The following is a 59742-nucleotide window of genomic DNA, read 5'->3' as shown; positions in this document are numbered from 1 at the left end:
TGGCATGCATGTGCTGGTCCTCTTGTAGTTACCCTCCATCACATCGACCGGAAAGTCTTCTACTTCCCTGGGGTAGTGGAATAGGTTTTGGTCGACATTCCGACAAGTTCTCTAGCATCATCTATTAATTATTTCAAAAAAGAAAATAAAAACTAAACAGTTAGTCATAGAATTTGGCCAGATGGAATGACCCATGAGAATAATATATTATTCTCAAATACACTGTCGCGTCATGGAGTTGATTAACTCAATGACCATCAAAGTCAAATGGAGTTTTAAAACATTGTTACAAAAAGAGAGAGACACAAAGTGAAAAAAGCTCATATTCGACGGCTCTATGGTCGTTGAATTTTTCATTGTCAAATTTTTTTTTTCAACAGATCGAAATCGTCAAAATATTGGAAGATGGGAGAAATTTGTCGGCTATAAATTATCGAATCTAGGGAATATAAACATTTTCCACAGTCTTGAGACATTGAAATTAAGTTTCTAAAATTCGTGGGCCCTGGTTGTTAAATTTTCTTGTCGAATTTCTAGTCTTCATGTAGTGAGAGAGAGAGAGAGAGAGAGAGAGAATAACCTTCTCCTTGTGCCAGGATAATGTGAAATGCCATGACTAACGACCAAGTGAGTGATCTACAATCACAAGTGATATAATGTATATCTAAAATAATGCCAAAGAAATTATACAAGCAAGAATGCTCTATTTTCCAAGAAGATGAACAAAACTCTTTGTGAGTCTACTGCATGCTACAAGGTGGAGTTTATATTGAAAAAAATAACTTTCTTTCAATCATCTTTTCCTAGAGTAGAAATGCTAGCATGTAGCCTACTATACCATAATTTAGGTACATCAATGATCAATGATGTGAAATCAAAGGAAATCAACTAATTGATGATCTCGAAACATTTATTGACATATTGGCTTGATGTCACATATTGCATGGGTTAATGGTAATGAAACTACAAATGACAATTGAATATCTATTCCAATAAGAGGTGGATAGGGCCTCTGACCAAAATTTAGTATTCTCTTGAAAAATCAAAGAAGAAAAGAATGCCCAACTATTCTAGGGTTTCAACTTGTGTCATTACTACACCACCCACAGAAGGGCCAAGTCATTATGCCCACTAGCAAACTAGCTCCAACTGATTAGCCAAGTGCACCTACCCACTCGAGGAAAATAGTGGTGTTCACGTTGGCGGTAACGTGGCCAATTTTATTTTAAGTTAATCTATGAAATCATTGATTAGTAATAAGAGTATTGAATCCCGCTATCATAGATGAATGTACTCTAGAATTATGTCACGTACTGAGTTATAATTTAACAGTTTCAATTATATCTTTACCAATGTTTTAAATCCCGAACCGATCATTGACCTATTTACTGGCCCTAAAAATTAATCCAAAAACTTAAAATAGTCCATGGGAACACATTAAACTTAACTTACAGTTTGTTGGATTAAATTCAATATTGATGGACTAAATAACGGTAATTTGAGGCTAGTGGAATTCTTTGAAATGGGAATGTGGAAAAATTACATTCGACATATCATATTGATTTAGCAACAATTCAAAAATAATATTTATGTACTTGATGTCAAAACCAAAATTATTTAGAATAACATAATTCTTTTATACGAGAATAAAGTCCATAACAGATTATATGATCGGAGAAAATATGCTTGCAATAGTTCTTGTCACAAGTTGCATGAACTAATGGTAGTGAAAGAAACAAATAACGATTACATATTTATTCTTATACATGGTGGATAAGGTTTTTGTTACAAAGAAAAGGGGTTCAAGTGTGTTAGGGCTCCAAATTCCACATTTACATGCTAAAGTCCAAGATTTACTTCACACTGCGTGAAGCCTTCCTATAACTTTGTTGATCGGACATTCGTTGGCGACGCCAAAACCTACCTGCAATTATTGACATTCTCAACTTAAAATAAAAAACGTAGATATTTTTTTTTTTGAAAAGTTGAGGATAATATGGATTTTACCAATAAAGGTAAAAATTTTGAGGGTACTGCAGTATCTTATTATGATAGTATGCAGCACACTATCTTCCCTCTGCAAATCTCAACATATAACTACAAAATCTTCAATCTCAAAAGATATATGGTAGGACTTTCCATAAGAAACCTTCGGATTGCTAAATTCTTGATATACATCGGTAGATTTAATTTCCTATTATAGCTAAAATAATAGATTTATTTTCTTAGTATGGTTAATTAAAAGATTTTTTTGTTTATTTATTTTTAAAACAAACATGAGTATAGGACACACATCTCTATTGGAATTTGGAACTCCAAGTGAGAGAAGAAGTTTGGGTTAGGATGAAGAGAAGAAATGATTAAATAAGGAAGACGAATTGTGATGTAGGTTTTTTTTTTTGAAATTTTAAATTGTTTTTAAAACTAAAATTTTAGATTTAAAAAACATTTCTTAATAATTAAGTCTATAAATTCATTCAATGGCCTTGTTCATTGATCGGCCAGATCAGAAAGGTTATCGATTCAACCAGTTGAACTGAATTAGATCAAATGGGTTTTTAAAATTGACTTCTGCGTGAAAACTTTGGGTCTGGTCCTACCCTTCTGACCAGTTAGTCCTGTTCAATCTGGGTTGGGCAAGTTAGCGGGTCGAATTGACATCCTAATCATAGTACCCATGGCAAATCCTCGTGAAACTAAAAATTATATTGGCGTTAATGTTTGCTAATTTCCCTTTTAAATGTTTGCTTGCGACACTAATAAATAGTAACACTGAGGGGGTGGTTCAATAACAATTTCGGATCCAATACGTAGTGAGAGTCTGTTAGTTGTGAGTTTGATACCCAGTATGAGCAGTAGTTCCTCAGGGCTACCAGTGAGGGCGCACACTTACTTACCCGGTGTGTGGAATGTGCGGGCGTTTCCAAGTGCCTAGGGAAGGACCCATATGCATTGGCTCCGTCCCTAGCTCTTTTGGCCTCCCTAGTCGGATGTAAGTTCAGACACCCCCGACGTAAATAAATAAATAACCTTATAAATAGTAATGACATATCAGATTTTTCCTAAAAATAAATTGCACCAAATAATACACATAGATGACATTAAAGAAGGATTTATCCTATCCCTTTAAGCCAAACAAGGAAATAGCTATTCTTGACTAAAATAAATTTGCTTATAATTGTATAACCAGACACACGCTGACAATGGAGTGATTACATTTGAAATCAACTCTTATTCTAAGAAAACATAAACTGATATCCTTCCAATTCCATCACCCCATTCATTTAATTAAACTAAGAAGATGCTTTTGGTTCGATGCTGGTACTATTTCTTAGAGATTCCTTTGTACGTCGGATGAACGCTTCTGATTTTTCATTTATATTGGGAACAGATCTCCAAACTGGTTTCAATGGTCTTGTGCTTTCCTCTGGCTTTGTTCATGCTTGTCTTTTTAACTCGGACTATGATCGAACCATTCTCCGTCTCTGGAACCATTCTTCATCTACATTTTCTTCTTTAATAAGCAATTTATTATCTTGAGACTCAACTTTTTATACTCTTTGTCTTTTATCTTGCAGCCATCCATATCTTTCTCCTTCAACTTGCTTTCTCCTTTTGCCATTGGAGTAAAACTTCCCACCAAATTGTCCTCATGAACATTGAGTCTGTATGAAAGGGTTACAGATAGATCACTAATATTATATAAATCATTAACGATAGTGTGAATAAAATCAAAAATGAAAAGATCACCAAATATGCAAAGGAAACTTCATGGACCTCCTAGTTGCAGTAAGTTCCACTTTGGGAAAATATAATGATTCCCAAAAAACTGCCACATATTCAAGATCTAACCAACGAGAATATGTGATTCTGAAGAATACATAAGTAAAACATCTAAAACTTCAGAAGAATGATTACTTGTTGGAATACCCATAAAACAAGCAAGAACAGATAACATAAGCTTTTTTATTTTTTATTCTTTTGAGTCTGTGGAACGAACATAAACTCATGAATTTCCAACGCACTAAAAAAATGACATTTTCATAAAGAGAAGTTTATCTGAGCAAAAATTAAAATTGTGATACCTAGAGTGGCAAAATATATATATATATATTCTAATCGGTAAAGATAATTTATTAAGGAGATCGAGATGACCAACCCAAAGAATGAGTAGCAAAAATATAAAATCACAAATTCCAGCTAGCATCAAAATATCTAACAATAAGCCAAAAAGAATCAACAAATTAATATGACTTATACATTATCTCAACAAACTTTTCTTCCCAATTATTTTAACATATCACACTAATTTGATCTCAAATTGCTTTCAAAATTAATAGTAGATTTTTATTTCATAATTATTATCCTTACGTTGGTAGGAAAAAGAATCAATAAACTAATATGAGTTCTACATTATCACCACCTTATAGCATGTTGCAATATGTCAAAAAGAAGTTGAATAATAGAACTCAAATCATGGTGACCCAAATTTAAGTATTAAGTCAAATTTTTTAACATGTTAAATATTTTTCAAAATCAATGTCAAAGTAATAAGGATAAAAACAAAAATATTAAAATAAACAAACTAAAATCACACACACACAGATAGATATATATATATATATATATATATATATATATATATATATATATATATATATATATATATGGGTGATGTTCCTACGACCCTTATTACGACTCACATTGCGACACCATTTTTGTCTTATATGGGCAAAAAGGTTTGGAATGGGCTGATTTTTTATGAGGATGATATCTGTGATGAGGGAATCATCCTTGCAAAAAATCATCCGATTCCAAAACTTCTAACCCCATCAAAATTGATTTACAAAAATTGGACGGTCTAAAATTTTTCAATTGTAAACATGGGGCTAGAAGTTTCATAATGAGCTGCTTTTTGGCAAGGATGATCTCCTCACCATAGAGATCATCCTCACAAAAAATCAGCCCATTCCAAACATTTTTGCCCATATAAGACAAAACACGGTGTCGCAATGTGAGTCGTAATAAGGGTCGTAGGAACCCGACCCTATATATATATATATAATATATATATATATATATATATAGAGAGAGAGAGAGAGAGAGAGAGAGAGAGAGAGAGAGAGAGAGAGAGAGTAGTCAAAAACAATAAGGAAGCAACAAGTCCACCAAGATATCCAGAAACAGATAAACCAATCTAGTATTTACCAAAAATATCCTAGTGCAACTACTCACGAACCACTTGAAATGCTCATGCTAAACTAGAATAAAAGAACATTTTATACGGCCAAATGATGTCACAAAATAGATAATAATGACACAAAGATTTACCCGAAACCGTAGGAATTAGAAGACAATAATGCTCGTTTTTCCTCTCGATCACCATTCATTCATTGGCTCTCGACAACCTCAGATTTTATACAAAACTTTTACCCGAAACCATACGAATTAGAAGACAATAACGAAATGTCAAGAACAACGATCTCATAAGTGACATACAATCACAACTAGTAATGTATCTCATACCTAAAATAATACTAAACAAATAATATGTTCAAGAATATTCCATATTTGAAGAAGAATAAAATTCTTGCGCAATTCATTTTGTGCTTCAATTTTTTTGTTTATATAGAAAATTTGATCATGAAATTTTACTAAATTAGAGGATATGTTGAAATATTTGGTAATTAATGCTAAAAGATTTTATAAATTGTCAAATCTCTCTACTAATCATCATTTTTTAGTACACATTTCAGAAGAAATTATACTGCGTAACCAATAACAGCATAACTTAAGAAGCTCCCAACATTTGAATCATGCGAAATCAAGATGTTTGAACATTTATGAACATGACGGGTGGATGTCACACGTTGCATGAGCTAACATAAATGAAACCCCAAATAATTGATAAATATTTACTTTGCTTAGGTTGATTTAAGGAATCATTGATGTATAATGAGAGAATCAAATCTCGCAATTGTAGCTGATTATGGGTAAGAGTCACGACACATCGGTTACTAAGAAGCTCAAGAATCTAATGATGCAAGATCGAGAGAATTGGGTTGAAGACATAGCATAATAATGGCTTGATGTTGTGATATACCACATGAGTTGCATGCATGTCATGTGCTCGAACTTAAGAAAAATAACAATTAACGTCACATCTAGTTGTCGTGTAGAAAAGATAATATGTCATCAATTTGTTAAAAGTAACTTTACAGTATTATTATAGGCAAAGTGGCATGCAATTTTTTATATTCATTTTACATAAAATTAAAATTTGGCAATTGATAGGTTCATTAAAAAAAAAATGGTGTGGTCACAAAAGCAAATCTCAAACGGTTCTTCTACGTCTAATGCTCCCTGGTTTAAAATATGTGAATTTTTGTTGGCTCAAAATGCTGAGATATTCGAGATATGTTAAAATGTGAAAAATGATGCATTGTAATACGGTATAATGTGATACACCAGGTCATTATCTACGAATATTAGGATAAGAATGTAGCTGATTAGATTAGATTTAGTTTTGATAAGTTTTATCTCATTCTAATTATTTCCATTTATACTCTAATGAGGTACATTGTAACCATCCAAGAGTTCTCAATTAATTATTTCTTTCTACATGTGGATATTAAAGAGTGAGATAAAAATTATCCAAACTAAATGTAATATAATCTAATCAGATTCATTCTTATCCTAATCTTAGTAGATAGTCATTTGGTGTATCTCAGTATACCTTATTAAGATAAATCATGATAATCTGATCCCCTCTCCCCCCCCCCCCCCCCCCCTTCTGACATATCCCCTCATCACAGAACTGTAGATCATTTGTCTCAGGATAAGGGTAGTGTAAAAAATTCATTATTCTATTACAATGCATCATAATATGTCATACTTTAACAAGACATAAGCAAATTCAAATTGCTTCCTTGGTAAAATGAGATAATGCCTTGATCATGCTGAAACATCCTTTGGGTTCAAGAGGAAGGTTGATGTTGAATAGATCACTATTCCATTAGTTAAAAACTTAAAATAGTCCATGGGAACACATTAAACTTAACTTGCAGTTTGTTGGATTAAGTTCAATATTGATGGACTAAATAATGGTAATTTGAGGCCAACGGAATTGTTTGAAATGGGAATGTGGAAAAATCACGTTCGACATATCATATTGATTTAGCAACAATTCAAAAATAACATTTATGTACTCAATGTCAAAACTAAAATTATTTAGAATAACATAATTGTTTTGTATGAAAATAAAGTCCATAAAAGATTATATGATTGAATATCTGTTTTTGATAAGCCGTTAAAATGGAGATTGCACACACTTAATATTACAAATTTTTTCACAGAAAATTTTTAAATTGAAAAATAACTTTCAATCTTGGTAGACACTCCAACCTCCTTTAGTTTCACGAGTACATACATATTGAAACTTGGGGGGTATTTATTATTTTTTTCATTCTTTGAAGGATATTTTGTAATTTAAAAAAAATGAAAGTTATTATTATAATTTTGTAATTAACGGGGCACTTATGAAATTTGTGCTCCCTTTATAAGATTATTATATATTATCTTCCAAACCTAAAATTAATTTGTCATAAAGAACATGTAAATAAACATTTTAAGGAGGTCAAAATCATCCACACCATGATTTATACTATCCCTCAAAGCCAAACAAATGTAGGTACCACAACAGTTTTATATCACATATATTTGCATCTCAAGGGTGGGATAATTACATATGAAATCAACTATATATATTTGGAGGCCTTAAAGAAAGTCAAATATTGTGCCAAACTTTTTTTTTTTTTTCAATGTATAGGTAGAAACTTTGGAATAGGCTAATTTTTGTGATGATAATCTCTATGGTGAAGATATATATATATATTCCCTCCATTTACTTTTTTATTATTTCTCCAATCAAACAAGAAAGTTGACACTGATCAAAGACAAGTGTTGTTAGTTTGTTGTTTGTTTAATTTTTTTTTTTTTCTGCCTTTAAATAGATTTTCAAAACTTCATCTCAAGTTCCTGACGAAGGCAAAAGAATCCTACTTTCCGATGAAGGATAGAGAATCTCTGGGAGTGAGAGTGATGGCTCAGATTCTCCCAATAGATGTTCTGTCAATTAAGTAGATTCCATTGAAAACCTAGAGGATTACACAAAGTTGATAGAGAGAAGATTGAACGCCATGAAAGCCAAGAATCTTGCTGAAGCTATTGATTGCTTCGGTCGTGCCATTGAATACAAGTTAGAGTATATTGTTTCTGGTCGTGCCAGTATGAGCAATATTTTCTCAGGGCCACCCGTAAGTTCAGACACCCCCGAAAAAAAATAAAAAAGAACTTATAAATATAGCAACATATCAAATTTTTCCAAAAAATAAATTATACCAAATAATACACATAGATGACATTAAAGGACTTGAAATCAACTCCTATTCTAAAATAAATTTGCATATAATTGTACATACATCCAGACACACCTGACAATGGAATGAATACATTTGAAAGCAACTCTTATTCTAAGAAACATAAACTGATATTCTTCCAATTCCATCACCCCATTCATTTAATTAAACTAAGAAGATGATTTTGGTTCGATGCTGGGACCATGGCACCATATCACAGAAGGTTCCTCCAATCTCATTTGTTAATCTACTGGATGTTGACTCTTTTGAGGACATTTTCAGCCCTTGCTTTCCAGCACCCTCATTGTTACTATTGTCATCCTCGCTCCTATTCTCTTTAATACTCAGAAGCTTGGAGATCCCATCTCAACTTGAGAATTCCTGCATGTGTGTATCATAATCAGAAACAACTCAAACTCATATTGATTTTAAAGTTGACTGGATTTTAATCATTCGAACAAACTCAGTAAGACGTCCTGGTAATTCAGCCAAGTTGACTAAAAAGTTGATTGAATCAGGTTAGAGTCTCAACATATATATGACTCATGGGAAAACACATGATCCAACCATGTAAACACACAATCTAGTTGAGATTTATACATATCCCAATAACACATATCTCAAAGATACCTATCTTGAGGATAAAACCCAACAATAGGATTTTATATTTAAATGGGTTGGATCATATGTTTTTTCTACGAGCAACTGAATTTTGACCTTATAGGATTTGACAATTTGACAATCAATGAACTCCCAAATTGAAAACTTGAATCCAATGATGAAAAAGTGTCTTTTTTACTGACTCAAATTCGAGTCAATGGACCTCCAAGCAAGTGCAATTATAAAACAATATTGAGAGAGAGAGAGAGAGAGAGAGAGGGAGAGAACCTCTGAGGCCATGGCAACATGAATTGCGCATGAAATGTCAGGAACAACGATCTGATAAGTGACATCCAATCACAACTAGTAATGTATCTGATACCTAAAATAATACTAGAGAAATAATATGGCCAAGAATATTCCACATTTCAAGAAGAATAAAATTTTTGCAAATTTCATTTTGTGCTTCAATTTTTATGTTTATATAGACAAATAATTTGATCATGAAGTTTTAAAAAATTGGAGGATATGTTAAAAGATTTGGTAGTTAATGCTTAAAGATTTTATAAGTTATCAAATCTCTCATGTAATCATCATTTTTTGGTACACATTTCCGAAGAAATTATACTGCGTAACCAATAACAACAAAATTTAAGAAGCTCCCAACATTTGAATTATGCAAAATCAAGATAATCGAACATTTACGAATTGAACATGACGGGTGGATGTCACACGTTGCATGAACTAATATAAATGAAGCCACAAATAATTGATAAATATTTACTAAGTTTAGGCTGATTTAAGGAATCCTTGATGTATAATGAGAGAATTAAATCTTGCGATCGTAGACGATTATGGGGTAGAATCACGACACGTCAGTTAATGAGAAGCTCAAGGATTTAATGATGCAAGATTGAGAGAATTGGGTTTAAGGCATAACATAATAGCGGCTTGATGGTGTGGCATACTACATGAGTTGCATGCATGTCATGTAGATGAGCTTACGAAATATAAATATTAACGTCACATCTAGTTATCATGTGGAAGAGATTATATGTCATCAATTTGTTAAAAGTAACTTGACAATATTATTATGGGCAAAGAGGCATGCCATTTGGCAAATGATCGGTTCATAAAAAAAATGGTGTAGTTACAAAAGCAAATCTCAAATGATTCTTCTATGTCTAATGCCCCCTGTTTTAAACTATGTGAATTTTTGTTGGCTCAAAATGCTGAGATATTTCGAGATTTGTTAGAATGTGAAGAATGATGCATTGTAATAAGGTATATTGTGATACACCAAGTCATTGTCTACTAAGATTAAGATAAGAATGAAGCTTATTAGATTAGATTTAGTTTAGATACGTTTTATCTCATCCTGATTTTTTTCCATATTGTAACCATCCAAGAATTATTAATTATTTATTTATTTCCGCATGAGGATATTAGAGAGTGAGGTAAAACTTATCCAAACTAAATGTAATCTAATCTAATAAGATTCATTCTTATCCTAATCTTAGGAGATAGTGATTTGGTGTATCGCAGTACACCTTATTACAATGACTCGGGATGGGGTAGAAAATCATCATCATCTATTACAATGCATCATAATATTTTCTACTCTAACAAGACATAAGCGAATTCAAATTCCTTAGTAAAATGAGATAATGCCTTGATCATGCCGAAATATCCTTTGGGTTCAAGAGGAAGGTTGATGTTGAATAGATCACTATTCCATTAGTTAAAAACTTAAAATAGTCCATGGGAACACATTAAACTTAACTTGTAGTTTGTTGGATTAGGTTCAATATTGATGAACCAATGGAATTGTTTGAAATGGGAATTTGGAAAAATCACATTCAACATATCATATGATTTAATAACAATTCAAAAATAATATTTATGTACTTGATGTCAAAACTAAAATGATTTAGAATAACATAATTCTTTTATATGAGAATAAAGTCCATAACATATTATAAGATCAGATATCTATTTTTAATAAGCGATTAAAATGGAGACTGTCATACTTAATATTACAAAAAAATTCATAGAAAATTTTCACGAAAATGGTAGGACACACTTAGTTAAATCTTGCACAGGTTCAAGTTGTTCAATACTCCATTGTCCTTCAAGTAGTTTCATGAGTAAATACATATTGAAACTAAGGGGGATATTTATTCTTTTTTCATTTTTTGAAGGATATTTTGTAATTTTAAAAAAATCAGAGATATTATTATAATTTTGTAATTAATGAGGTACGTATGTAATTTCTTGAAGTTCTGTCCCCGGAATAGGGAAAGTGCTCTAGATTTGGATGAGCTTAGAAAGCCCTACTGGATCTTTTACACCTTTTGACTATTAGATTTAATTAGAAAACTTTCAAATTTAAAAAAAAAAAAAAACAGCATTTCCAATTTTTTTGACTTAATTGGTGGTCTCTATATGAGATTATTATATATTATCTTCCAAACCAATAATTAATTTGTCATAAAGAACATGTAAATGTACATTTTGAGGATGACAAAATCATTCACACCATGATTTATGCTATCCCTCGAAGCCAAACAAATGTATGTACCACAACAATTTTATATCATTTGCATCTTAAGAGTGGGATAATTACATATGAAAACAACTATTATTGTAAGAAATTTACCCCCCCCCCCAACTAATAAGAAAACTATTCCTTAATTCCCATTCATTTAAATTATATGAACATGTTCTTTTGCAGTCTTCATCTTCATCTTCTTTCCTTCACAATCGTCGCTAACATTAATTGTTGTTGTCCCATATGTTTTAATTCTTGAAGAAGGTCCCATTTCAACTTGAGAATTCCTATGTGCATCACAAACATAGTTAGAACTCAAATCAATTAAATTTTTAGTTGACTTGGAATTAAAATCATTTGAACCAATTTGAGTTATCTTGATAATTCAGCTAAGTTAGCTAAAAAATTGACTCAGTGAGATTAGAAGCTTGACCAAAAAAGAATAGTGATTATAATAAAAATTTTGTAGCTTTTACCTTCAATACTCTTCTTTGAACTTCAAATTTATGATGAGAGAGAGAGAGAGAGAATCTATAGTGAACTCTGGCATGCATGTGCTGGTCCTCTTGTTACCCTCCATCATGTCCATCGGAAAGTCTTCTACTTCCCTGGGGTAGTAGAATAGGTTTTGGTCGACCTTCCAACAAATTCTGAAGCATCATCTATTAATTATTTCAAAAAAGAAAAGAAAAACTAAATAGTCAGTTCTAGAATTTGGCGAGATGGAATGGCCCATGAGAATAATATTTATAAATTAATATTAATTCAATGGCCATCCAAGTCAAATCGAGTTTTAAAACATTAGTACAAAAAAAGAGACACGATGTGAAAAAAGCTCATATTCAACGGCCTAAGGCTGTCAAACTTTTCGTTGTCAATTTTTTTTGTCAATGGATCGAAATCATCAAATTAACGGAGGATGAGAGAAATTCAATGACTATAAAACATTTAATCTGAGGAATATAAAAATTTTCAACAACCTTAAGTTGTCAAAATTTGATTTCTAAAATTCATGGGACTTGGCCCATCAAATTTTCCTATCCAATCTCTAATTTTCATATAGTGAAAGTGAGAGAGAAAACCTTCTTCTTGCGACAGAATAATATGAAATGCCATGACCAACGACCAGGTGAGTGATCTACAATCACAAGTGATATAATGTATATCTAAGATAGTGCTAAAGAAATTATGCGACCAAGAACGCTCCATTTTCTAAGAAGATGAATAAAACTCTTTGTGATTATACTACATGCTACAAGGTGGAGTTTATATAGAAAAAAATATATTGAAACTTTACTAAATTTTGTATTGAATATGGTAAAGATATGGTAATTAATGTTGAAAGATCTTTCAAAGATTTTTTAAGTAGTCAAATCTTCCTTTCAATCTTCTTTTCTTAGAGTAGAAATGCTAGCATGTAGCCTACTATAACATGATTTAAGTACATCAATGATCAATGATGTGAAATAAAAGGAAATCAACTAATGGATGATCGAAACATTTTTTTGACATAGTGGCTTGATGTCACACATTGCACGTGCTAATGGTAATGAAACCACAAATAACGATTGAATATCTGTTCCAATAAGGGGTGGATATGGTCTTTCATCAAAATTTGGTATTTTCTTAAAAAATAAGAAAAGAATGGCCATTACTTTAGGGTTTCAAGTTCGCTTTCTCTATTTCTTGTTATGGCATTTATATCTAGGGATATTTAGAAAAAAGTGATCAAGTTTTGAAGAATTTACGATTCTGGCTCGGTGTTCATTTTAATTACCAAAACGTGAACGATAACAAATTCAAAGATTTTTAAAATGACTATTTCACAGATTTAAGGTGATTAATTAGAAATAGTCACTTTAAACTTGCGAAATTGTGACTTTTAAACCATTGAATTCATTACCGTTCTAAATTTAGTTTAATGAAAACGTGATCATTCATATTTTGGTAATTAAAATGAACGGTAAGACAAAATCATAAATAACTCATTTTCAACTCATGAAATGGTAATTCACCCTTTCATAGATATATATATATATATATATATATATCTATATATATATATATAAGTCTAACCTTTAGTTCATGCTTGGTGAAGTCTTCCAGTAATTTCGTTGGCCGCTGACATTTATTGGCAGCACTAGAACTTGTACCAATGACATATCGTTGACCCCGGCAATTAGATTCGCATGTCAATACCCCATTTAATGTTGGCCCGATATTTTGGTATATCATCGCATTTTCTTGATATATAATTAACAAACTCTAACAACATCAATACATCTACATTTAATCGTAATCTTATCCCTTAAACTTAATATTGTGTCGTTACTACACCACCCATAAAAGGTCCAAGTTATTATGCCAACTAGCAAACCTCTGACCAATTAGCCAAGTGCATCTGCCCACTCAAGGAAAATATAGTGGCGTTCACGTTGGCGGCAACGTGGCCAATTTTATTTTAAGTTAATCTACGAAATCATTGATTTGTAATGAGAGTATTGAATCCCACTTATCACTGATGAATGTATTCTAGAATTATGTCATGTACCGAATTATAATTTAACATTTTCAAATATATAATTTACCAATTTTTTAAAACTCGGACCAATCATTGACCGATTTACTAGCCCTAAAAATTAATTCAAATAGGTTTACCAGTAGGTCAACCGATCAGGACCCAAAAGTGAAATAGTGCATAGAAACCTAAATTAAAACCTAGAATTTTTTTTGAAAAATTGAGGATAATATGGATTTTACCAATAAAGGTAAAAATATTGAGGGTACTGCAGTACTTTATTATGATAGTACGCAACACACTATATCACCTCTACAAATCTCAACATATAACTACAAAATCTTCAATTTCGAAAGATATGGATATGGTAGGACTTTCCATAAGAAACCTTCGGGTTGGTAGATTTGGTTTCCTATTATAGCTAAAATAATAGATTTTTATTCTTAGTATACTTAATTAAAAGATTTTTTTGTTTATTTACTTTTAAAACAAGCACGAGTATAGGACACACATCTCTATTGGAATTTGGAACTCCAAGTGAGAGAAGAAGTTTGGGTTTAGGATGAAGAGAAAGAAATTATTAAATAAGGAAGACGAATTGTGATGTAGTTTATTTTTTTATTTTTTTTCTTTTATAGTTTTTTAAACTAAATTTTTAAGTCTAAAAAACACTTCTTAACAATTAAGTCTACAAATTCATTTGGATGGGCCTGATCATTGATGGGCCGGATCAGACAGGTTATTAATTCAACCGATTGAACCGAATAGATCAAATTGGTTTTTTCACAAATGGGTTTTTAGAATTGACTTCGGCATGAAAGCTTGTGGGTCTGGTCTTACCTATCCCACTGGCTAGTCTGGTTCGGGCCTGGTTACAAAACATTGATCTTTACTAATTTAGTTGGGCTAGTTAGCTGGCTGGCCCACACACCCCTAATCAAAGTACCCATGGCAAATCCTCGTGAAACCCAAAATTATATGGGCCTTAATGTTTGTTAATTGCCCTTGCAAATGTTTGCTTGCAACACTAATAAATAGTAATCTCAAGGGAGTGGCTCAATAATAATTTCAGATCTAATAAGCAGTGAGAGTCAGTATGAGCAGTATTTCCTCAGGGCCACTTGTGAGGGCACACCGTCACTTACCCAGTATGTGTGTGAAGTGTAGGCGTTTCCATGTGCCTAGAAGAAGGATCCATATGCATTGGCTCCAGCCCTAGCTCTTCTGGTCCCCCTAGTCGAACGTAAGTTCAGACCCACCCATCATCAAAAAAAAAAAAAAAACTAATTAATAGTAATGACATATCAAATATTTCTTAAATATAAATTGTACCAAATAATATACATGGATGACATTAAGGAAGGATTTATCCTACCCCTTCAAGCCAAACAAGGAAATAGCAATTCTTAACGAAAATAAACTGACAATAGAGTGATTACATTTGAAATCAACTCTTATTCTAAGAAAACATAAATTGATATCCTTCCAATCCTCAGGGTCACTTGTGAGGGTGCACCCTCACTTACCCGGTGTGTGTGAAGTGTGGGCGTTTCCATGTGCCCAGAAGAAGGATCCATATGCGTTGGCTCCTACCCTAGCTCTTCTGGTCCCCCTAGTCGAACATAAGTTCAGACACACCCGTCATCCAAAAAAAAAAAAAACAAACTAATTAATAGTAATGACATCAGATATTTCTTAAATATAAATTGTACCAAATAATATACATAGATGACATTAAGGAAGGATTTATCCTATCCCTTTAGGCCAAACAATGAAATAGCAATTCTTAACTAAAATAAACTGACAATGGAGTGATTACATTTGAAATCAACTCTTATTCTAAGAAAACATAAACTGATATCCTTCCAATTCCATCACCCCATTCATTTAATTAAACTAAGAAGATGATTTTGGTTCAATGTTGGTACTATTTCTAAGAGATTCCTTTGTACGTCGGATAAACGCTTCTGATTTTTCATTTATATTGGAAACTGATCTCCAAACCGGCTTTGATTGTCTTGGAGTCATCTTCACATCTGTTTCTTGTTCTATGGCCTGTTTCATCTTTTCCTTTGATAAATTATCATCCTTATTAGCCATGTCTCTCTCTTTCTCTTTGGTATTACCTTTTAATGGGACTATTACTTCCTCCAATCGCTTATCCTTTTTCTCGAGAGATTCAGAGGAGGAGATACCAACATTGTCGTTACGAACACCACCCATCAAATCATTAGGCTTATGCTTTGATGAATGATCCTTCACTGGAATTGTCCTTGATGGTGGACCCGAGCCAATGTTGAAACCGTCATGCAATTGGGTTTGATTGTCGCCAACAATTGCACTACCTTTCTCCATAATATTGGCAGAATTACCAAACCCATTGGACTCCTCAAACTCAATATGAATTGGCATATTGGTGTTGTTCTTTGGCTTCTCTCGCAATGGTATTAGCACAATTGCTTCACCAATGGGCTTAGTGGCACTGAAAACAGGCTCTTGGGACAACCCATGGCCTTTGGGAGCCCCCAAAGTGACGCGCTTGAGGCCTTGACCAGAGATGTTCCTCTTAAGGAAGTTGAAGAGTCGGTGGCAAAGCCCCATGGGTTGCTTTTCCTCGTCTCCTTTCTCCATTTCTTGAGGTAAAACAGAGGAACCTAAGCTTGTTCAAGGCTTGGAGGGTAAATGTTTTTTAGGGGAGAGACTCATTTGAAGGGATTGTGACTTGTGTGATTCTTTACTTTAGGAGGTGGGGTAGCTTTGATGTAACATTTCAATTGTGAGGATGGATACCTTCCTTCCTCTTTAAACCAAAAGGGATTTATCTCACTTATTCCTCAGTAGAAAGCAAAAGCTTGCAAGAAATTGAACATCAATTTGAATTGATACCATGCTTTATAGGGAGAACATTGATACGGTTCTACTTTCTATATTTCTTGGACAAGTTCATATTCTTATCTTGATTAGGCATATTAGAATCATTCTCATTATTGATGTGTGTTCTTATTCGTTCTCAGTATCTTATTCTATGTCTTTTTTTGTCGTAGTCTTTAGAACTTTTGATTTGTACAATCCTTATAAGCGTGGTTGTTATTGATCTTTGTTGTCCATGGCCAAACAAACTCAATCGACTTTAATTTCCCTTAGTAGTCTCTATGATTGGGATTACTTCTAAATTTTCACAAAAAATTTCATTCTTTTAATTTTACCTTATCATTTGTACACATCCATCTCAATACCCTCATTTCTATTTTGTTCAATTTATAAACAAATTGGTTCTTGATTTCTTAATGATAAGTTCCATAAAGCATTTATAACAATCCCTTTGGTTTCCTGAAGCTAGAATGTTGTAAAGTCTATTTTATTGCAATCAATCATATATACACAAGTAATTCGGCTAGATGGAGGATGTACAAGAGTCCGACTAGCCTTAGTTAGTAGGGATTTCATGCTTATCAAGGTCTTTGGGCTCACATTTTGGCATCGGAAAACATGATTCGATGCTTCAGGGTTGTAAAGGAAAAAAAATTCTATGAACCTTTTAAAAATAAAATTTTCTAAAAATATTATATTTCATCATTAAATTTTAATTTTAAGTTTGGGAGTTACGTGGAAGTTCGATAACGGTCCATTTTTAATCTTTTTTTTTTTTAGGTTGGGGGCGGGCGGGGGCGGGCGGGGGAGAGGTGATCTGAGTTAACATTTTATAAATTTTAGAGGGCTGTGGAGTTAGACTGTAGATGTGGTGGCAAAACGACTTTTAGTAAGACTTAAAATCTTACTAAGTTAGTAAGGAAAGTGTTGTACAGTTTGCAATCATGAGTCCGACTAGCCTTACTAACTTAGTAAAGAAAAAAAAAAAGGACTTACCAAGGCTCATTGACGGTAAAAAAAATCCTCGAGATTCGTATTTTGCAGCGTTTGTCTGCAAAAATGATTTTCCTGCACAAAATCATACATGAAAGAAGTTTTCTTGTGACCTCTCAACCTCCCCAACTTCTTTCCCCAAGACTTCCAATCGACGGTCTTGATCAATAATGATGATCATCCTCAACAGATAAGAACCAAAACCCAACTTTTTTTTTTTTATCTTGTTTATGTAAAATTTCAATAATTAGATCAGTCGATCAAAGACTAAGGAGAGAGAGAGAGATCATGTCGTTCTCTTTCTTCAAGCCTTCGAGACCCAAAACCCCAACAGAGCTCGTGAAGGGGATCAGGGAAAGTCTACTCGCTCTAGACACAAAAACAGTTGCAGAAGTAAAATCCCTTGAAAAGGTTGATTTTTTTTATTAGTTTCTGTTATTGAATCCTACTCTTTTGATGTACGGTAGATTTTGATTGCTGAAATTTCTTTAATGTATTTCTCTCAATTCGATTGTGATGTTAATTTATTGTTGATTTTTTATTTTTATTATAAGTAATTTATTTATTGTTGGTTTTCTTGATTGGGTACTTAAAATAATCTCATTTGTGTATAATTTGATTGTTAAACTATATTGCCTTTTGTGTAATTCGGTATTTCTTATAGTTTTGTTTGTTGTTATTGCTTTTCTTGTAATTATCAATTATTGTTTTAGCTAAATTTAACATTTTGATGCAACAGTGGACTTTTTTCATGGAAAATCTGAAATGGATAGTCCAAAATTACTGCAACGACGACCGTGTTTTTGTTAAAATCAAGACCTTGTTCATCCCCACTCTGAAAACAACTGTGGGAATAGAGTGCTAAGCACAGAAAATATGCTATGATCCTAATCATATTGATCGACGCAATCGACATGGTTTTAAAACTCGTTTTGGTGTCTCTCTCATCCATGAACGAGACCAAGTCATCTCTGACTAGTTTTCTGATACGTTTGGGTCGTCTCATTCAACAATGAGAAAAATGAACTGTCTTGTCCGATACGTTTGACTTGTCTATCTGTCTTGTTGGTGGACAACACCGAGATGCCTCGAACAAGTCGTCTTGGTCTCGGACGAGAATTAAAACCATGGCAATTGATCGAGATGATCACAACCTTCTAGATCAACATTTTGAGGGACTAACACATCAGAAAAAAAATTTCGCTAACTGCCTTAGCCATATGACAACCACTTATTTGTAGGCAATTAAAATAACATTTCAGACCCCGGTACCTATTGCACTATAACAACTACTCAATTTGAATTCAATAACTATTATCTTTCAATGATAACTACCAAAAATATCGCATCACCTTCATTTCCACATAATTGCTACGTTACTTTTTTCATTCCACTTCATCCATTGTTGTATTAGAAAAGCACTAGAAATCCAAAGAATAATAATGGCCAAAAACGGAAAAGTGGGAAAAGTTGATTATCTTTTAGGCAATTGATCCTGACGCCCTTTCCATCTTTGACTTGGTTTTGTTATTGGAAACAGATCCAATAGTTTGGTAGGATTCTCTGATGTGAGTATGTTACAATGCTAAGGAATGGCTGAAGGTCTCATTATGGTTTTTTTGAGGTTGAGGCATGTCTTCTTAGAATTTGGTGGGTAACCCACATTCACATTATAAGTTTTGAATGTGGTAACATTAGAAATAAAATAAAATCATTTAAATGTCATCGAGTAGGATGATCAAATTGGGTTGAGAATTAGCAAATGATTTTGCCAAAGTAGCAAGATGACATCCTCTGGAAGGTTTGGTGTTACCTCTGGGAAAACCTATTTTTAACGAGATCAATAACTCAAAAATGCAAATGATTTTGTACTAAAGGCATTTCCCTCAATATTGTAGTCCTCACTTAGACAAGGACTTGCATGTCTACTTTTGAAAGCAAGTAAATCCACATACGGTGAGTGTAGTAGATTTACTTTCAAAACAGGACCCCAAGCTCAATATTTCAATTGTGACAGTTAAACATTGTATTACAACCTTTTTCCCTTATATTAAGTTTGCTGAACTCTCTGGGTGATATATATATATACATATTAACAGGCTCTAGAAGAAGTTGAGAAGAATTTCCTTACCATGAGACAAATGATTTCTGGAGATGGGGATGTTGAACCAAATGCAGAACATGTTTCACAATTAACACTTGAAATTTGCAAGGAGGATGTTCTTGGCCTTTTCATTCACAAGTTACCTATATTGGGATGGGAGGTAAGTTGCTGTTATTCTCTGTCTCATATCCAGTTTATGTGAATGCTTTTGACTGACTTTGATGGTTCTAATACAGGCAAGAAAGGATTTAGTTCATTGTTGGGGCATTTTGTTGAGACAAATGGTTGGCTCTAGTTATTGTTGTGTGGAATATATTGAAAATCATTTAGATCTACTAGACTTCCTTGTTGTGTGGTAAGTTTTCATTATGCACATTGCTATTTTTATCTATTTAATTATTTTCAGAGCCTTTGTGATCTATCTTTGGATCAGATGCATTTACACCTCTAACTCCCATTTAAAAAGAAATTATTAAAATTTCTATTTTATCGGGAGATTTCATCAGTACCTCAAAATGGTGAATGGAAGCACACATTTCTCTTTGATCCTCACTACCCATTGACCAAACATTTCTTTTATTCTGATGGTTTTTGAAGTGGATCGGTTGTTTTTATTTACAGTTACTAGAAAATATCATATTTTGTTTAAATTAACTTATTCACTGGGGAATATAAGCATAGGAAATATTTCGGTCAAACAAAAAATTCACCCAACTGTACTACAGTGAAAAATAAGGTCGAAATGAATAATGATTTTGTTGTATATTTTGCAAAATAATATTTCATGTTGTCACATTTGGAAATGGAAACATATTAAGAAATGATGGAAATTTAATACTACGCCTGTAACAAAACGCAACTAATATTGAATTATTTTTTTCATTAAATGATGTAATTGTACATGAAACTTATTTTAATCATTCCCAACAGCTATGATAACAAGGACATTGCCTTGAATTGCGGGAATATGTTGAGGGAATGCATCAAATTTCCAACCCTTGCAAAGTAAGACATTAATCTTTTCTTCAACTGTCACATGGTGTGACTAATATGGCAGACCTTTATTTCTTTTCTGAATTGATTTTATATAGATATCGTCTTCTTTGTAATTTGTTGTATCTTAGTTGATATAGGTGGGCTTAGACCCATAGCTCAGTTGGTTTGATACATTGCAAAGCAACTTTGAGGTTGTGGGTTCAAGTCCAGCTTACTCATCCAAAAAAATAAAGAAAGAATAGGATATAGTTTGTGTTCATTTTATTTTTGTTCCACTTTTGTTCAAGGATTCTGCTGGATGGATAGTTGGTGCTTCTGTGGATAACAAAATACTACATGAAGAGTACTTATAAGATGCCAAGGCATTAAGAAATTTGTATGTGTGGGTTCTGCTACTATGCTGATTGTTTGCTTGTTTTGTGTACCTGATGACATCTACACTAGAATGGCAATCAACTTCAATGCACATCAAACGTACGGGGAATGATATATGAAATAAGGATGGCATCACTTCATTAATGTAAGAGCGATAATGTTAGAAATACAAACAGTTTGAAACTAAAATATAGCTAAGTTTAGCTACAATTTTATTATTATTTACCTGTGAAATGGGAACTAATTACTAAGGGCACAAAAGATGAAGTACAAGAAGGCAAGGTTAGTGAGAAAGAGCCTTAGTATCGAAGAGGAAGGAGAACTATAGACAATCCTCAGCTGAGAATAATTCCTCCCATATTAATTCACAATCTTCAAACTGATAGCCCCTGAAATCTCCTGCCATGTACGGTCACTTATACAATTAGGCCTTATTTTCATCACCACTGCTTCCAAAGATGCCTCCTTGGTATTAAAAAAAACAAAAAACAAAAAACTTGATTATCTCTTTCTTTCCTAAATCGACCTGGATACTGTGAAAATCAACCAATGCATCCTTATATGTAGGGTTAGGGTTTGAAAAATCCTATTTTATTGTCTGTAAATTCTGATAATGCGCACAAAATTTTTGGCTAACCAATCTTTATTCAAACTCAAAGAAAAATGGTCATTGCAGTTCTTGTTTCTTTGGGAGATTTGCTCATGAAGTATTATTACTTTGCAAGCAATAAATTCTTTTTTACAGATAAAATGTAACATACAATTGGCAAGAAAGTTTGAACTTTTGTGCAGTTAAAAACTTTTGGTATCTGTCAGATACATATTGGAATCCACAAGCTTTGAGTTGTTCATCAAGTACGTGGAGCTTCCTAACTTTGATGTTGCTTCCGATGCTTTTTCTACCTTTAAGGTCAGTTCTCGTTTCTGCTGTTCTAATGTTTATCCAATTAGAAGCCCCCATTCTAGAATTTCTTCGTACTTTATGACTTAAGAAAAGATGGCAGGATTTGCTTACTAGACATGAAATTGCGGTCTCTGAATTCCTGACTGCCCATTATGAAGAGGTTAGCAAGTTTGTTTTTGTTTCTTCCTATAGTACAATATGGGAAATTTTTGTTTCTTTCTATCTTTTTATATCTCATCTGCTTAGAGGAAGTTTTCCAGTTCTTCGAGCTATATGAAAAACTCTTGACGTCGGTCAACTATGTAACAAGAAGACAATCTTTAAAGGTTAGTTGTGTCTGTTGTTTCCTAAGTTTACTCCATAAATTTATTTCCTTCTTTAAAAAGTTTTAACAATAGTGTGATAATGACTTTTAGCTTCTTTCGGAATTCCTTTTGGAGACTCCAAATTCCCATATAATGAAGCGCTACATTTTAGAAGTTCGGTATTTGAAAGTCATGATGACATTGCTGAAGGTATTGAGATGAGGTGTATCTCTTCAATTTTAGATTCTATCTGGCATTGCCTTGTTTAACTGTTGAAGTGCCTAAACCATGCTCTTCAAATTCTTTCTGAAACAAGTGTTTATATGCTCTGTTTTTCTTTTCTTTTTTTGTACTCTAAAAAGCTGTAATTCATGCAGGACTCAAGCAAAAACATCCAGATCTCCGCTTTTCATATTTTTAAGGTACCGCCTCTTACTTTTCTTTCCGTACGTTTTGCTTTTGAGACTAGGGCAGGAGGTAGCAGTCCCGGAGTTCCACATGCAGACCAGTATATCATTTTGATGGGTCCCACTTAGCAGATTTTCCATGAAAAAACTTCACTTGATTGTGTGATCCTGACCATCCTAATTAGAAGCCATTGGATGGTAATTCCCGACATCTTTATGTTAGCCATAAGTGCAGCACTATAAGACCAAGGGAATTATACCACTCATTCGTCCTTGTTCAAGAATTCCTCCAATTACTTTGTGGTAGACATGCAGCACATGCAGAGGACCAAAGCCCTCCATTGATATAGAAATCTGACTTTTTTGGGTTTTACCCTAATCATCCAAAATTTACTCTCTCTTGGTGACTAAAAATATGAGAAATGGTCCAAAAAAGGAATCATAGGATGTTTAAGATGATCTCATCAGGTTGAATTTGGGCTCAAATGATCTAATAAATCAGAGCTCTAAAATAATTGTTATTGTGCCCCCCTGAATGCATGCCTTATTAAACAATGACATATGACTGAACCCAGATTTGGCTGCTTAAATTTCCATGCACCGAGCCAAAATAGAAGTCCGGCTCTGATAATAGTGTATATGGTTTTCCTTGCCTTGGTGCATCAATGATTTCTACTAGTGATTAGTGCACTTCCCCGTCAATGTGAACCCTATCTTCAATGGGAGAACTCTTAGGCTCACTGAAGCCTAAAAAGTCCCAGGGCAAGTGTATTTCCTAATTGATTGGATGATATCGGAGATTTCTCCCTAGCCACTCTCACCGTACTGTTGCCTTGACCGACTTATTCCGACCTTGGCCTTGGTCAGAATTAGGATCCTTTGCTAGTTGAAATTTTAGATTTAAGCCATCTAAGCTGTGGAATGTGGATTGCAAGGATTTCACCGATTAACATATGAACTGGTGGTGCCGATGATCTATCAACTTGGTTCTCAATGCTACATGATTATGATTGTTGTATATCTTCTTCCGATTTACCCATCTTTTTTTTCATGTTAGGTCTTTGTTGCTAATCCCAACAAGCCGCGAGAAATAACTGTTATTCTAGCAAAGAACCATGAAAGATTACTGGCGCTGCTTCACAATCTTTCCATTGGCAAAGGTGAAAATATTTATATGTATTTATGTTTTTAGATTGCGGAAAATTAAGGTACACACATGATACAGATCACAAAAGGTAGGTATTTGGCACTTTTATACGGGCAACACATATCTACTACTATATGGGTCCTACCTGGGAGATTTTTTTAGTGTTACTTTTTTCCTAATTGAATGATCCTAATCACAGTATTTGTTTCATTCTTTCAGACAAATTTTTTATTTTTTTTTAAAAGGAATGGTGAACGATTCAGGGAAAGTTAACAATGGTATCTCTAGGATCATCCAATTTTGTCAAATTTTGGTTTAGGAAATCTCCGGGGTGATGCACACTGAGTTGTACTTGTACGTCACATGCACTGTATGTCTAACATTTATACCTCTGCGCCATTGGTATGGCTTGATATATATTTGAAAGATATAATAACTTTCTTCCTCTTGAAGATTATCTACGGCGAGATCTTGTTGGGTTTACACTTGAGTATCGTTTGCATTCTCCAATCGTTATTTCTTTTCTTTTTTAGGTGCAGAAGATGAACAATTCGAAGAGGAAAAGGACATGATCATCAAGGAAATCGAAAGAATATCTCGCCTACCGAACTTTGCTTCTTAAATCCTTCTCCAAATACTTTATAAAGCATATCTCATTTTGTTCAAAGTTGTGATTTATCAAGCTTTAGAGCTGAGTAATCTTTGTTCAACGGTTTTCTGTGACACTTTTTGCTAATATTATGCATGGAAAGAGCTTGCAGTGGGAATTCCTTATGTCTATGGATAAAACATTTTGATGAGATCATAACAAAACTTTTATCTTCGCTAATCGAACAGCCTTTGTGGGCAGTTGAAGCAGAATCATTTGTCGACTCTCTTAAACGGATGTTACATCATCATTGAGCGAAACCCATTACCTCCTTTTAATAGGCATAAAATAAATAGTGATTGTTGACTGTCCATGCGAGTGTAAAGTAGCATTTGGGAATGCTTTGGTACTCAAAAAACAATTTTGAGGTTCAAATTCAAATTTGGTAACAGACTTTAGAAGTGCCACAAAAGTGGGAAGTCAAAGACATGAGTGAGAAGTGATCAAACCTGTTTTCAACTTTAAACATCTGCGAGAATCTGTCACGACTTAAAGCTTAAAAAAGCAATAGTTTTTTCTCTAATACTTCTATAGTATTTTCAAGATTAAAGACAATAATCAGTTATAAAACTTTTAATCTAATCGATGAAATGTCAAAAAAATAAAAAATAAAAACAAAATCATAAAAAATAGTTCTTAAACACCATTATCAAATAATCAATTGTGCAACTCCAGTCAAACCCAAAGCCCAATCCAGTTTTTAGATAGTCAGCCCAAGGACCAAGCCCAACCCAAGGTACTTACAACTAAACTACCCAATTCAGCTCCTTGGGCTATAGGGTCAAAGCCCTACCCCCAACTCAACATTGTAACAAAATCTAAAGTTGTCAACCCAAGCCCAATTTGCACACGTAACAAAAAAAAGGAGGAACAGTGATTCTCCAAAAGCCACGTGGAGCGTGCTGTTCGCACCGTGCGTATCTTAGGAGTTAGATTTAGAGCAGCATATCTTTCCAATGAAGTTCTCTCTCTCTCTCTTTTTCCTCCAAAGCAAGTCTAAACTAACCCTAATTCTGGTTCTTTGATTTTTCTCCAATGAATTTCTTCAAATCAGTCTTCGCAGACGATCCAGATCCAATAGATCACCAGAAAATCCAGAGATCAGCATCAGAATCTCCCAAGAAAACATCCGAAGAAGAAGATCCAGTTCAAGAACTTCCACTAGAAGAAATCGATTCAAACCCTAACCCTAGCCCTAAATCTTCTTCAGGAGGTAGTTCTTGGAGCTTCGGTGGTCTGATCAAGACTATCTCCTCCAAATCCGAATCAGTTATCCAGATTTACCGTCGCGATCTTGAGGAATTCGGTTCTGGATTGAAGAAAGAGACCGCTGCGATCCGCGAAGCAGCCAATCGCGCTGTAAAGGAGCTTCCTTTGTCGATTGAAGTTGGTGCATCGGTCGCGCAGGGATCGATCGAGTCGGTTGGGCACGTAATTGATGATTTTGGAAGCTCTGTTTGGCGTGGAACAACTGAGATCATTTCTCAAAGTAAGGACGCTCTTCTTTCTTCTGATCTTGAAAGTGATTCTTCAGATAGTCAACAAGTTAGAAATTCGAAGAGGTACAATAGGTTTGAATCTCAGGTTCACGCAATTCAAACTGATTTGAGTACTTACTGTGAGGAACCTAATGATTTGGATGAGTTTGTTAAATGGAAATTAGGGTTTGAGTTGGAGGAGAAGATTGAGGAGATAGAGGATCTATTAGGTGAGAATGGGGTTATGGAGGGGATGTTTGCGAAATTTGTTCCCAGTGTTGTCGATCACGAAACATTCTGGTGTCGATATTTTTATAGGATTCATAAGCTTAAGCAAGTGGAGGATGCAAGAGTGAATCTTGTTAAGAGAGCAATTGCAGGGGAAGACAACGAAGATCTGAGTTGGGATGTTGATGATGATGAGAATAATGTGTCGAAATCAACGGGTGATTCACATGAAATTGAAGAATTGGGGAAGAAAGAAACTTCGGCGAGTTCTGAAGTGGTTGAAAGAGAAATCAATGATAAGGGATCAGTTGTGGAACTCGTTTGTGATAATGCTAATACTGAGAATGTGTTGCCATTGGAAGGAAAATCAGATGAAAAGATGTTGGTAGAAGGGAAGACTGAAGCTGGCGAATCCTCAAAAGATAGTGATATTTCAGTCGTCTCAAGTCAACCCTTATCGGCTGAGGAAGAAGACCTTGGATGGGATGAGATCGAAGATCTCGACAGTAATGACGAGAAGAAAATGAATGTTGGTGGCAGTCCAAATTTAACTGATTTGAGAAAGAGATTGAGTGTTGCTGATGAAGAGGACGATCTGAATTGGGATATTGAAGATGATGACGAGCCTGTGAAGCCTTGATCAAACTTCAATATTGGGTAAATAAATTTAATGCATTATTGCCTTGTCCATTTCTTTCTTTAATTTGTTTCTCTTGTAAGTTTTCGGTTGCAGATTACGATGATTATTGTTTGATCTTATATGGTTGGTCTATAATGTACATATATGCATATTTATCCTTTAATAAATCTTATGAAACTTCTTTCTTAAAGCATGAATCTGCATACATTTAAGGTGGAGCTTGCTTATCTGTTGATTTTGTTGCGAATTTAGAGATACCTGTTCAATATGATTACGAAGAAAATAAAAAAATAAACCAAAGAACACCAAGATTGACGTAGTTCAGCAACGATGCCTATGTCCATGAGTGGATCCAAACTTCTTCGCTAAGAAAACAAAAGGAGAACAATACAAGAAAAAACCACCCATGGTTTTAATTCCAAACCCAAGCCCTGAAACCCTTGCGCACCCACTCTCTCAAAATCTAGAAGAAGAAAACCCTAATCTTTCCAAAAGAGGAACTTATCCTTACTGTTAGATTAAAACACATCCCACAGCTAGGATAAAAGTCACACATAAATAACAGATTTTTCAAAACAAATTATGCATTTTTTAATGGAAGAAGCCAATGTGAAATGCACTTTGCAGTGAAGCCTTTGGTCATCCTAGAATTTACTATCTTGGCATTTGGTCATTAGCAGGATAAATATTTCTTGAGAAGTCGAGAACTCGTAATCACTGATCATTGGTTGTTTTCACTTGTCTGATGAAATAGAAGATCTTCTTACTAGTATGTGATTTATTGCTTACATTATGTGTGACAATAGTGTGTGCTTGTTCAACTGAAGTTGTGAGTTAATTTCTTGGAAGGTAGAATATAAATTCATTGACTAATGCTGGAGTGACCTCAAGATTGTACCTCATATCACGCATCTTGACGTGAAAGTGTGTAGGAACCATAGATGCTTTTTTAGAATATAAATTCACTGACTAATGCTGAAGTGTCCTCAAGATTGTACCTCATATTGCACATCTTGAAGTGAAAGCATGCAGGAACCATAGATGCTTTTTGACTCGTATCTCGATAAAAAAAGCATCTATGGTTCCTACACACTTTCACGTCAAGATGTGTGATATGAGGTACAGTCTTGAGGTCACTCCAGCACGACTCAAATTCATTTTATCAACCCATCTCTCTTGCATCTTGCCTGCATATGGTGTTGACGTGAAATGGATGGGCATTCTCTTGTGTCTGTCATAATCATAATCATCTGCATATGTTCTCATTCATTCTTATTCTTCGAGATGGGATTCATGTTCACTTCAGGTGGATTGGTGGGATATATAAATATAGAGGTGATTATGTTAAAGGGGACGGTTCAGCAGCCCTAAAGTTTGCCAAGTTTGGTGCCAAACATTTTTCAAAATATGGGTTAGAAGCTTTGGAATGAGCTGATTTTTTGTGAGGATGATCTCTATGATGAGGTGATCATCCTCACCAAAAATCAGCCTATTCCAAAACTTCTAAGCCCATGAAAAGTAATTTACAAAAATTGGACGGTCCACGATTCTTCAACTTGTAGACTAGCGTTAGAAGTTTCAAAATGAGCTGATGTTTTGTGAGGATGATCTCTTCACCGTAGAGATCATCTTCACAAAAAATCAGCCTATTCCAAAACTTCTAACCCCATTAAAAGTGATTTCCGAGCCGCACCCTATGTTAAATACTAGCGAAAGATTGTTTTTTCAGCACTCATGGCAAATATTCGCAGGAGGCATGAAAGTCATGTTATTCTTGACATTCTAAATTCCTTTTTGACAACCAAATGAAGCACAAATATTCCTGAACCATAAGTGAACAAATTATTCTACTCAAAAGATTCCGATATCAAATGTCAAAATTCAGATTGGGTCCACAGGCCATATGTGAACATAGACATGAACTTTCTAGATCTCCATTGATTTTGATTCTTGGATGTTAAGAAATCAAATTCAATGGTCCTACTAGTTCAAATTTGTTGTACCATGGGCAAAGTTTTCTCGATTACGCACGGACAGGTCAGATTTTCATAGTCTACAAAATTAAATTTATTTTTTTTTTACTTTTTATTAATATGAATTGGTATGGGGCATACTCTTTTAAGTAATGGCATCGTGTTTTAAGTTATTTTCTATGAATAAATACTCAAAACAAGATAACATAATTTTAAAGAATCAATCACTTATTTAAAATAAGCTTTCTTTCCTCTTCAATAATCATCCTAATAGATCAAGTTATTAAGGGAATTTAATTAAGAAAGAATATTGTGGGAACATAGATGAGACTTGAGAGCTGTGCTGGTTGACGAACTATTTCATTGATGAAGTGTAATTTTCACTAACCACAACCAAAGATAGAATCCTCATGTGAGATCCATATTCGAAAACTATAGTTTGATCGAATTGAGGTTGTGTGTGTGAGAGAGAGAGAGAGCAAATGTAAACTAAAAACCTAAACTGGTCATGTTGGGTATCCCACTAATGGCCAATTTCTAAAGTTCAATTCCGGAATTGTTGCCAGTTTTTAATATTCAGAACTCTTGCAACTTCCATCTTCGAAATAGTCTCTTAATTTCTTTGGGAACAAAGAGAAATTCAGCCCATTCTCAGAGTATCTTCGAAATAGTCTCTTAATTTCTTTGGGAACAAAGAGAAATTCAGCCCATTCTCAGAGTAGGTCAAATTAGTGGCACTTTTGTTTCATAATGTGGCCCACCAATGAATCAATCCATCTTCCATTGTGTAGAATCTCTAGATGGCGGGATAATAGCCATGAGTAGAATCTCTAGATGGCGGTGGGTTTACTATCAAATTGATGATAATCATAATAATAACAATGTGAAAATAGCTTGACACCCGACATGAGAGGTGTGAAACCAGTTACAGCTGATTTCCTCCGTTTTAGGAACTACCTAACTCAAGCCGCCTAAGCTTCAAGTCAACTAACTCAACTCACGGCTTGGAAAGGACGTGTCACGAATGACCCTAATCCAGTCCCAAACCACTCAGGGTCAAACCAACGCCCAACCACCTTATTGCCCCCACAAGGGTTACAAGCGAACGTCACATCGCTCGGCGATCTACTGTGTCAAGAACGCATATTATAAAGATCTAAGAAGTTTTACTTTAGGCCGATGTGGGACTAAATGTACTGTTTTTCAGAGGAGAGTTTAAAAACCTTGATGTATAAGAGAAATTTCGCTGTGTTGTTGGACTTCATACCCTTTATGATCAATAATAATACACATATCATCTAATTGAGTGAACCACAGACCTAATAATATGTTTCAAACATCTTAGACCATTTGATTTGATAATGCAGATCACACCGTGAGATTGAATAATTGATTTTGGGTGGTTTCAGTTTCAAGGAGAAGCCAATACAATACAAGGTTAGGATTCTTAAGTTAGCTCTATGATCTTTTTTGCCTTCAATCCATCCAAGAGTTTTGTGATTGATTGATTGATTGATTGATTGTGGGATCAAGGGTGCCAACTTTTATATCCATCGCATTTTGTGATTAACAATGCATCGAACGGTCAGGATTTCCAAATTGGTCCAACTTTGGGATATGGTTCATCCAATAAGCTGCATCACATCTACCATTACAATGGTCAAGATTCATTGCTTCCCATACGGCTAATCTGCAAAGAAAATTCAAATTTTAATTTATATATGTATATATATATGGATTAGGATCCGTATGCACATAAAGCTACAACGTGTTTTGTCTTATATGGGCAAAAAAAAGGTTCGGAATGGGTTGATTTTTTTATGAGGATGATCTTTATGGTGAGGAGATCATCATTGCCAAAAACCAGCCCATTCTAAAACTTCTAGCCCCATTTTTGCAAGTTGAAGAATTTTGGACCGTCCATTTTTTATAAATCACATTTGATGGGGTTAGAAGTTTTGCAATGGGCTGATTTTTTGCAAGGGTGATCCCCTCACCATGGAGATCATCCTCACCAAAAATCAGCTCATCCCAAACCTTTTTGCCCATATAAGACAAAAATATTATAGCTTTATGAGTAAATTTATATGTCTACAGATCCTGATCCTCCTGTTATCGTAGAGATCATCCTCACTAAAAATCAGCCCATTCCAAAACTTCTAACCCATGTTTTGAAAAATATTTTGCCAAAATGTTTGTTGCTGAACATTTCCCATATATATATATAGGGTCAGGTTCAAACGACAATCATTTCAACACACATATAGACAACGCGTTTTGTCTTATATGGGCAAAAATGTTTGGAATGGGCTGATTTTTTGTGAGGATGATCTCTGTGATGAGGGGATCATCCTGGCAAAAAATCATCCCATTCCAAAACTTGTAACCCCATAAAAATTGATTTACAAAAATTCGACGGTCTATAATTTTTCAACAAAAATTGGACGGTCTAGAAGTTTCATAATGAGCTGATTTTTGGCAAGGATGATCTCCTCACCACAGAGATCATCCTCACAAAAAATCAGCCCATTCCAAACATTTTTGCCCATATAAGACAAAACACGTTGTCTATATATATATATATATATATATATTATATATATATATATATATATATATATATATATATATATATATATATATAGGGGCGGCGTTCGACGTCCGTCTCAAAAAACGTCTGAGAAACTGATGTTTCTCGACCATCAGATTTCAGTCAATCAACGGCGCACATTCTTCCGCACGTCAAGTCATTTATTAAAAACGAAATTTTTAAAATTTGCAAGCACATCCCTCTATTTTTACAAATTGCAAACGAACTCTCCTTCTCCCTTTCTACTCGACAGAACGAGAGAAATCAGTCGTTCTCTCTCTCTTTGTCTCCATCTCCATCGAATCTTGAGAGCTCGCTCACTGCTCGGTCACCACACTCTCTCTCTCTCTCTCTCTTTGTCTCCATCTCCATCGAAATCTTGAGAGCTCGCTCACTGCTCGGTCACACACTCTCTCTCTCTTTCTCTCTCTTTCTCTCTCTCTCTCTCTCTCTCTCTCTCTCTCTCTATATATATATATATATATATATATATATATATATATATATATATATATATATATATAATATATATATATATATATATCTCTATCTCTCTCTCTCGCGATCGATCGAGTCTCGATAGAAAACCAACCAAATGTATGGAGAACTTTGTAAAGGAAAAGTACCCTGGGATGGCTGAATCTTTCAATGCCAAGTACTTGAGAAAACCTCCTCATTCTGGAGGAGGGAGGAGGTTCAGTGAGAATAGGGAGCAGCAGATGTGACCCTGACCCATCCATCCCGCTTATCTTTTGTAGTTATAGTTTCTGTACTGTATATAACTTTCCCACTATGCGATGCTCTAGCCTATCTCAAGGAAGCAGCTTCTTGCCAGCCTGCGTACCTTTGATCTCATCCCCGGCCCTTTTTGGTATTTGTATCTATGTACTGTTTATGTTTCTGATGACCACACTTTGTTTTGTTCTTGAGAAGCTTGACCATATGGTTAGATAACCAGTTTTTACCATACTACATTTTTAATGAATCATTTGAACTTTATGCCAAATGACAGCAAAGAAAAAGCCATGGGTATATAGTTTGGATTTTATGCCTTTTAATTTGTTTGTTTAGTTTCCAGCACAGAAATAAAATTTAAACAAGCTTGCAAATCTGTTTTTACATCATTCAATAGTGAATGTATTATGGAGAGAGAGAGAGAGAGAGAGAGAGAGAGTGTGTGTGTGTGTGAGCGAGCAGTGAGCGAGCTCTCAAGATTTCGATGGAGATGGAGACAAAGAGAGAGAGAACGACTGATTTCTCTCGTTCTGTCGAGTAGAAAGGGAGAAGGAGAGTTCGTTTGCAATTTGTAAAAATAGAGGGATGTGCTTGCAAATTTTAAAATTTTCGTTTTTAATAAATGACTTGACGTGCGGAAGAATGTGCGCCATTGATTGACTGAAATCTGACGGTCGAGAAACATCAGTTTCTCAGACGTTTTTTGAGACGGACGTCGAACCGACCCCATATATATGGGTCAGGTTCAAACGACAACCATTTCAACACACATATAGACAACGTGTTTTGTCTTATATGAGCAAAAATGTTGGAATGGGCTGATTTTTTGTGAGGATGATCTCTGTGGTGAGGAGATCATCTTTGCCAAAAATCAGCTCATTATGAAATTTCTAGACCGTCCAATTTTTGTTGAAAAATTGTAGACCGTCCAATTTTTGTAAATCAATTTTGATGGGGTTACAAGTTTTGGAATGGGATGATTTTTTGCCAGGATGATCCCTTCATCACAGAGATCATCCTCAAAAAAATCAGCTCATTCCAAACATTTTTTTCCATATAAGACAAACACGTTGTCTATATGTGTGTCCCAATGTGTGTTGCAGGAACCCAACCCATATATATATATATATGTATGATCAAGGGCTGCCGAACCGTTCCCATATATATATATATATATGATCAAGGGACATATGAAAAAACAATGTAATATTAACAAATTTTCAAAATATGGGTTAGAAGTTTCGGATTGAGCTGATTTTTTGTGAGGATGATCTCTATGATAGGAAGATCATTCGGGAAAAAAAAAAAAATCAGTCAAATCTGAAACTTCTAACCCCCATTAAAACTGATTTCGAATATGGATCGTCGATTTTTTGCTAATTTTTGTCAATAATTTGTAAATCACTTTTGATAGATTTAGAAGTTTCAGATTGAACTGATTTTCTGTCAGGATAATCTTTTCATCATAGTGACGATCCTCGCAAAAAATCAGCTCAATCCAAAACCTCTAACCCATATTTTGAAAAACCATTATTTTTACATATGTTTTTACATGTCCCTTGAACCTCCCCCATATATGTAAAAACGATGTAACATTAATAAATTTTCAAAAGATGGGTTAGAAGTTTTAGATTGAGCTGATTTTTTGTGAGGATCTCTATGATGGGAAGATCATCTAAAAAAAAAAAAAACTGTCCAATCTGAAACATCTAACCCCCATTAAAAAGTGACTTAAAATGTGGACCGTCGATTTTTTGTTAATTTTTGTCAAAATTTGTAAATCACTTTTGATGGATTTAAAATTTTCAAATTGAACTGATTTTTTGTGAGGATGATCTTCTCATCATAGTGACCATCCTTACAAAAAATCAGCTCAATCCAAAATCTCTAACCCACATTTTGAAAAACCATTGTTTTTACATATGTCCCATGAACCGCCCCCTATATGTCTGTTGTCCCATAACATCTATGTTAGCTTTTATGTTTGAACTCATCGAAATCTGGTTCGACTTGCACTTCACCCAAGACATCACCACCATCTCATGAAATATACAAGATGACTCAGACGATATTTTTTTAAATCTCGACAGAATCACTGAAACACAGTCAAGTCAATCGTAATTTTGTTTTGTTTAATTAAAATATTTTTTATTTAAGTAAATGTGTAATGGTTGAAAACTTCAATTATTAGGTGGTTTTAGAGCTTCAAGGAGAAGCAAAGGATAGTTTGGTTATCTTTGTGATCTGTTTTGCTTTTTATTCTATCCAAGAGTTATGTGATTGATTGATTTTGTGTGTGAACCACGGTGCGAACTTTTGCATACATAACATTTCGTCGATTAACTATACATCTAACAGGTAGAATAGCCCAATTGTTCCAATTTTGGAATAATAAGTTTCATCACATCTATCATTTTAATGGTCAAGATTCGTTCTTTCCCAATATATGATTTAGCTTCAAAGACTGCGATACAAAGATCTTCGGATTGGGCCCAATGGCCATGTGTGAACATCGACATTAAGTTCCTACATCTCCATGGATTATGATCCTTAGAGGTTTGCAAAATCAATTTCAATTATCTTATTAGTTCAAATTTGTTGTACCATGGCCATGGGCAAAGTAATTCCACAATTGATTAGGTACAAAGGTCAAAATAAGATAGATTGTTTGATTTCTCGTAATTTACAAAAGTAAATGCATTATTATTAATATAAATTGATACGGACATGTCTTGATGCTGAGGGCCCCCTGTCGTGGCACTTGTTAGAACCATAGATTTTTTTCCCTCCGTATACACAATTATACATCCCCCTACATATTTGCAATTCTGTATCCCGAGAAAAAGAATCTATAGTTCTAACACATGCCACATCAGGGGGCGTGTGTCAGAAAATCATTATTCTTACTAAACATCATCATTTTAAGTTGTTGAGTCGTGATTTTCTAACGCCCCCTCCTACACACCACCTGACATGACATGGGACAAAATCATAGATTTTTTCCTTTGAGGTACACAACTATACATCTCCATGAATACATACAGTTGTGTATCGCAGTGAAAATAATCTATGGTTCTAACACATGCCACATATGGGGTGTGTGACAAAAGGGGGCGTCAAAAAATCATAATTCTTAGTCATTTTCTATGAAAGAATACTCAAACATGATATAAAAATAGAAAAACTCAAATATTTATTAAAAATAATTATATTACCATTTTCTTTACTTCAATAATTATTCTAATAAATCAAGTTGTTAATGAAATTGTTGAAATTTAAATTAAGATAGAATATTGTGGGAGCATTGATGATTTAAAGTCGTGATAATATGACAACCCCATCACAGAATCGTAAATCATTTACCTCTGGATATTTAGAATCATAAATCTTTTTCTTGTGTATCCCAAGGCAAATGATCTACAGTTCTATGATGTGGGTGTTTGTCAGAGAGGGGAGCATCATATTACCACGGTTCAATGATTTACCAATACTTCCAAGGGTTTTAAATAAGAAATTTCATAGATGAAGGGCAATTTTCATTACCCAAAATCAAAGATAAATCCTCTTAGGATACCCATTTTAGAAAACTATGTGCATAATTTAACAAATTTAGGTTGTGAGAGCAAATGTACTAAAATCAAGAACACCTAAACTTGTTTCATGGGTCCTGCTTTGATAATGTGCCCCACCACACATAAAATCATTTACGAGATTTACTGATTCCTAAGAGAAATTTCATCTTTTTTAACTATTTTATTTGATCCGATCATTTGATAATAAAAATTATAACAAACAGAAAAGAATTTATGGCTTGGATCATGTATCAACGGTCAATCTATGATAAAAGATTCCATCGTAGCAATTATTTATTCCAGAAAGGTGGACCACCTATGCATCAATCAACATCATCCTAGTTGATCGGCTATGATCTCCCAATGAGTAGAATCTAAGGGTGGATAATAGCCATGATGTGGGGCCGTCAATTGTAAATCATTATGATCTAACGGTCGTGATTCAAAAAAATAAAAAAAAGGTGGCTGTCCAAGTACCCAGGACCCATCAGGCTTTGATGGACCGTAGAGGCACCATCTCGTTATCCTTCCACTGTCATGAGCGGGAAGTGTTCGCTGCTCTGTGAAACCAGCCTCACGCAGTATCCTCCGCTCTAAGAACCGTTTGACTCAAGCCTTCGCAAGAATCAACTAGTTCAACTCACAACTTGGAACGGGCGAGCCAGAATTTGCCTCAAACCAGTCCTGACCATTCAGGATCCAACCAATGTCCAGCCACCTTAATGCCCCCACTTGGGTTACAAGCGAACGCAACCTCGCTCGGCAATTTGAGATACCAGGAACGCATACTATAAAGATCTAAGAAGTTATGCTTTTGGCCGATGTGGGACTAAATGTTCTGCTTTTGAGAAGAACTTAAAAAACTTGATGTACAAAGAGAAATTTCGCTGTGTTGTTGGACTTCATACCTTTATGATCAATAATACACACATATCATCAAATTGAGTGACCACAGATCTAATAATATGTCTCGAATATCTCTGACCATCTGATGCAGATCACATCATGAGATTGAATAATTGATTTTGTGTGGTTTCAGTTTCAAGGAGAAGCCAATATAATGGAAGGCTAGGATTTGTTAAGTTAGCTCCCTGATCAGTTTTGCCTTCAATCCATCTAAGAGTTTTGTGATTGATTGATTGATTGTGTGATCAAGAGTGAGAACTTTTATATCCATCGCATTTTGTGATTAACTATGCATCGGAAGGTTAGGATTTTTCAAATTGGTCCAATTTTGGGATATGATTCATCCAAAATAAGCTGCATTACATCTACCATTTGAATGGTCAAGATTCGTTGTTTCCCATATGGTTGATCCAAAAATGTGAGATCACTTTTAATTTGGAAAGAAAATCCAAAATTTAATTAAAACAAAAAGAGAAATTTGACCCATAAAATCTATGTTCACTTTAAAATGGAGCTTAATGTATATATATGCATATTTATCCTTTAATCAATCTTATAAAACTTCTTTCTTAAAGCATGAATCTGCATATATTTAAGATGGAGTTTACTTATCTGTTGATTTTGTTATGAATTTGGAGATACCTGTTCAATACGATTACGAAGAAAATAAAAAACAAATCAAAGAACACCAAGATTTACATAGTTTTGCAACAATGCCTACGTCGATAGGCGGATCCAAACTTCTTCATGACAAAAACAAAAGGAGAGCAATACAAGAAATAACCACCCGAGATTTTAATTCCAAACCCAAACCCTAAAACCCTTGTGCACTCACTCTCTCAAAATCTAGAAGAAGAAAACCCTAATCTTTAAAATATCCCAAACATTGATGTTTATATTGTTCCAAAAGAAAAACTTATCCTTACCATCAAATAAGAAACATAAGAAAAAGATTTGTGGTTCCATGCATCCAGAGGTAAATGATCTACGGTTCTGTGATGGGGGTGTTTGTTAGAGGAGAGCATCATATTATCATGGTTCGATGATTTACTAACACTTCCAAGGGTTTTAAATCAGTAACTTCATGGATGAAGTGTAATTTTCACTACCCAAAATCAAAGATAGATCCTCTTACAATACCCATTTTAGAAAACTATGTGCATAATTTATCAAGTTGAGGTTGTGCGAGCAAATGTACTAAAATCAAGACCACCTAAACTTGTTTCATGGGTCCTGCTTTGATAATGTGCGCCACCACACGTAAAAATCTTATCTTATCCTCAACTCGATTTGTAACTATCATTTATGAGATTTATTGATTCTAAAGAGCAAATTCATTTTTTGAACTTAACTTTAATTATAGGATAATGTTGTACATTAGGAGGGGGGGGGGGCATTTTTGACGTGGATGTGTGTCAGAATCATAGATGCTTTTCATCGAGATGTTCTGACACACATCAACGTCAGAAATGTCCCCTAAGATGTACATTTCAATGTTACTTGTAAAGAATAATAATTGTATGTTCTTTAGATAGTACATGTGTCCAAGCCGATTAAGTGGTACCCTGAGTAAACCAGTAAATCGAGTCTTATCCAGCAACAGGGTAGATCAAGGTAGCAGTGTCTAACCTGGCAAATAGGGCAGGGTAAGGCAGCACAAATGGAAACCTCGTCTACTTGGTAGGGCAAGCCTGGTCTGAAGATCTGCATAATTTCGGAATGTCATATTGAGACCTAAAATCTTATAAGAGATCTCAGAGATTCATATTCTATTTTAGATCCTTAGAATCAGGGGATTCATCGTAATCAAATTTCGATTAAAAGGGAAACCCTGATTTGAAGGATGGATCTATAAATAGAGGAATCAATGATGGAAAATGGGTTCAAACTTTCTACTTCTAGACTATTGTTTTCTATGCAACTCTAACTTAAGCGTTGAAGGATTATTAGAAGGAACCACATTGGTGCTTACAGGAAGGGCAAAGGAGCTACTTCAATTCAGTAAAGAAGAGTCGATCGAGGCATCACCAGGTTCTACCTCTACATTACTCCAGCATGACTCTTAACCATTTTATCTGATCATATGCTTTGATAATAAAAATTATAACGAATAGAAAAGAATTTATGTCTTAGATCATGTATCAACAGTCAATCTATGAGAGAAGATTACATCGGAGCAATTATTTATTCGAGAAAGGTGGAGCACCTACGCATCAATCATCGTCGTCCTAGCTGATCAGCTATGATCTCCAATGTGTAGAATCTATGGATGAATAATAGCCAATGATGTGGGCCATCATGAAATCATAACGATTGGATGTACCAAAAGATCTAACGGTGGTGATTCATCAAGTAAAAAGGTCGTTGTCCAAGTAACCAGGACCCATCAGGCTTTGATGGACTGTAGAGGCACCACCTCGTTATCCTTCCACTGTCATGAGCGGGAAGTGCTCGCTGCTCTGTGAAACCAGCCTCACGCGGTGTCCTCCGCTCTAAGAACCGTTTGACTCAAGCCTTCGCAAGAATCAACTAGTTCAACTCACAACTTGGAACGGGCGAGTCAGAATTTGCCTCAAACCAGTCCTGACCATTCAGGATCCAACCAATGTCCAGCCACCTTAATGCCCCCACTTGGGTTACAAGCGAATGCTACCTCGCTCGGCAATGCGAAATATCCAGAACGCATATTATAAAGATCTAAGAAGTTTTGCTTTTGGCCGATGTGGGACTAAATGTTCTGCTTTTGAGGAGAACTAAAAAACTTGTGTACAAAGAGAAATTTCGCTGTGTTGTTGGACTTCATACCTTTATGATCAAATAATACACATATCATCAAATTGAGTGTGTCGACAATAAATTTCAACGGATCTACCTCGAGATTCGTGAAATAAGATCGCAAATGATTTTATTGATTTTTTGATGAAAAGTGGATACAGATCTCAGTGTTTCCTCTGATTAACAGTCAAATACAAAGATAGTGATGATGATGTATGTAGCTTTTCTTCTCTCCGAGCTTCGCGCTTTATCGGCTGAGAAGGTTGCTTGGGCGGTGGCTTTGTTTTGTGCTTGATCTTCTGTAGAGGCTTCTGTAGATCTTCTTCTCTCCGGGCTTCGCGCTTTATCGGTTGAGAAGGTTTTTCTGGCTTCCGGAGAAGGGCTTTATGCTTGATCTTCTCTTTAGTCGGAGTCCGGATCTCTGAAGAACCTTGCTTTGTCTCTGGAGGAGGACTTGAGAGCTTCTTCTTCTCTAGAGGGAGAGCTTCTGTCTTCTGAGAGAAAGTGATCCCGATCCCCTTCTCAATGAGAGAGGCTCTTGTATTTATAGACTTAAAGGTAATTTAACTTTCCAATTATACCCCAACTTAAAGAGGTTTAATTGATTTGTTTAAAAGGCTAAATTTGTCCAAATCCTATTTTAAGGATTCTATGGATCATTATTGGGCCAAATTTATTTATTTGGGTATAAGGCCCAATATTTCAATGTGTGGATCACTTGTATTTACTGGATCATGGGCTTTATCTGCGAAAGTCCAAAACCCAAGCTTGTAGGAGGCACATTTCCAATTAATGGACTCAATTTGGATAGGAGGCCCATTAATAATTTATGAATTTTTATTTATAAAATTTGTAAAGGCCTCCTCAAAATTTTGGTGCCTACAAATGCCCCCTCAAGGTTGTTTATTGAAAACGTAGTTGAAGATGGTACATCCTTGACTATGTTGATAGCTAAAATTTGGAGAGCATCCCCAACCATGTGTCCTTGAAATTATGCTTTAGAACTACCGTATGTGCTTAAGAATTTGTAGTTCGGTTTGGACAATTGAGAAGCTCAATCTTTTTTTTTTCATGGGATATATTTGGTAAGGAATGATGACGGAGTCTCATTGAAACAAATAGTTTGGAGTTCGGACCCTACACGTAGAAGGTTAGGGCCCATCACAAATTTGGCTTAGAAAATTGCTTTGGTAGTAGGTACGTGTCATATAAGAATTGGACTTAGATTCGCTTAAGCCCATTAAAATGTTATTGTACCCAATTACTTAATCCTCTAAGGTTGGGTATGCCACGTACATCAGAAGTATGCAATCAAAGCCCTTGAGTTCTTATTTTTTAAAGAACAAAACCCATTAAAATGTTTCTGTATTGACTTTTTTTTTTTTTTTTTTTTTAAACCGTTCCAGCTATCACAAACAGGCACGTACTTCTCACCTCCACTACTTTCAATTTGGGCTTTAGATGTATTGGGCCACCTCAACCACTTTCAATGTGGGCAATGATTTGGGCTTTAGATGTATTGGGCCATAAGGTGAGCAAAATTGCTTAAGTAAGATTTGAATCTTACTAAGTTAGTAAGCCTAGCTTACTATCTCTTTTTTTTTACTGATTTTTTTTTCACGGCTCTGTACTTCTTCTTCTTCACGTCTCTGTTGTGTTCAGCCACGTAGAATCCCACTCCTCTTTCACCGATTAGTTAGGATTCTCTTTCAATTTGGAGGTTTCTCTAGCTAAAATCCCATAGATTATTATGATCTCTCTACGGATCTAAGAAGTTGAGTTTGTTAGGGAAACTCCTTTGCTTGGGGATTAGTGATATAAATAAGATCTGGCGGAATGTTATCTTGGTTTGTGGATGGTTTAGATGCGCCAAAACACTGGGCTACCATTGTTGGGTGCACATTAGCCGATCCAAGCTTATGTGCCAAAGAGAATCGTCAAAGTACTCAAGAGTATAAAGGCAACAACAGCAGTCATGGCAGAGATGAGGTAGATTCGACATGATAATACCTGCAACTAAGGTGCACGGCATCTCCAGCAATCACTTCTCTTTCTTCAACTCTTCTTCATCAAACCTTATCCTTTTCCAACTCCTTCTCATTATTTATTTATTTCAAAATTTTTTTTTTTTTATCTTTACAACCATCTGCTTGCAGGAAATCCTTAAACACCTTTCCAAAGTAGATAGGAGTTTGTCTTCATCCCAAACTCAAACACAGAGAGTTTGATCTTTAAAGAAACGCCACACCCTATATAATAGTGATTGAAGATCACTATTGGAGAGCAAATTCTCTGAAATATTGGTGGTTATGACTTCTCAAGAAGGATAAATCTCTCTACTCTTTGTTAATGTCAACAGGTTTAGGTGGGTTTGCCGAGCAGATGAAAAATGGAGAATAGTTGATGTACTGTTGAAAGAACCTAGTGACCACAACAACGGGAGATTGGCTCATGGCGACGTCTTGAGAAAATTCTTAGAGGCATCTAATGATTGTGTTGATCAAAAACAAGCAGCAACCTCAGCAGCCAAGAACGTTATGATAACCACAGAACGGTGGTTGTTGATGGCTTCAATTTCATCAATATTTTGCTTTAATCATCTTCATCATAGTACCCTGAATCAGATCTTACAATCTTTGGAGTCTCGGCCTCCTGAAGATGATTCCCATATGTTGGATGCAAGATCATTTCTGCAATGGAGCGCATAGTTTGCTTTAATCTCACAGTATTGAACTAAATCAATGTGTTTGCCCTTTCTATTAAACAAAGGGGTTATTTTAACTTCAACAAAGTCTTTTCAATAAGGTCCACAAGGTACTATTGTGGTTCTGATTTGGATTTTCTTCACGGCCTCATGCATAGATCATTGTTTTTTGATCCGGTTCATGGTGCTTGAAAATTTGATATTTTGTTTATCTTACTTCATTGGATTCTTTTTATGACGTTGCTCTAACATACACTTTTTTTTTTTTGCAGTAACTTTAATCTTGGCAACTAACAACTTCAATTTTCGTTATCCTCCCAAGATTTGTACACGTCGAAGAACCATGCGACGAAAAACTTGTCCAGCTAGTTGGCCAATCTCTAGCGCAGCTGTTCATCAGTAGTGCTTAGGAGGTGACAACGTCAACTAGCTGACAAACGTCAATTGGCTAGAAAAATCACTTGACGCCGGATTTGTTCAAGCAGAAGAACCATGCGACGAGCTATTTGTCCAACTAGTTGGCCAATCTCTAAAGCAGCTGATCATCAGTAGTGCTTAAGAGTGGACAACGTCAACTAGTTGACAAACGTCAATTGGCTAGAAGAATGACTTGACATAAGATTTGCTCACACAAAATAACCATGCGACGAGTCATTTGTCCAGTTAGTTGGCCAACCTCTAAAACAACTGTTTATCAGTAATGTTTAAGAGTGGATGACGTCAATTGATTGACAAACGTCAACTGGCTAAAACAACCGTGGTACGCAAGCTTTATGATCATAGAAGATCCATGCGACGAACTATTTGTCTAGCTAGTTGGCTAACCTCTAAAACAACTGTTTATCAGCAATGTTTAAGAGTGGATGACGTCAACTGGCTGACAAACGTCAACTGGTTAAAAGAATCACGGTACGCAAGTTTTATGCACGTAGAAGATCCATGCGACGAACTATTTGTCCAGCTAGTTGACTAACCTCTAAAGCAACTGTTTATCAGTAACGCTTAGGAGTGGATGACGTCAACTGGCTGACAAACGTCAACTGGCTAAAAGAATCGCAGTACGCAAGCTTTCTGCACATAGAAGACCCATGCGACGAATTATTTGTCCAGCTAGTTGACTAACTTTCTAAAGCAATTGTTTATCAGTAATGCTTAGAAGTGGATGATGTCAACTGGCTGACAAACGTCAACTGGCTAAAAGAATCGCGGTACGCAAGTTTTATGCACGTAGAAGATCCATGCGACGAACTATTTGTCCAACTAATTGACTAACTTTCTAAAGCAACTGTTTATCAGTAATGCTTAGAAGTGGATGACGTCAACTGGCTGACAAACGTCAACTGGCTAAAAGAATCGCGGTACGCAAGTTTTATGCACGTAGAAGATCCATGCGACGAACTATTTGTCCAACTAGTTAACTAACTTTCTAAAGCAAATGTTTATCAATAATGCTTAGAAGTGGATGACATCAACTGGCTGACAAACGTCAATTGGCTAAAAGAATCATGGTACGCAAGCTTTATGCACATAGAAGATCCATGCGACGAACTATTTGTCCAGTTAGTTGACTAACTTTCTAAAGCAACTGTTTATCAGTAATGCTTAGAAGTGGATGACGTCAACTGGTTGACAAACGTCAACTGGCTAAAAGAATCACGGTACACAAGCTTTATGCATGTAGAAGATCCATGCGACGAACTATTTGTCCAGTTAGTTGACTAACTTTCTAAAGCAACTATTTATCAGTAATGCTTAGAAGTGGATGACGTCAACTGGCTGACAAACGTCAACTGGCTAAAAGAATCATGGTACGCAAGCTTTATGCATGTAGAAGATCCATGCGACGAACTATTTGTCCAGTCAGTTGGCGAAACTCTAGCGCTAGAGCATTATTGAGCATGATGATTTTTTTTTATTGATGTGGTTGAACCTGAAGTAACTTTACAGGCTGCCTACGTACCCAAAAATGGGATCAAACCATAACGTAGTTCAGATGGATGCTCTAAGTTTTGCCTAGACCGCCCTCTGGATTTTCAATCTAGCGAGCTCAATTTTTTTTTTTTTTTTTTGACCGTTCACAGTTTTAACTCATGCGGGTCAGGAGTATCATGTAGTTTAAGCTCGAACGATAATAAGTATTGCTAAACAGTTTAGGCTCGTGCCGAGGAGCATTATCAAACAGTTTAGGCTCGTGCTGGGGAGCATTGTCAAACAGTTTAGGCTCTTGTTGGGGAGCATTGTCAAACAGTTTAGACTCCTGCTGGGGAGCATTGTCAAACAGTTTAGGCTCGTGCTGGGGAGCATTGTCAAACAGTTTAGGCTCGTGCTGGGGAGCATATTCTTTCAAGCATAGTATCTTTTGAGGAATTTACCGTTAATTGGGCCAAACGTAATCCTTCTGGTGTTACAAGAAGATATGCACTATTAGTGTATACTTCTTTCACTACATGAGGCCCATCCCATTTTGGATCAACTTCTTTCCAGAACGGTGTGAGAGGATGATTGGTCGTTGTACCGAGAACTAATCGCAACTTGAAAAGAACGTGGTCGACTTTTTGTACGAGATGGGGCCTTAGATGCCGTGACAGACGGGCTTGGTAACATTCTAGCCGTTGTTGTGCTTCCAATCTTTTTTCGTCCAATGCTTCAAGTTCAGCCAGACGTAACTTAGCATTCTCATCGCAGGTTAAACCTTCTTGAATCGCAATCCTTAAGGAAGGTATCTGTCGTTCCAATGGGAGAACAGCTTCAACTCCATAAACCAATGAGTAAGGTGTGGCCTGTGTGGAGGTGCGGTATGAGGTTCTGTATGCCCATAATGCTTCTCCAATTCGTTCATGCCAATCTTTTTTCGATTTTGAGACAACCTTCTCAAGAAGCTTGCAGAGAGTTTTGTTGAAGGCTTCGGCGAGTCCATTTGCTGCAGCGTTGTACATTGTAGAACATCTCTGCTTAATGTTAAACTTCATGCAGAATTGATCCATCAGCGTATTGCTAAAAGATTTACCATTATCTGTCATGATATATCGTGGAATGCCATAACGGAAGACGATATTACTTTTGATGAAGTCGACTACCGTTTCTTTCTTGACCTCTCGAAGGGGAACTGCTTCTGCCCACTTAGAAAAGTAATCTGTTGCGGCGAGGATATAGAGATGTTGCCTTGAAGATTTTGGGAGTGGTCCAACGACATCAAGTCCCCACCCGTCAAAGGGCCAAGATGCGATTGTAGGATGCAATGGCTCCGGTGGTTGACGAATGTAATCTCCATGAAATTGGCAAGCTTTACACCTCTTTGCATGGTTTAGAGAATCTTTCACCATAGTAGGCCAGTAAAATCCCATCCTCTTCAGACTGTGATGGAGTTTTGGTCCTGACTGATGTGAACCGCACACTCCAGAATGTGCTTCTTCTAAAGCATCTCGGATTTCATCATCTCCGAGACATCTCATTAAGATATCGTCAAAAGAACGACGATATAACTTATCATTAAAATATAAAAATCGAGGTGCCCTACGACGTATTTCGATTTTGTTTTTTAGGTCGTCTGGCAGCTTCCCATGCTGTAGATAGTCGATAAGTGGCTGTCTCCAATCTTTGACTTCAGCTATTTCAACAACGTTTGCTTCGTGAGACTCACAATTTTCATCTATCAAAGGAGGTAATACCCACCGATGGCAGATAGGGATACTCATTGTTTCTCCTTCCGGCATAGCCAAACTTGCAGCAAGACTAGCTAAAGCGTCAGCCTGCTTGTTTTCAGCTCTTGGTATATGCTTAATGATGACGTCTTCGAATTGTCTTACCAATTGTAAAGCATAGTGGTGATAAGGCACTAACTCATGCTTTCGAACGTCATACTCTGTTGAGAGTTGGTTAATGACAAGTTGTGAGTCCCCATACACGTAGAGTTGGTGTAACTTCATCTCTAGCCCGAGTTCTAAACCAATGATCAGAGATTGGTATTCTGCAACATTGTTTGAACATAGCTTCGTCAAGGCAAACGAGAATGGCAATACTTCATTTTGTGGGGTGATAAAAATTACACCTGCCCCCGCTCCATCTCTTCTAGCTGCGCCATCAAAGAACATTCTCCAAGCTGGAAGCACATCAATAGAGAATACTTCTTCGTCAGGCAAGTCGTGAGACAATTCCCATTCAGCTGGAATAGGATGATCAGCAAGAAATCGGCTAACGCCTGCCCTTTTACAGCCTTTTGAGGGATGTAAATAATTTCAAATTCTGATAAGAGAAGGGCCCATTTAGCTAGTCTTCCCGACAAGACTGGCCTTGTCATGATGTACTTGAGTGGATCAGCTCGCGCAGTGAGTCGGATTGTGTGCGACAACATGTAGTGCCGGAGTTTCTTTGTGGCAAAGATGAGCGCTAAACATGTTTTCTCGATGGGTGAATAGTTTACTTCTGCTCCAACAAGAGTTCGACTCAAGTAGTAGAGTGCACCTTCTTTTCCTTCATCATTTTCTTGAGCCAACAATGCTCCTAGTGACATTTCTTGTGCACTAATATAGAGAATCAGTGGCTTTTCAGGAATTGGTGCAGAAAGAACAGGAGGCTTGAGAAGATACTCCTTGATGCTTTTCAGAGCATTCTCACAAGCTTCATCCCATTCAAATGATGTATCTTTCTTCATCAATCGACTGAAGGGATGACAACGCCCAGCTAAGTTTGAGATGAACCTACGAATGTAGGCAAGTCGACCTTGTAAACTTTTGAGTTCATGAATGTTCTTTGGTGCCGGCATTTTTGAATGGCTTCAATTTTATTTCGGTCGATTTCAATACCACGATGCCGAACCACGAATCCCAAAAATTTGCCCGAGGTAACTCCAAAAGCACATTTTAATGGATTCATCTTGAGCTGGTACCGTCGTAATCTGTCGAAGGTATCACGTAGATGTTGTAAATGATCTTCTCTTTTCTTGGACTTTACTACTAGGTCGTCAACGTAACATTCGACTTTGTCATGTAGCATGTCATCAAAGATTTTCTGCATAGCTCGCTGGTAAGTGGCACCAGCATTTTTAAGTCCAAAAGGCATAACTTTATAACAATATATACCTTTTGGGGTACGGAAGGCTGTAAGCTCTTCGTCTTTTGGCGACATTCGAATTTGATTGTAACCAGAAGATCCATCCATGAAAGACAAAGCTTCATGTCCTGTGGTTGCATCAACCATAAGTTCTATGATTGGGAGCGGAAAATCGTCTTTTGGACATGCATTATTCAAGTCGCGAAAATCGACACATACTCGAATTTGTCCATTCTTCTTTCTTACCGGAACTATGTTAGAAATCCAGGTTGGATACTTTACTTCTCGGATGAAGCTAGCTTCTATCAACTTGTTGACCTCTGTCTCAATCTGTGGTATCAACTCTGGCCAAAACGACGTTGTGCCTGTTTTATTGGACGAACTCCGTGTTTAACTGAGAGCTGATGAACAGCGATCTTCGGGTCAAGTCCTGGCATTTCTTTGTAAGTCCAAGCAAATACATCTCGGTACTCTTGTAGCAACTTGAGGTACTCGACTTCTTCATGCTGGTTTAGAAGAGTGCTAACGAACGTAGGTCGCGGCTCTTCAATTGTCCCTAGATTTATTTCTTTTAAGTCATCTACAGTGGCTTGCCCGCCTTCTTCAAAGACAGGTGGAGCATTTTCGAGTTCTTCATCTGACGACGTAGAATCTTCTTCAGGGAATTCCTCGATGGTAATATGATTTACCGAAACGACATCTTCAGAATTGTCTGTTTCAACAGTTGAAGTTCTGTTGTGCTCGTTTGGTTTGTGAGGATGATGGTGCGTCGTTTCACAACCAATGCATCTGATATCGAGACTTCTAAAGTCGTTTGTCGTTTCATGCGAGATGGAATAGTGCTATGCAAGCCACTACTATCTTTATGCTCCACATGTTTATTCATTGGCTTAGGTCGACGTCGCGATTCTTTTCGTATTTTTACCCCAACATTCTGACCAAGTCTAGATATAGCAGACGCACGAGGTTTATGAATCTGTACATCATGATGATCATCTAAAGCACCTAATCGGTCAAATACCGACGTGGTCGAGATGTGGCCACCAATTCGATCAAAGACCGATGTTCGTGGAACTGGTTTTTCTTCAGACTCATCAATGATTTCTACTGTAGTATGTTGCGAAGCAGCCGTCTTCATCTTAGAAATTTTGATTGGAGCTTCTGACGTATACCCTAGCCCCGCTCGTGTGAATGAAACCTTTTCTCCAGCTCGAACGAGTTTGACTTGTGTTGAAGTTAAACCATGAATTTGATCAGTTGGTAGTAGTTCACCCAATCGTACGGGTTCACCTTTTCCGTAACCAGCAATTTCGAATAACTTTGAAGTTTTAGGACCGAACCAACTTTTGGACTCTACTTTTGCGAGGTTGTCTTTATGGTTCTTCACAATTGATGTAGTTGGGACAACGTTTTCCACGGGTGTCCTTACTATGTAAGATTTTTGGAGAGGTGTAACCGGGAATGTCAACTCTTCTTTCAACGTCTCCAATTCGATTTTAGAGACAGGAAGTTTAGTCTTTGAAGAAATCTCTTCGAAAGGTGATTGTCCCGGCTTTCGTCTCGATTGTGGCACGTAACGAAGCATTGGGGTTGGCGATACAACTGTGGATGACGCGTCCACCATTGATTGGCCCACTTTCATCTGTCGAGTTTCTGGTTCTTGCTTCTTACTTCGTTCTTTTTGAAGCGGAGGACCGGGAGAAATCTTATCGGCGTCATTCATAGCATACTTTCCTTTGTCAGGTTTTTGCTTACTCGAAGGAGGTACCGAAACTGGAAGTGCTTCTTGAATGACATCCCTTCAAAATAGAATTTTGCATCTGCAAAATACGTTTCTGCCTTGTCAAACGGTTGATCTTCGGCTATTACACGTTTCTGCACACCATCTTGGTAATACTTGAAGCATTGATGTAATGTGGATGGTACTACTCCAGTTTCATGTAACCATGGTCGGCCGAGAAGCAAGTGATATGATGTTTTACAATCAATCACGTGGAAGAGCGCTGTGGACTCCAACTCTGCGATAGAAAGCTTGACTCTTATCATGCCAATAGCTCTTTGACCTCCTAAGTTGAAACCTTGAATCATCAACTTACTGCGAGCAAGTTGATCCGATGAGATGCCAACTTGTTTCATAGTACGAATTGGCATGATGTTGACCGCAGAACCACAATCCAGGAGGATTCTTTGAATTTTAGTTTCCCTCACATAACCTGTAACATAAAGAGGCCTATTATGAGGTCGAGACCCTAATTGGAGATCCTCGTCAGTAAAGGTGATTGTGGCCATACACATACTGTCTTGTTGTGGATTTACGTCAGGTTGAACTTCCTGTTTTGAATTGGTCGAGCTTTGCTTTGAAGTAAGCTGAACTTTTTGGAATTCACTGGACAAATCCAAGTCGACTTGCGAATCTTCTATTTCCGAAGTGCTATTGTCTTTCTCAAGTCTTTGATCTCCATTACTGGAAGCAGTAGGATGTTCTTCGGACCTATCACCGACATCATCTTCTAGCACTTATGCTTCTACTTGATGACATGAAACCGTGCAGACTTCCTTTAAAAGCTTCTTGGGTAAGAATTCTAGAAGTGTGACTGGCACACGAGGAGGTTGCTGAAGGATGTCTTCGGGATCTGCAGGTGGAACTCGGAAAGCCTTCTTCTTTGTTGCTTTCTTTCGTTTCTTTGACCCTGTACTTAGTTTTGACTTTCTTCTATTTCTCTTTGGCTTTGGAGTAGAAAGAGTTGGCATGTATGTAGGACGTCTTTTTCGACAAGTGACAACCGTCCACCCTTCGTCGTCAACTGAAGTAGACTGTGAGATACTCGACTTTGATTTGAAGCCGAATGAGATTGTGGTCCTTGTTGAAGTGAGGTAGGAAATGTGATGATTTTTCTTTGATATGGCCTTGCCCCCAGCGTGGGATGGGCCTTTTCAACATCGGAATGTACGGATATGAGTTGTGATGGTTTGAAGTAAAATTTGGTGATTTGAGGAGATGGAATCTGCGTAGCATACTGACTTGTCAAGAGTATTGGATCAAAAGATCCAAAAGTGACAGAGGTCATGTTGGAAGTAGCAACATTTTCGGCACAGTCAAGTTCAATTTTCCCTTGACGTGCCAAATCCATGATTTTCTCCTTGAAGACGAAACATTTTTCAATTGGGTGACTAATCACCCTATGATAACGACAATACCTCGGATCATTGTTGCGACCTGCTTCTTCAGGTCGTTTGGATATTGGAAGTTCGATGAGCTTTAACTTCAGTAGCTCTTCGAACATGCCCAAGACATCAGCATCAGGAAAAGGGTACTCTTTTGCCTCAAGCTCTTTGAGAGTTTTCCAAGCTTTTCCTTTTTCTTGTGTTGAATCAGCTCGTGGCTGATCTTCTCTTCTTTTACCTGTGATCTTAACAGGTTTGCTGGTAGTGGTAGACAAGACTTCTTTGGTTTTGAAGGACTTGCCATCCTTCTTTTCTTGCCTTCGAGGCTCGCTTGGTCGTGGAGTCTGATGCACAGCTATACTCTGCTCCATGTCGTGGGCTCGAGTAGCTAGCTCTTCGAAAGTATGTGGCTTGATTCCTTTAAGATGTAAAGGAGTTGCCAGTGCATCCCTTGAACACACATCTCGATCGCAGAAGATTGGGAGAGTCGATCCATACAGTTGAGGAAAAGATTTCTCCATCGTTCTATGTACTCAATGACTGGTTCATCCTTCCTTTGTTGACGGCAGCAGCTCCACCATACTTACTGTTCTTCTAGTGCTGTAGAAGCGGCCGAGAAACACTCTTTCAAGTTGATCCCAACTGTCTATTGAGTTGGGTTCCAAGTCAGTGTACCAATCAAACGCATTGCCGCGGAGGGAGCGAACAATTGTTTCACCATGAAGTCTCCGAATGTACCGGCGTTGTTGCAAGTTTCGATGAAGTGGGCAATATGTTGCTTTGGATTGCCTTTTCCTTCGAACTGTTGGAATTTTGGTGGTTGATATCCCGCTGGAAGACGCATTTGTTCGATGTTGAGTGTAAGGTTTGGAGTAAACCAATGAGGACTGTGGCATGCCCCCATACTGAGCACGAATGGTGTCAGTAATCATTGCTTGCAGTTGTTGAACGGAAAGCGAAGCAACAGAGCCTTGTGGTGGATCTCGAGTAGCTTTTCGTGAACCAGAATAGTCTGCTCGTTGTTCCTCTTCGTGCGGAGCCATGTATGCTTCAGGGGTGAATCCTGGAGGATGTGAGGGTCCAGCACTCGACTCATTCTCTTTGTCTTTCTGTTCCAAACGGCTGGCGAGAGTTGCAATTTGATATCTTTTTCTTCCATTGCTTTTGTTAACTTGTTGATGGTGTCTGCCATCTGAGCAACTTGTTCTTCCATCGTTAGTGCGCCAGCTGTCATTACTGCTCTGATGGATGTGTGAGTTTGTGACGGAGAAGTGATCGATAAAGATCTAGATGATCCCTCGCTTGACTTCGAATCAGATCCAGAATCTGACAAGTCGTCTTCTACCATGTCCGCCCATGATTCTTTCGTGGTAAGTGCCGTTTTCGTGGCACGTTTCTTGGAGTGATGCTGGAGAGGCTCCATTAGCTTGATTCCACCAGTTTTTGTCTTTGTTCGTGTCACATGATGATCGCGACTAGTAACTTGATCAGATTCAAGATTGGAAGAAAGGGTTTTCTTACCTTTCTCAGTAGTGGCAGATGCGATAGCGTTAACGTTGCGAGATGCCATCGATGCTTTAGGTGATGTTCTTGCAGTTGACTGAAAGATGAGAGGTTGAGATCGTCCCACCGGGCGTGCCAGAAATTTGTCGACAATAAATTTCAACGGATCTACCTCGAGATTCGTGAAATAAGATCGCAAATGATTTTATTGATTTTTGATGAAAAGTGGATACAGATCTCAGTGTTTCCTCTGATTAACAGTCAAATACAAAGATGTGATTGTATGTAGCTTTTCTTCTCTCCGTGCTTCGCGCTTTATCGGCTGAGAAGGTTGCTTGGGCGGTGGCTTTGTTTTGTGCTTGATCTTCTGTAGAGGCTTCTGTAGATCTTCTTCTCTCCGGGCTTCGCGCTTTATCGGTTGAGAAGGTTTTCTTGGCTTCCGGAGAAGGGCTTTATGCTTGATCTTCTCTTTAGTCGGAGTCCGGATCTCTGAAGAACCTTGCTTTGTCTCTGGAGGAGGGCTTGAGAGCTTCTTCTTCTCTAGAGGGAGAGCTTCTGTCTTCTGAGAGAAAGTGATCCCGATCCCCTCTCAATGAGAGAGGCTCTTGTATTTATAGACTTAAGGTAATTTACTTTCCAATTATACCCCAACTAAAGAGGTTTAATTGATTTGTTTAAAAGGCTAAATTTGTCCAAATCCTATTTTAAGGATTCTATGGATCATTATTGGGCCAAATTTATTTATTTGGGTATAAGGCCTAATATTTCAATGTGTGGATCACTTGTATTTACTGGATCATGGGCTTTATCTGCGAAAGTCCAAACCCAAGCTTGTAGGAGGCACATTTCCAATTAATGGACTCAATTTGGATAGGAGGCCCATTAATAAATTTATGAATTTTTATTTATAAAATTTGTAAAGGCCTCCTCAAAATTTTGGTGCCTACAGAGTGAACCACAGATCTAATAATATGTTTCGAATATCTCTGACCATCAGGTGCAGATCACATCATGAGATTGAATAATTGATTTGGGTGGTTTCAGTTTCAAGGAGAAACCAATAGAATATAGAGGTTAGGATTGTTAAGTTAGCTGCATGATCTTTTTTGCCTTTAATCCATCCAAGAGTTTTGTGATTGGTTGATTGATTGTGTGATCAAGGGTGTGAATTTTTATATCGATCACATTTTGTGATTAACGATGCATCGGACTGTCAGGATTTTTCAAATTGGTTCAATTTTGGGATATGGTTCATTCAATAAGCTGCATTACATCTACCATTTGAATGGTCAAGATTCATTGCTTCCCATATGGTTGATCCAAAAATGTGAGATCACACTTCTAATAGTTAATCACCTCAGCTCCTTCATGGAAGATGAATAGATTCCCAACTCCAAGTTGTAAAGAAAATCCAAAATTTAATTAAAATAAAAAAAGAAATTCGACCCATAACATCTATGTTTGCTTTAAGATGGAGTTCAATGTATACATATGCCTATTTTAAGATGCTTATCTGTTGATTTTGTTGTGAATTTGGAGATATCTATTTAATACGATTATGAAGAAAATAGAAAACAAACCAAAGAACATCAAAATTCATGTAATTTTACAACAATGCTTATGTCAATAGGCAGATCCAAACTTCTTCACTAAGAAAACAAGAGGAGAGCAATACAAGAAAAAAGCACCTAAGGTTTTAATTCCAAACACAAGACACCCAATCTCTCAAAATCTAGAAAAAGAAAATCCTAATCTTTAAAATGTCCTAAACATTGTTGTTTATAATGTTCCAAAAGAAGAACTTATCCTTACCATTGAATAAGAAACACAAGAAAAAGATTTATGGTTATGCGCATCCAAAGGTAAATGATCTAAGATTTATGGTTATGCACATCCACGCCATAAATGTCCCCCAAGATGTACATTTCAATATTACTTGTAAACGATAATAATGATACGTTATCTAGCCCATACACGTGTCCAAGTCGATTAAATAGTACCTTGAGTGAGCTAGTAAATCCAATCCTGCCTAGCAGTAGGGTAGACCAAGGTAGTAATGTCTAACTTGACGGATAGGGCATAGTAACACGAATGGAAATCTGGTCTACTTGGTAGGGTAGACCTGATTCGAAGATTTGCATAATTTTGGGATATGTCGTATTGAAACCTAAAATCTTAAAAGAGATCTCTGAAAGATCTTGAAAGAAATCTTAGGAATTCATATTCTGTTTAAGATCCTTAGAATCAAGGGATTCACCGTAATCAAATTATGATTAAAAGAGAAACCTTAATTTGAAGGAAGGATGTATAAATAAAAGAATCAATAAAGGAAAATGGATTCGAACTTTCTATTTCTAGACTATTATTTTCTTTGTAACTATAACTTGAATATCGGAGAATTATTAGCAGGAACCACACCCTCAGTTCAATAGAGAAGAGTCGATCGAGGCATCACTAGATTCTATCTCTACATTTACTCCAGCATGACTCTTAACTATTTCATCTGATCATTTAATTTGGTAGTAATAATTATAACGAATAGAAAAGAATTTGTCTTAGATCATGTATCAACAGTCATCTATGAAAGAAGATTTCATCGGAGCAATTATTTATTCGAGAAAGGTGAAACACCTACGCATCAATCAGTGCGTCCCAGCTAATCAGCTATGATCTCCAATGTGTGGAATCTATGGATGAATAATAGCCAATGATGTGAGGCCATCATGATTTCATAACGATTGGATGGATACCAAAAGATCAAACGGTGGTGATTCATCAAGAAAAAACAAATAAAACGGTGGTTGTCCAAGTAGCCAGGCCCCATCAGGCTTTGATGGACTGTAGAGGCACCATCTCGTTATCCTTCCACTGTCATGAGCGGGAAGTGCTCGCTGCTCTGTGAAACCAGCCTCACGCGGTGTCCTCCACTCTAAGAGCCATTTGACTCAAGCCTTCGCAAGAATCAACTAACTCAACTCACAACTTAGAACGGGCGAGTCAGAAATTGCCTCAAACCAATCCTAACCATTCAGGGACCAACCAACGTTCAACCACCTTAATGCCCCCCACTCGGGTTACAAGCGAACGCAACCTCGCTCGGCAATGTGAATTACCAGGAACGCACATTATAAAGATCTAATAACTTTTGCTTTTCGCCGATGTGGGACTAAATATACTGTTTTGAAAGGAGAAATTAAAAACCTTGATGTACAAGAGAAGTTTTGCTGTGTTGTTGGACTTCATACCTTTTATGATTTGTTAAGTTAGCACTTAGATCTTTTTGCCTTCAACCCATCAAAGAGTTATGTGATTGGTTGATTGTGTGATCAAGGGACTGAACTTTTATTTCCATCCCATTTTTTCTATTAACGATGCATCAGACAGGATTTTCAAATTGGTCCAGTTTTGGGGTATGGTTCATCCAATAAGCTGCATCACATCTACCATGTGAATGGTCAAGATTCATTGCTTCCCATACATTTGATCCGTAAAGAAAATACAAATTTTAATTTTAAAAAAATTGTCCCATAACATCTAGGTTCGCTTTTATGTTTGAATTCATCGAAATCTTGTTTGATTTACACTATATCTTAGGCTTCACCACCATCTCATGAAATAAGCAAAGATGACTCTGCCGATATTTTTTTAAATCTTGACAGAATCACTAAAACACAGTCAAGTCAATCGGAATTTTGGTTTGTTTAATTAAAATATTTATTATTTAAGTAAATGTGTCGTGGTTGAACGATAGATCGTTGCTATTGCATTTTATTTTATTTTATTTTAGGGTACATAGTACAATTCATCAAGAAATCATGTGTTAAACTTCACATGAAATGTCATAAATACTACAGAAGAACTGGCAGTGGTGGTCTAGCTTAATTAAGATTCAATACTGACACACAACATGAGGTGGAAAAATTCACACATTCACGAAATTATGCAGTCCCCTCGAAAGATTTCAGCTTACGATCACGCCACAACATATGAATTGCATGACTATGAAGAAACTATGTGGAGAATTTCACCCCTTCATCGTCAGTGGAGGTCCCTTTGAAGATTGCAACCTTCCCCTTGTGTTCTAGTAATTTCAGAGCTCGCATCAGCACCGTGCGGTCCATCCCGTGAAGTTCTGGTGACAAATAGTAGAAGTCAGTTTCTCAAAGCAGAGGAATTTAACAATAGAACGTATAGGACTGTGAAGAACCCACTTTGTGGGGGAATCAATGTTCATAAATTTGTCAGGTTTATAGGAACTCATTCAATCTGACCTGTTTAGGGTCTGAACCAAGAGCACAATGAGAGAAGGTGGAGTAGAAGGGGTTCGACACTAAAACTTGGATTACACAAATGTTTACATTTAAATTGAATATATCAGAAAGGTCATTTTGATTAAAAACCAAAAATCAAACCTTTAATCAATATCAGGGGAAAAGTTCATCGATGCTCCTAGAGAGCGTTGGATACCTTGTATTTTATAGTTGAAAATAAGCACAGAGAAATTGAGCTTACCTGTTCCCCGGGATTCAACACCCAAACGTATTTCCTCCACTGTCATTACACCATCTTCCAATCCATTATCTTTCACCTAATCACATACCCAAGAAAAATCAGACACAAACAATTTCGATGGGCATGTCGTTTTGAATTAAAATTACACTGAACTCACAAAGCGTAAAATACAATCAGCCCAATCTTGTATTCGAAGCCAGAGAATGAGACATTTCTTGTGTCCTTTATCTAACCATTCTGCACGCCCTGTGAAAAAAAATGTGAAACTTAAGAGACCGTTATAAACTCAATCATTTTAGCAAACAACCATGTTAGAAAGAGTTCTGAAGTCAGCACACAACATCTAACCTTCTGAGACCAAGGCTGACAGGAATGTCTCTCTAGCTTCATGACTCAGAGATCCTGGATATAACTATTAAAATATTAACGTGTATAATGTGAAATAAGTAAGATATATGATGCCCCAAGGAGGGGGGAGGGGTTGTTGGGTTGACTTACTTTCAATCACTGGATTAGTAAAAAGAGGGAACTCCTCTTCCAATCCAATCAAAAATATCTTCTGAGTTCTACAATAATCAACTATCAGTTCCTTCCAAAGTTGCACCTGCTTCTCCCGCGTGTCCCTTACAGGCTGCAAACTAAAGAGTGGACCATGACGAAAATCCTTGTTAGCAAGAACCATGAGTTTTTTGTAGCCAAATAAAGAGTTTTCTGTACAATACATTCATATCTTTCCAAGGGAAAGAAAAAATACTTTGGCCCAACAGAGGTAATCTTCATCGGTTGATTCCCTTCGAACCATTTCATTCCTAAGCTAGATTTTGTGAATGGTTCAAGTTGGATACTCCATTTTGTATACTAAAGGTTGATGATAGTTCATCATGTCAGAATCATGAATGGGATACAAGGGGCCTCTAGCTCACAAAATTACATAGGGTTAAATACATCGCAATTTATTTGAACTCAGCCAATGCCATTAGTTATCTGTCTTCTTTTTTCCTTGTGGTCTTACTCTTGGACTCTGAGAAAATGCATTAGGGACATCAACATGCTCATTCTAGATTTAGCTGATATGGGACCAAGAAATATTTAGCATAAATTTAAATGTCATGCAGACTACCTTGCCTCTTGTAATATGACGGAGGGACGACAATGTTACCCTCCTAAAATTTTTTGGTTTTTGATAGGTGTTACCCTCCTGATTTCCCTTTCACCATCTCATGTGGTATATCCAGAATGATGTCAAGATATCGTGTACATAAGGTTGTAACTTCACTTATTAATAGTATAAATAAATGCATGCGTGCATGCGTGTGTGTGAGGGAGATTAAATCTTAAATGCCAACTTTACGATTCAAACAATTACACGGTAATAATTATCAATCCATAGACTGTTAAAATCCTTCCAGCAAAAGCTATGCCACAAAATATAAAATCCATCAATAGAAAGAGAGCAAGAGAGCATGGATTAGTTTTAAAATAAGGAAAATTATTTAATGAACACAGATGAGGGGATTTCTTTCTAAACAACCCTAACCACAGTGACTTGACAGTGGTAGACTTTTTCTGCCGTAATCCCCCCTCACCTCCCCCCAACCCCCTTTTTCAATTGGTGAGATCGATGATCCCAATTATCAAGATCAACAATTGAAGTCATTTAGATCAACCTTCTACAACCGTCGAGATTGACCTTTATAAATTGTCAATCTCAAATTTGAACATGAATAATTGAGATCAACAATTAAAATTTTTGTGATTAATGATTTGAATAGTCAATTTCAACGATTTGAGTTCGTCGTTTTATCAGGACAAGGGCCGAGGAGGGGGCATTAAGAAAGAAAGTTTTAGTAATTAGGTTGTTAAGATACTGCCTCAAAACTCATGGTGCATTTAGAAATACGTCCCCAACACAGGAACTATTAAGTAATTTTCCCATAAAAAAATAAAAAATAAACTGATCAGGAAGTTACGTAAAATAGGGTGGATAGTTAAAGAAGTGAGGCAGCTTGAAATCTCCCAGTTTCTGCATCTCTCTTTTTCCGCTACTTTCACCTGCATACAAGACCTTCTTATTTCACAACTTAATTTAAGAACAAAAAAACAAAAAACAAAAAATCATTCCAAAATGATTATGCCAAAAATCATGCTTAAAGAAATCATTCGGAAAGTAGTATCACCAAACAAATAAAGTTAAATCTAATCAAAAATCCATTTTAATCATCAGATTTATGTGGATGGCATGTTTGGTAATGTTTTTGTAAAAATGTTTCTAGTTATATATATGACCATTTTATGAGAAATGTTGCGGGCCAACTTGGTTTTAATGAGTTCAATTCTTCAAATTATATTCGAAGTAAGAAAAATCTAAAGTCTACAAGAATATTAGCAGAAAGTTCGGTTTCTATATGTTGGAACCTAGGGAGGAAAGATTCAAAGTAAAACATAGTTGTTGAACTGCAATACCACAATAAGTAATCAACTTATGGATAGATTTAAATCCGGGATTTAAAAATTCAACCACATGAAAGGATTTAACAACGAAGGAGAAAAATAGGAAAAATTCCTGGGCTAACAAACATTCTTCATGAAACCAACAAAAGGGTAGTACGCAATGCAATTTCAACTCTGATGTTCAAACCTACCCATTTACATAGCATACACAGAAAAACTTCAATTGTATCAACTCAGGAACATTTGACAAGGCATCATCTAAGATTTTCTTCACTTTGTTGAACCAGAATCTCAAACTAAAAACAATCCAAATAAAATGACATTTAGCAAAAATGCAAAGAGCATTTTCTTTTTCATTTTGCAAAAAAGAATTTACTATTTCGGATTTTAATGAAAAAATCCATTCTCATTTTCAGATTATTATTTATGTTACTAGTTACCGTAAGTCTTTATTAAGGCCAATAAACTATTATGAGACTCGGAATCGATTATACACCTTATAAAGGACAATCGGGCCGAAAATATTATCTAACATCTTAAAGGCCATCATTTGTGTGAATAACATCCATTATGGACAGTAAAACAAACCAAAAATGGAAAACTTTTATTTTCCAGAAAATGGAA

At 36.1% G+C, this 59742-nt stretch overlaps 4 protein-coding genes, 1 long non-coding RNA gene and 3 other non-coding genes across 9 annotated transcripts; 2 read left to right on the top strand and 6 right to left on the bottom strand.

Annotated features, from left to right (window-relative positions):
• Positions 1 to 11717: 11717 nt before the first annotated feature.
• On the bottom strand, positions 11718 to 12788 carry LOC147382014 (uncharacterized). Its single transcript, XR_015174211.1, has 3 exons — positions 12651 to 12788; positions 12045 to 12230; positions 11718 to 11855 (listed from the first exon to the last, which is right to left on the bottom strand). It is a non-coding gene; the product is annotated as an uncharacterized LOC147382014 (long non-coding RNA).
• A 5070-nt stretch (positions 12789 to 17858) lies between these two features.
• Positions 17859 to 25011, top strand: LOC147382013 (uncharacterized). Its single transcript, XM_086429689.1, has 11 exons — positions 17859 to 18361; positions 20050 to 20214; positions 20291 to 20409; positions 20985 to 21059; positions 22242 to 22335; positions 22430 to 22489; positions 22590 to 22655; positions 22746 to 22844; positions 23012 to 23056; positions 24099 to 24201; positions 24722 to 25011. Exons 1-11 carry the CDS (start codon positions 18239 to 18241, stop codon positions 24808 to 24810), a joined length of 1038 nt encoding a protein of 345 aa, XP_086285815.1. The 5' UTR covers positions 17859 to 18238; the 3' UTR covers positions 24811 to 25011.
• A 774-nt stretch (positions 25012 to 25785) lies between these two features.
• Positions 25786 to 27373, top strand: LOC147382012 (uncharacterized). The gene has a single exon (XM_086429688.1). The coding sequence runs from the start codon at positions 25873 to 25875 to the stop codon at positions 27181 to 27183; it is 1311 nt and encodes a 436-aa protein (XP_086285814.1). The 5' UTR covers positions 25786 to 25872; the 3' UTR covers positions 27184 to 27373.
• Positions 27374 to 36510: 9137 nt separating this feature from the next.
• On the bottom strand, positions 36511 to 36817 carry LOC147382011 (signal recognition particle RNA). The gene has a single exon (XR_015174212.1).
• A 2498-nt stretch (positions 36818 to 39315) lies between these two features.
• Positions 39316 to 39622, bottom strand: LOC147382010 (signal recognition particle RNA). The gene has a single exon (XR_015174213.1).
• A 2704-nt stretch (positions 39623 to 42326) lies between these two features.
• Positions 42327 to 47634, bottom strand: LOC147382009 (uncharacterized). Its single transcript, XM_086429690.1, has 5 exons — positions 47517 to 47634; positions 46041 to 46300; positions 45373 to 45920; positions 44954 to 45243; positions 42327 to 42424 (listed from the first exon to the last, which is right to left on the bottom strand). The coding sequence occupies exons 1-5, from the start codon at positions 47632 to 47634 to the stop codon at positions 42327 to 42329; spliced, it is 1314 nt and encodes a 437-aa protein (XP_086285816.1).
• Positions 47635 to 54948: 7314 nt separating this feature from the next.
• LOC147382008 (signal recognition particle RNA) lies at positions 54949 to 55256 on the bottom strand. Its single transcript, XR_015174214.1, has one exon.
• A 700-nt stretch (positions 55257 to 55956) lies between these two features.
• Positions 55957 to 58766, bottom strand: LOC147382007 (vacuolar protein sorting-associated protein 25). 2 transcript variants are annotated; one of them, XM_086429692.1, is made up of 6 exons: positions 58638 to 58766; positions 57166 to 57305; positions 57016 to 57069; positions 56825 to 56913; positions 56668 to 56743; positions 55957 to 56287 (listed from the first exon to the last, which is right to left on the bottom strand). In XM_086429692.1, the coding sequence occupies exons 1-6, from the start codon at positions 58694 to 58696 to the stop codon at positions 56166 to 56168; spliced, it is 540 nt and encodes a 179-aa protein (XP_086285818.1). In that variant the 5' UTR covers positions 58697 to 58766; the 3' UTR covers positions 55957 to 56165. The 2 variants fall into 2 exon arrangements, with proteins under 2 accessions (XP_086285818.1, XP_086285817.1); XM_086429691.1 differs by lacking the exon at positions 58638 to 58766 and having other exon boundaries at positions 57166 to 58142.
• Between the last annotated feature and the right edge of the window lie 976 nt (positions 58767 to 59742).

Source organism: Akebia trifoliata, unplaced genomic scaffold (genome assembly GCF_017979445.1).
Source record: "Akebia trifoliata isolate Shusen 1 unplaced genomic scaffold, ASM1797944v1 Contig00089, whole genome shotgun sequence".
Taxonomy (NCBI): Eukaryota; Viridiplantae; Streptophyta; class Magnoliopsida; order Ranunculales; family Lardizabalaceae; genus Akebia; species Akebia trifoliata.
This window is presented reverse-complemented; position numbering and strand designations above follow the sequence as displayed.

Excerpts from the sequence above, each read along its gene's own strand:
- LOC147382012 (XM_086429688.1), top strand. The coding sequence starts at position 25,873 with ATGAATTTCTTCAAATCAGTCTTCGCAGACGATCCAGATCCAATAGAT.
- LOC147382007 (XM_086429691.1), bottom strand. The coding sequence starts at position 57,391 with ATGTATTGTACAGAAAACTCTTTATTTGGCTACAAAAAACTCATGGTT. Across the intron at positions 56,744-56,824 it reads CTGATTGTATTTTACGCTTT|GTGAAAGATAATGGATTGGA; the intron begins GTGAGTTCAGTG and ends GTATGTGATTAG. Across the intron at positions 56,288-56,667 it reads TGTTGAATCCCGGGGAACAG|AACTTCACGGGATGGACCGC; the intron begins GTAAGCTCAATT and ends ATTTGTCACCAG.
- LOC147382009 (XM_086429690.1), bottom strand. The coding sequence starts at position 47,634 with ATGGTTGATGCAACCACAGGACATGAAGCTTTGTCTTTCATGGATGGA. Across the intron at positions 46,301-47,516 it reads AGCCTTCCGTACCCCAAAAG|AGTATGACGTTCGAAAGCAT; the intron begins GTATATATTGTT and ends AACTCTCAACAG. Across the intron at positions 45,921-46,040 it reads ACGTTGTTGAAATAGCTGAA|TTATATCGTCGTTCTTTTGA; the intron begins GTCAAAGATTGG and ends TTTAATGATAAG.
- LOC147382013 (XM_086429689.1), top strand. The coding sequence starts at position 18,239 with ATGTCGTTCTCTTTCTTCAAGCCTTCGAGACCCAAAACCCCAACAGAG. Across the intron at positions 20,215-20,290 it reads TACCTATATTGGGATGGGAG|GCAAGAAAGGATTTAGTTCA; the intron begins GTAAGTTGCTGT and ends GTTCTAATACAG. Across the intron at positions 22,845-23,011 it reads TCATGATGACATTGCTGAAG|GACTCAAGCAAAAACATCCA; the intron begins GTATTGAGATGA and ends TAATTCATGCAG.